Source organism: Schistocerca americana, chromosome 2 (genome assembly GCF_021461395.2).
Source record: "Schistocerca americana isolate TAMUIC-IGC-003095 chromosome 2, iqSchAmer2.1, whole genome shotgun sequence".
NCBI lineage: Eukaryota > Metazoa > Arthropoda > Insecta > Orthoptera > Acrididae > Schistocerca > Schistocerca americana.
In genome coordinates, this window is record NC_060120.1 from 785,237,395 (window position 1) to 785,309,483 (window position 72,089).

Genomic DNA, 72,089 nt, shown 5'->3' on the forward strand with positions numbered 1-72,089 from the left:
GCTTTTCAATTCTCATTTCTCGTAATGCTGGAAACCCACACTGAATTTGTCTCATTCATTGCCTTGTTTTTGGGAGTCACAGTATGGTTTTCCTTCGCTACGACAGTATCGTATCTTTCTTCCATATTGATAGGGTTGGAATGTCGAAGGAATAATTATCTGATCCAGATGACAATCCATAAATCGTTCATACGGCGGCAGTTGGGAAGTCTTTCACAGCATAGCGTCGCGTAGTCAGAGAATTTCACGTCTATTAAAGGGAATCTTTCTGGTCGTTAGGTTATCAAGAATGTTTGGCGATATTATTGGCTGTGGAGAGGGCTGTTTTAATACCTTCCAACCCTTCTGCAGGTACATCTACATCTCTATTTACATTTATACTCCGGAAACTACTTTACGCTACGGGGCGCAGGGGACTGGTGGTACCATTTGTACTCCCGATTGCCTATTTGATTCTGGACGCCCGTTAGTAGACATCAGTTCTATCGAGCCCTCATGACGGGTAGGACTTCGCTGGCGACACTTTCAATGAGGTATCTGAATGTGTATGGGGAATGGCAGCCCGTTCGTCCTCAACAGGCGAAACCATAGAAGGTAGTGAGTGATTTTTGATGCTGAGATATGGAGCGAAGGAGACTTTCTAACTCATCCCGAAGGTGTTCTACTGGGTTCAAGTCGGGACGCTGAGGAGGCCAGAGCATTTCAGAAATATTACGGACCACAAAGACAATCCATCACATATACTGCATTATCACTGTCATACTGATGCAAACAATCTTCGTCTCCGAACTGTCTCTCTATTGTTTGTATGTTCCTATTATTTCGCATTTAGATTTTTTCCAAGCGCATGCACGAAAGCATACCCCAAACACTAAAAACACCGTCGTACAGTCCACTGTTAGAACTAGACATGCTTACAAGTAACGCTCTCCAAGAATTTGCCAGACACAAACGATTCCATCGAACTGTAACTCCAAATCACTCGTTCCTAGTCTTTCATTGTCCAGTGGCGTCGGTCTTTGCAACCCCCCCCCCCACCACCCCATGTCTCACACAAAAAATTGGGGTTTATGAGGCTGCCCACAGTACCCCATTCTTTTTAACTCCCTGCGCACCGTCATTGCGATGCACGGCTGCAACAACACTTTTTGAGTTTTTCTGTATGAGTGTTAAGTTTTGTGATAATATGCCAGTTAGAGTAAGCCAAATTCTCTGCGAACGTGCGCTCTCGGAATATCAACAGTAAACCTCTTTGTGATGCACATCTCTTGGGCGTCTGCTTCTTGTGTTTGCAGAGGATGTCTGTGAAGCTTTCGTGCTTACTGAAGATGTTTGTGACTAAGTGTACTGTTCGATGAGCACTACTCTACAATCTGGCGAACAAGTATTTCGTAAAACATTTCTTTCGTGGGTGAATTAAATTTGCTTACAATTCATCCAACGAATCTCAGACTAGCATCTATTCTACAGCTAGTTTTATAGAAGTAGCTCCAGACGGTTACTACAGTAATTTTGCAGTGACATTTCTAACATGTAACTTGGTCGAGGTTTCAAGGGCGGGCGGCAGATTTTACATTACGTCAGCTTGTCTGGAGAGTCGGCACGGCAGACGAGGAATAAATCCAATCTCTGGTGACAAGAGACCTGGTTACGAGGCGGCCTGCAGGCGTTTGAAGAGGACGTCCCCAGACAAGCCGGAGTCCCGCCTTTCAGAACGGCCGCGACTGCCTACGGCCGCCGGCGACGCCCCCGTAAAGAAAAGGCGCCCGCCACTAAAGTGCTTAGCATCGATTCTACAAACACTGCCCCCCTCCCCTCTCCCCAACCCCTTTCTCCCCTCCGGCTGTTTGCTCAGTTCGACGGCTATCTCATCCGCGCAAAACAAGCTTTTTTGTAGCCAGCGAAAAAATTAGCGCTTTATTGCAGCTTCCGCTTGTTCCGGCATGACGTAGGAAAACAAGCCAATTAAGATGGAGCTCAAGTACTTGGCAGGTCCTTTTATCCTTCTTTAATGAAGGGGGATCGCGCAGAACGAGGGCTGTAAGCAGCTACGACAAAGAAATTTCACTTGGCTCGTCGTTATCGACTCCTTGGATAGCTAGGAGTACCATTACTTTTATTTCACTGTCACATGTTTCGTGTTTTGTTACTTGTGAAAAAATTATCTTTCGGAAAAAGTGCCTTTTATTGAATGACAGAAACAGTGAGACACTGAGTTGGAGAGGAGTAATACATAGAAATATTGCTGGAAAAGCAACTTCCCATTCTTCTTCATCCAAGCCGTTCCACTTACTAGAAGAGCTGGAAATTTATTTCCATAAATTTAAACAGAATATTGACTGAATGATTAGTTCTACAACTACGATTTTACATAGTCCTGCAATATACTTAACCATTTTGCATAAATACCATTATATATATGTATCGTCTCTAAGTATATATCTTTAAACACATGAAACATTTTTATCAAAACACCTTTGTACACAAACTGTTCGCTGGTTTATTGACTTGCAGTGTTTATATTGCGTAGCGTTTAACTTGATGTCTTGTAATAGCGCTATATTGTATCACTTTCTTTCTTGCTGGAGCTAGTTTATGCTGGTACCCTAAGAAATGCTTTTGCTGGTAAGACTTAACCAACTTTTGTCGTAATGCTCTTTTTATATAACATCGTATTTGCGTATAACATAGTATTTATTAACACCATTCTCAAGAAACCCTTTACCGAGACACCTGTTGACAATGTAAGAAAGGAAGCACTTAAAGATTGAAAATGATACAGTGCAAAATTTAAATAAAGTTATTTCGTGACTGAAGGTGTACGTATGCATAAATCCATTTCGAAGATTTGCGTATGTTACCATCTCTGCTTAGGATGTCCACTTAGTTATCAGCTGCCGGTATTCAAATGTAAGGATTTTGCTTCAAATGGTTCAAATGGCTCTGAGCACTATGGGACTTAACATCTATGATCATCAGTCCCTTAGAACTTAGAACTACTTAAACCTAACTAACCTAAGGACATCACACAACACCCAGTCATCACGAGGCAGAGAAAATCCCTGACCCCGCCGGGAATCGAACCCGGGGACCCGAGCGCGGGGTAAGCTTTTGGGCCGGCCGTTGTGGCCGAGCGGTTCTAGGCGCTTCATTCCGGAACCGCGGGGCTGTCACGATCGCAGGTTCGAATCCTGCCCCGGGCATGGATGTATGTGCTGTTCTTAGGTTAGTTAGGTTTAAGTAGTTCTAAGTCTAGAGGACTGATGTCCTCAGATGTTAAGTCCCATAGTGCTCAGAGCCATTTGAACCATTTTAAGGATTTTGGAAATCGTTTGGTATGAAGATAACCACATACTGGATGATAAATTTCAAACGATGCAGACTGTAAGAGCTGAATCAAAATGATTTATTAATCACGACTAGTTTCATGACATTACTGTCACATCTTCAGTTAACAAACTGTTGACCTTCCAACACAAAACTGGCGTCACAAAGTAGGGAACCGCCATGAATAAAGTAACCAATGGAAATAGAAAACCAGGTAATCAGGACATAAGTGGTGCGTCTTCTCAGGCGGACTTCCATTATTTATCCTTCGGAGTTTTAAGGACACGATGTATCGCAAGGCCAACAGTTTGTTGCCTGGAAGTATGGCTATAATGTCACGAAACTAATCGTGATTAATAAATGCTTTTGTTGCAGCTCTTGGCTTTCTGTCACTTGAAATGTAAGGATTTTGGGCTAATGTAGGAGGAGTGTCGGCCTTCCCGTACTTTTTTCACGGATGAGACGGGAGCCACGTCTCTGGCAGATAATTTCGTTCGAGATGGGGTCAGATTGGATAATCTACACCACTGAACGCAGCATTCAGTAGCTGCCTTTATTGCTTATCAAGCAGCCTACTACACGAGGAAAATCCATCACTGTATTGATGTAACTATGGTGTGTATGGACTTGCAAAAAGTCAATCAGGACGACAATGATTATGGTTATGATACGGCAATGACAGTGACAACAAAGACAGGAGATGATGACAATAAATTTAAGACGATGAAGAGGATGTCATAGTGCTTATGGTAAGATCGCAAAGATGAAAGATGAGGACGACAGAACCGACGGTGACATGACAGGAAGATAAGTCGACGAAGATAGCGAAGGAATTGACGGCGACATTGATGATGATAATACTGACACGTTACTGTTTACTGTGATGGCTATAATGCTAAAAATTATGACAAGAAAATAATTTCTCATGTACCTTCTTAAGGTGCTGAGGGAGACTGACATGAAATACAGTATCAGGATAGAAGGGTACTGCAATGATTCTACAGAGAAGACAAGGTGCGCAGAACATAAAGAAGAAGCCACTATTAAGCAGGGTGTACGACAGGGTTGTTAATTCTCCACTGTCTAGTTCAGAGAGCAATAGATGAAAGCTGGGGGGAAACTAGCAGATATAGCAGGAACGAAAGTTCACTGTAAAAAAATGACGTGCTGAGATTTGCTGACGATATCACCGCGTTATTGAAGAAGCAGAACAATTACAAACGATGCTACCTCAAATGGAAACCACATTCAGCTCTTTCTGTAATACGAAAATTAATAAAGGTGAAACAAAAATCTTAGTGCTGAGTAGACAAAGCACGGTTGCCCAAGGGTTATTTAATAATGATCAGCTGAGACTGTCGAATCCTTTACCTGCCTAGGGATTAAAATTACATCAAACGGAAGATCAAAGGAAAAAAGACATACTATGTTGGAGACTGAGTGAGCTGTGTAGAGAATATTCCTGTGTGTGACGCTTACACCAAGTCAGCGGCTTCCCTCGGATGCGTGTGTGGCGCGCGGTGACAGTGCAGCGAAACCGGCGCCTTATCTGTGCGGAATGTGGGCCGCGATAAACACCGGAAACCCGTGGAAAGCTCGCCGCGGATGGGACTTCGGTTTCTATGGCGGCCCCTGCGGCCGGTGACAACCAGTGAGACCTGTTCTCCTGAAACTTGTACTCTTGTCGTGCTTACTGCAGCAATCGCTGTGAAAGAGAAGGATGTTGCCGAGTGGAGGAAAGTGCACAAGGCATAGTCACTGCAGCACACTTGAACAGCAGCTCCTCATCATCTTGTACAGTTCCCAGAGGTCTCCGTCGCTACTCTGGCACAGTCTTCTCCTCTCTTCCGAATTCTTTCTTCCACTCTTATTAGTCACTTGTGCCTTGGCCTCTCGCCATTTTTCTTCTTTTTCTTCGTGTGTTATGGTTTCTGTGGTACCACGGATAGACCATTCATGGAACGCACTTTCCTCATCTTTTCCCAGAACTTTCTCATCCTTTCCCTCCTTGTCTCCCGGCCGCTGTGGCCGAGCAGTTCTAGGCGCTTCACTTTGGAACCGCGCGACCGCTACTGTCGCAGGTTCAAATCCTGCCCCGGGCATGGATGTGTGTGATGTCCTTGGGTTAATTAGGTTTAAGTAGTTCTAAGTTCTAGGGGACTGATGACCTGAGATGTTAAGTCCCATAGTGCTCGGAGTCATTTGAACCATTTGAACCTTCTTGTCTCCCGCTCTCCTTCAGAGATCTTCAGTATCGTCTTCTCTTGTCTGCTCCACTGGTGAGTCTCTATACTTTTCCTGTATCTTTCCCTGTCATCGTTCTGTGCCATGTTGGTTGGTGTGTACTTGTTTCTCCAATTTTCATTTCTTATGGTAGGAATCCCCTATTTCTATATCTAAATCTACGCGATTAGTCTGCTATTTACAATATAGTGTCCGGAAGAGGGTTCAATGAACCACTTACATCTCTACCGTTCCACTCTCGAACGGCGCTCGGGAAAAATGTGCATTTTAATTTTTCTGTGCCAGCCCTGATTTCTCTTATTTTATCGTGATGATCATTTCTCCCTATGTAGATGGGTGCCAACAGAATGTTTTCGCATAAGGTGAGAAAGCTAGTGATTGAAATTTCATAAGAAGATCCCGTCGCTACGAAAAACGCCTTTTTTTTTAATGATTGCCACTCCAATTCGCGTATCATGTCTATGGCGATAATACGAAACGAGCTGTCCTTCTTTGAACTTTTCCGATGTCATCCGTCAGTCCCACCTGATGCGGATCCCACACCGTACAGCAATACTCCAGAATAGGGCGGACAAGCGTGGTGTAAGCAGTCTCTTTAGTAGACCAGTTACACTTTCTAAGTGTTCTGCCAATGAATTTCAGTTTTTGGTTTGTTCTATCCACGACGTTATCTATGTGTTCGTACTAATTTAGATTATTTGTAATTGAAATCCCTAAGTATTTAGTTGAATTTATAGCCTTCAGATTTGTGTGACTTAACGCGTCATCGAAATTTAGCGGATTTCTTTTAGTACTCATGTGAATAACTGCACACTTTTCTGTATTCACGGTCAACTGCCACTTTTTGCACAATGCAGATATCTTATTTAAATCATTTTGCTATCCGTTTGGTCATCGGATGACTTTTTTTGGAAGTTATTGGTAAGGTATTATGGGACCAAACTGCTGAGGTCATCGGTCCCTAAGCTTACACATTACTTAATCTAACTTAAACTAACTTACGTTAAGGACAACACACACACCCATGCGCGAGGGAGGACTAGAACCTCCGACGGGGGGAGCCGCGCGGACCGTGACAAGGCGCCCCAGACCGCTCGGCTACCCCGCGCGGCTCTGATGACTTTCCAAGGCGGTAAACGACAGCATCATCTGCAAACAATCTCGGCCAATCAGTCCAGCGTTCAACACTCCTTGTTTCCTGTCTTTCCTCGTGTCCTCCCTGTTGTTTTGCATACTCTTTTCGTCGTTCTCTTGCTCTTCATCCAAGCTGCTTCGTCTCATCCATTCTCTTCGTAAGACCATAAAATTACAATATTTTTGTCAGTTTTTTCTTGTAGTGGTTATCTTTCAAAAACACAAAAAATGGAAATTCTGCTAAGAGCTATTTGGAAAATTCGTTTTAGAAGTGTTACTTTACTGAATTTGGTTCAGAGTGGTCTATTAATGACGGGCACTATATTTAATATTGAAAAGGGTGGCACAGTCTAAGTCATTTTTAATTTCTTTACAGTCATGCAGGAACGTCGCAATGCAATATGAGAGTATACAGAAATAGAATATAGATTCATTTTTGCCATGTACTTCAAATATTTGTTGTAAATTCCACAATTGTAATTTCAACTTAAAGCTATTTTTAAGTTACTTTGTATATAGACTACATGATAATGACTTAAAGTCAAATTAGCAATCGGGAGATTTGCAGTAAAAGTAAACATTTAGTGGTGAATATGTCAGTCAAGAAAGAGATTAGTTGAAGCTTGGGAATAATCTGGGGGGAAAAAAAATCAGTCGATTGGGGAATTGCAATTTACTGTTTCAGACGTGAGTAAATAATTAACCACTGCAGTTTCTAGCTCTGTGGCTGATGCTGTAGAGCACAGAGAGTGTTCAGAACAGGCACAACTCTAGAGTGTATGTCTCGCTCGGCTTTCTGATGTCGGTAGAGGATACTTACAGGAACGCGCCGGTGTTGCAAGACCCTCCCTGCTATAGCTTTGGGAGCGCTGTCAGTCTATAAACAAAACGCGTAGATGAAGCAACAGCGCGAGAACACGTTTAATGGTGGCCTGACATATGAGTTAATGCAGGAGCCGCGCCGCACTGGCACAGGAGTGCGCCTGCGTAATGCGACCGACCAGCTGAGCCGCGCTATCGGGCATTACGTAAGGGCCGAGTGGAAAGCCCTTGGCGCACTAGCGCTAGTTCCTAATGGAACGGCGCCAAGGGCACCTGCTCTTCGCTCTCTCCGACGCTCGTCTATTTGCGGCAGGAGACGGCCCGACGCCAGGGGCGGCCGCTGTTCGCTGATGCCTCAGTTCTGCGGCTGCCAGGCCCGCGAGGATGGCACTGGATGGAGCAACCAGTTGCTGACAGTTAAGGCCTCACTACTCTACTGAAGAGTTGATATACTACAGCTACATATACCGATAAGCTAACACATTATGATCAGTGCCAAACGAGAGATTGAATGCCGCCTTCTGACGCTGCAGTCATGTGATTTGGTAAGGAACGTACGCTGTCCAATCGCATTAATGTGAGCACCTGTCAGTAGTCTGAATAACCACTTCTTGCAGAGCGGATCGCTGGAGGCGTGCAGGAAGCGAGTTAATGAGGCTCTGGAAGGTGCCGACAGGTGTAGACTCCAGTGCTGTGGCCAGCGGCAAGGGGTTTCTCGGATGAATATGCAGGAAGTGAACGTCCCGATTTTTGTGACGGCTCCCAAACCCAAGATCCTCGGCGGTACTTTTGGGGCAGCCACCACAAATTGTATAAAGCGTGGGTAGTGACCAGGATGTAGCTATATCTGTTGGCCGAAAAATAATTAATGACAAGAATTGCGCCAGCTAGAATGAAGAGATAACTTTTCTTTATTTCTGACGAAACGTGCACCAGCAATACAAGTCCAAGTAATATCGAAGAGTAATCCGTGTACTGAGCCTAGTCGAATACAATAGCAAATATCACACTGCAATGGCTCCGCTATAAACTCCTAGCAATAAACAATAGACAATCGACAATAGACTGTCCGTCTCGGGGCCAGCGCTCCTCCTTATATGCAAAAGGCAGAGGGCGCTGCGGACCCGCGCTCAGCCATGGCGTGACCTCTTCCGTCGGCGGTAACGCCCTGAGACGCCGACGGCCGCGGCAGGAACTGTGGCCAGCGATGTCACGGTCAGGGCGCGCGTGCGTGAGTTGGTTGGTTGGTTGGGTCCGTGGATACAACACCGATCGAGCTGGTTCCCCGGATTCTAAGTTAGCTTTTAACCCTGGGAGTCTGATGGTTAAGGGAGTACGGTAAACTCATCCTACTGCTCTCGAAACGCGTACGTACACTGCCAGCTGTGTCCGCCCCTGGTAGCTGAATGGTCAGAGTGACGGATTGTCAATCCTCTGGGCCCGGGTTCGATTCCCGGCTGGGTCGGGGAATTTTCTCCGCCCAGGGACTGGGTGTTGTGCTGTCTTCATGATCATCCTATCATCCTCATCGACTGCAGGTCGACGAAGTGGCGTCAAATTGAAAGACCGGCTCCCGGCGAACGGCCTGCCCGACGCGGGGCCCTAGCCATAGAACTAAAAAATAACTGCCAGCTGCGTCACACGTCGCATTGTGCCGCTGGTAGATGCCATCGTGCCGAGGAAAAGCAAACTGCGTGTAAGGGGGTGGGTATAGTCCCCAAGGATACATGCATATTTGTGTTGATCCATTGTGCCTTCCAGAATGGTGAATCACACAGGGGATGCCACGAAAACATTCTTTACGCTGCGACGGTTGTTGAACGGTGTTTGCTTTCAGACATTTTACGCCGTACAAGCCAACTGATACCTGTCCAATGGAGCATAAAATATGACCCATTGAAAAAGGCCACCTCTCACCACTCTGTGGAGATCCAGTGGAGGTTTTGGCGTGCAAATTCAAACCTTCGTCGTCGATAAACAGCAGTCAGCATGGGCGCATGAAACAGGCACTTGCTGTTGATGCCGATACGCAGCAATATTTGCTGAACGGTCGCTGACGAGACGCTATTGGTAGCCCCTTAGGTCATATGAGCGGCCAGTTGCTGAACATTTGCACGTCTGGAATGAAATTTTCACTCTACAGCGGAGTGTGCGCTGATATGAAACTTCCTGGCAGATCAGAACTGTGTGCCGGACCGACACTCGAACTCGGGACCTTTGCCTTTCGCGGGCAAGTGCTCTACCAATTGAGCTACCCAAGCACGATTCAAGCCCCGTCCTCACAGCTTTAATTCCGCCAGTACCTCTCCTACCTTCCAAACTTCACACAAACTCTCCTGCGAAAGTTTGGAAGGTAGGAGACGAGGTACTGGCGGAATTAAAGCTGCGAGGACGGGGCGTGAATCGTGCTTGGGTAGCGCAGTTGGTAGAGCATTTGCCCGCGAAAGGCAACGGCCCCGAGCTCGAGTCTCGGTCCGGCACACAGTTTTGATCTGCCAGGAAGTTTCACTTGCACGTCTATTCACCCGTACACATCTCCGCAGCCATCACTCACCCCTGTCCTCTATGGCCCATGGTGTACCACACTAGCCTGTAGGCTTGTTTCGAAAAGCGCCAATTTGCTAAGCACAGTGTCCTTTAACCACGGCGGCATGCCAACTTCACCGTTTTGGAAATACTTCGACCCTTGGCCTAGAAGCCAATGCTCATGACGCTTTGGACGTCAGACAGATCGCTTCGTATCCGCATTACAACAATGACTGCACTGTTTTCTGCGTTCCCCCAACACTCTTTATATACCCTTCACTGCTAGTGGTGTCACCTACAGTCTGTGTGTGGTTAATGGAAGCTGACGTCGAACATAGGCGATGTTCACATTAACTGGACTCACCCGTTTATATATAGGGAGCAAATTCGAACGGGGTACTGATCATATATGCACTGACTTTGGGACAGGGCAGATTATGACCACACGGTGCTTGGGAACGAGCATCTCGAGAACGGCGAACCTGGTCAGCTGTTCGCATGTAACTGTCATGAGTATCATTGAAAAGTGATTGACAGACGATGAAACCCCGACTAGATAACAAAGATGTTGAATGTCTGCGCCTCATCATAGGACATCGTGTGAGGTTTGCCCGTTCCGTAAAGCAGGATATGTGGCGGCCTGTGGTAGGTCTGACGACAGAGGTACAGTGCACGCACAAGTGTTTCCGAGCACACTGTTCGGCGCACAGTATTGAGCATGGGGCTTGGCTGTAGACGTCGATTGCATCTTCCAGCAGGCCAGAATCGCGATACAGTGGGTAGGGAGCATGAGCGTAGATGTCTTGGTCAGCAAACTCACACTTGATGTGAACCCGATGGTAGACATCTGGGACGTTATTGGCTACTGACTCTGTGCCCGCAAACCAGCTGCCCATAATTTACAGGAATAGCGTGGCATTGTATAGTGTCGCAAGAGGAATGGTCAATATTCAGGGAAGATCATTCGCAGGAAAAAAAAAAAAATAAATAAACCTCCAGTTATCATTGTCTCTTCCTCATCTTCAGTACTGTGAAACAATTCTCTTCTACTTCGGACCCTTTGCTTTCCACATTCTGCGAGGTGGTAGTAATCAACAAAACAAGAAAAAAAAATTGCCTAGTAAAAATACGTTCTAGCCGACTGCGGTGGTCTCGCGGTTTTAGGCGCTGCAGTCCGGAACCGCGCGACTGCTGCGGTCGCAGGTTCGAATCCTGCCTCGGGCATGGATGTGTGTGATGTCCTTAGGTTAGTTAGGTTTAAGTAGTTCTAAGTTCTAGGGGACTGATGACCTCAGATGTTAAGTCTCATAGTGCTCAGAGCCATTTGAACCAAAAATAGGTTCTAAAATTTATACTTTAAGAGCTAAGAGCACTTCTTCCGTAGAAGAGAAGTGTTTCACAGCAGCAAAGATAAAGAACTGCTCATAGCTCAAGGTAAGCATTTTAGAGGACAAGTATCCTAGACTTTGTAGCTTCGAATCCCTGAATATTGACCATTCCTCCTGGGAAAGTCTGCGTATCTGGTGCCTCATACCCTTGAAAACCTTCGAATCCCTATCACGCAGAATAGCTGCAATAATGCTTTCCAAAGGAGGACGATCACGCTATTGACCAGGGTGTCAATATGTTATCGCTCATCATTGTACGTATTATACACCCGTGTGAGTTTTAATTTCACCACAAAAATATAAAAAATTTTCCACTCTATTGGCAAGCTGGTACAACAGTCGCTACGAATTATTTCAAAAAGAAAACTGTCTTGGTCGCAAAATAATGATTATTTAACAACGCTTTTTCACCCTTTTGTGGCATCAAAAGATTATGTAGTGTTCTGAAAATAAGCAATCATAATAAAATAAGAGTAAGGGCGTATACCTTGAACACACCATCATCCACTGCGCTTCTACATCTACAAAAGCTGGTGTTTTCAGGTCCACACCATACCTTGCACGTATTTTGGACGAAGGCTTATTTGTAGCATACAACATATTCTAATGATGCCACCAAGGGGTGAAAAGCGTTATTAAATAATTATTATTTTGCAACCAATACTGTTTTCTTTTTGAAACAAAAATGTAAAGTGACGTATTTTTTTAGGTACATGCGTGCAGTCCCAGTATACATTCAGATTCCCGGTGAATCCACTAAATGAGCCAAAACGAAATGGCGACGTATCATAAACAAGTTAGTCTTCGGAAGCAGTGAAAACATTGTAGTTCAGTTAGGCCAGTCCAAATGATTACCGCACGCAGATGAGAGCAGCTGAAGCTACCATCCCAAACAGCGTAAACGCATGACAAAAGAATTCCATTTCATTTTCAATAGCTTCAGCTGCACCGTAGACATTTATTGTACATACTAAACATTAAAAAAAAAATTCATCAGGTCCTACGCGATGGTGAGAGCATACGTTACTCGAACAAGGAACGAGTTATTAAATAATTCATAAAAAGTGGCAAAAAATAGAAAATAAAAAAGAAAACTAAAAATAAAAAAAAACACAGAATATGTGAAGTAAATTCGTTACTGTGCAACACTCTAAATTTCTGCAATGAACTTCCTGTACAGAATAAATCTGAAAATCTTGGCCTTAACAATCAGATTTTTCAGTTCCACGCGAAACGTATGAAAATGAAACCAACTATCATTCTATTCAAAAATTTTAAAATCTTTATGAGGATACCATGACAACTACAATAAAATTTGTGCTCTACGTCAGAAATAGATTAAACTAACAGTAGGTTAAAGAAGAAGCGCAAGGAAATGGAAGAGAATAGCTTTCAAGAGATAGCTGTCATAAAAGAGATCTGACGGAGAAGCGTGTCTACGATACATTGGCATCAGACGCTTCCTGGAAACGGTTATTCACTGGGGACCGGACAGACATAGCCGAATTGACCCCGGGCCCCTGAGTCGGTGTGTCTAAAAGGCTCATGACTCACTGCCTGTTGACATCTGTGCGTCTCTAATGGTCGTGTGCCCTCTCAATTAATATTCTCCATGACCAAACGCAAATGCTGAGTGATGTCACCGAAACGTCACGGCTGGGCTCCTTGGGTTACTTCTGCTCTAGAAGCCTCCTAAAAACCAGAAACACTTCTGCATTCATATTTATTGTCGTAGGTCACACTTAGTCATATGTCGTGCCAAGGTAATAATATAGATGTACCAAGGAGAGCTAAAAAGTAATGCCTCCTAATTTTTTTTGTCTGAAAACTCTTAAGAGTTTTTTTTAAAATAAAACGAACTTTGTTAACATTCTACATCTTTGTTCTTCATGTCTACATATTTATTTCTCAACATTGTCACCCTGGCGACGGACGCATTTCTCCCAACGAGAGACCTGTTTGTTGATACCGTCACAGCAGAATGTTTGACTTCATCGACGGAGCCACAGCCGCACGGTGCCATCGCTATCAAAGTAAAGTCCTAGAAGGAGTTCTTTAACTTTTGAAAACAAATGAAAATCGGAGGGGGCCAAGTTGGGACGGCATGGAGAATGACCGACGACAGTGAACCTAAGGTGTTGGGTTGTTGTTGACGTCGCGTCGCTCGTTTGTGGGCTGGTATTGTCATCCTGAAGGAGAGGATGCTCCATGCGTGGACGAGCTCTTTGGATTTGAAATTCGATTACTGGACGCCGTTTCTCACGCGGCGACAGAGTTACACAGCGCCATTTTACACTTGTAATTCCGAGACCTCCAGCGGTAGAGGGCTGAAAATATGCTGATATGAACAACAAAAACGTAGAATTTTAATGACGCGTTTTATTTAAGAAGCTTTAAGAGTATTCACTCAATAAGTTCGGAGACATTACTTTTCAGTACGCCCTCATATAATCGTACTGACGTCCGTGGAAACCGAAACTAGCGAGTAATTTTATGCCAAACTGTGTTTTTAACTTTTTTTAAGGACGAAATCGAAATATACGTTGCCGTGATGGTATGTCGATTATATGGTGCACGATAGCTATACTAAAACTGCAGCTAGTTTGAGTGACGTATAGGTGCCAAAGCGCCCTTAGCTCTACTAACCAATGATGTAAATAAAATAACATTGGTATATTACAATACTTTATATATTTGATTGTTTTATTATTAAATTCTCCGGCATCTGTGGCCTGATAAATGTGGGGGTGAAGTCAAATAAAGTTTGGGTTTGGGAGATGGGGAGGGGGGAAGACGCCCGAGAAAAACTGCGGCAATCCCCCTCAGAATCAAACCCTTCGATTCGTGTCTACTGGTGCGTTAATTGCCCTACCTCCATGAAGTGAAATTTTTCAGTCTGCTTGACTTACAATACTATCCTCTATAAAATGCTGAAGTTGCCGTGACTGTATGAAAAGATTAGTTGCAAAGCAGATAGCAATCACCAATTATCTTAGTGGTTGGCAATTGCCTTACAACTTGTCGTATGTTTGTAATTACAGATAATTAACAGGCGTGTTTACTCGTCTTCTCATCAAAGGCAGAAACAAAAGCAAGACATAGTTTACACAAGCAATGGAGGAGAATGAGCTTCACGAGGTTTTTCCTATAACTGGGTAATAACCAGAGGATATAAGGGTTATAAAGTTCCAGAAACTCATCAGTACTGAGAGATGGTCTCCTCATCTGCGTCTTAATGGCTAATTCGTTTCCATCCTCACTTATTCCTCAAGCGGCACATCAAAACAGTATATGGTGTACCATAATCCAGAAAGAAAAGACAGAGAAAATTTTACTGTTCTAAGAAATATCGAAGGAAGCACAAGACCCATTTATTACCTAAAGTTGTGTATGTGGAAAGAAGAACGCAAGGATAAAATTCATCGTTGCCCATCGCGAACAGAAAAAATAATTGATATGGTGCTTTAAGCTTTATGGCACGTCTCTATTGACGCATTATACTGTAGTGTTCGTCCCAAACAATGCTTCTGTTTGATAAACAATGCGGCAGTACACAGTTACAAAGCAGATGTGATGAGGTTAAAGCAAATCGAAAGTACAGGGTTATTACAAATGATTGAAGCGATTTCACAGCTCTACAATAACTTTATTATTTGAGATATTTTCACAATGCTTTGCACACACATACAAAAACTCAAAAAGTTTTTTTAGGCATTCACAAATGTTCGATATGTGCCCCTTTAGTGATTCGGCAGACATCAAGCTGATAATCTAGTTCCTCCCACACTCGGCGCAGCATGTCCCCATCAATGAGTTCGAACGCATTGTTGATGCGAGCTCGCAGTTCTGGCACGTTTCTTGGTAGAGGAGGTTTAAACACTGAATCTTTCACATCACTATGCGTGAAACTTTCCCGCACGCGTTCAACCGTTTCTTCGCTCACTGCAGGCCGACCCGTTGATTTCCCCTTACTCTTACAGAGGCATCCAGAAGCTTTAAACTGCGCATACCATCGCCGAATGGAGTTAGCAGTTGGTGGATCTTTGTTGAACTTCGTCCGGAAGTGTCGTTGCACTGTTATGACTGACTGATGTGAGTGCATTTCAAGCACGACATACGCTTTCTCGGCTCCTGCCGCCATTTTGTCCCACTGCGCTCTCGAGCGCTCTGGCGGCAGAAACCTGAAGTGCGGTTTCAGCCGAACAAAACTTTATGAGTTTTTCTACGTACCTGTAGTGTGTCGTGACCATATGTCAATGAATGGAGCTACATTGAATGTATGAAATCGCTTCAATCATTTGTAATAGCCCTGTAATACTAATCATCAATAATTTTATTTGGATGCTGTCTAAACACCTCATAGAACTTTTTGTGACTAATTTCTTTAGTCAAAGGATTCGCTAAAAGCCGTTGAATACACGATGCGTTTATGACTAGTCGTAGCGACCTCAATGAATTAAGGCACACTTTAGTTACCTGCCTAGTTTCCGAAAGAAAAACATTCCGTGGAGTGCTTTTCGCTGGAGAAGTATGTCACTGTTTTGTGAAATGACGCGTCCCACGTTACAATTTACACGGCGTCAGCTAGTAACTCGAAAAGAGAGACCCTGAGCACAATACCTGACAAGTCGAATTGCATTCCGCAGCGACTTCCGTCCTTCACGGACTGGAACACCTCTTTCCACCTGAAGCACTTTTCTTGTTTTATTGACTAGGGTATGGACTTGTTGTTTGAATTAGTTTGTTAGTTTGTAGTCCACCACTACAATCGTTCAAGTTGTCTGTTACAACGCGCAACGTATGCGGGCTTTTAAGTACACTGTGTTTGCTCTTCAAGTTAGTTCAATAAATTACTTGTTATTTACGATTTTACGTACGTGGTCTAGTTACTGGCGCGGCCGATGTGAATTATAGCTGAGTGCTATTCACCGCCGCAGAGGAGGAGGAGGTCATTAGAGACGGAGCGCAAGCTCGGGTGAGGCAAGGATGGGGAAGGAAATCGGACGTGCCCTTTCAAAGGAACCATCCCGGCATTTGCCTGAAGTGATTTAGGGAAATCACGGAAAACCTAAAGCAGGATGGCTGGAGACGGGATTGAACCGTCGTCCTCCCGAATGCGAGTCCAGTGTGCTAACCACTGCGCCACCTCGACCGCCGCAGAGAAGCAATATCGTGTTGTCCTTTATTTTCTAAATACACATTAAACAAGTCAAGGTATTTGCCAGACAGGACGTCATTATTCGTTTCTCAGTTTTACGACATTTCCGAGCGATAATATGGTCTCCTCGGGATAGATCCTTCAACGTCGGCAATACATATGCGACATTAATTCTGCTTTCTGCAGCTATCAACTCAAGCAGTCCAGATTAATAACCACAGATCTTCGCATTACTGCAGTATACACCTGCAGCAATACTCCGCAAGCTACCTGACGTTGTCTGGTGGAGGGTATTTCTGGTAACATTAACTGATTCCCCCTTCCCTGTTTCACTCGGGAGTTAATGCAGATAAGCCTCTGTATTATCACTAATTTCGCTAGGTGACAGTGGAGAAAGTAATACACCGTCCGATTCTTCCCTAAAAGTGCCTTATCGAAATAGTAAACCTCTCTATGATGCACAACGCCTCTATTGTAGCGTCTGCCACTAGAATTTGTTAATCATACATGTAATGTTCTCACGCCGACTAATCGATCCCGTGACGAAAGGCGCCTCTCTTCGTTGGATCTTCTCCATCTCTTCTATCAGACAGCCGATAAGGATCCCAGATTGATGAACAATACTCAAGAATCTGTCGAACAAGCGCTTTGTAAGCAACTTCTTTAGTGGATGAAATACATTTCCGTAAGATTCTTCCTATGAATCTCGGTTCAAATGGTTCAAATGGCTCTGAGCACTATGGGACTCAACTGCTGAGGTCATTAGTCCCATAGAACTTAGAACTAGTTAAACCTAACTAACCTAAGGACATCACAAACATCCATGCCCGAGGCAGGATTCGAACCTGCGACCGTAGCGGTCTTGCGGTTCCAGACTGCAGCGCCTTTAACCGCACGGCCACTTCGGCCGGCTATGAATCTCGGTCTGGCCTCTGCTGTTGGTACAGCTTGTCTTACGTTGTCATTATACTTGGAGTTGCTCTGAATAGTTACTCATAGATATTTTACGGTAGATAATGTTTCCAGAAATTTGTCGTCAACAGTATAGTTTTTACAGCAGTGGATTTTTTTTCATGTCTATGTGTAATATTTTACTCATATTTACGTTCAGTGCCTGCACCTTTCAGCAATTACCTTTACATCGGTCGATTTTGTTCATTAGGAGCAACTTGTTGTGGTCTATCTGCAATGTGGCTAATTATGCCTGGCAGAGCTTTACCACATTCAGAGTACGACAGAGCCAAATTCTCTCTATCTCTCTATTTCTTTCTTTATCTCCCTTCATTGCCAAGTTAGCTGTCCACATTATACTGACCGTGCCCATACAGGCTAAAGACTGTGCCTCTCAATAGCAGATGCGCAATCTGGAGACAAATTTATGCCGTTTTTATTGTCATTGTAGTAAGATGACTAGCACATCGGAATCCACGACATTTTACATTACTGCAGCGTCTGTGTAGGGCTGATTTCATTTCCATGCGAACTCCTCCGCAAGGTCATGGATAGTTCCGCTAGACAGTGGTATTTCAGATAAGGTCACGAGATAATTCATTCCCACGCAAATTCTCCCGCAGTGTCTTGAGTAGTTTCACGAGGCAGTGGTATCTGTTCAGGAAGGATTATGAGACTGTAATGACTGCACGGACCTAAGTTCCTCATTCCTAACGTACCAACGAGCATTGTTTCCAGCTTCTATTCAGCTGTGTTATTTCCAACTCTAACGCTGACAGTCTCCAACAAGAAGTGGCCCATCTGAAGTTCGTGTTTCTAAGGAACGGTTTTACGAAAAAGCAAATCCGGGATGCTCTACGTCTGACACTCGGAACACAAGCTTCGGAAACTAATGAAGAACATGAGGAAAACACGTCCATGGCATTGATTCCATTTTGTGGGGCCTTATCGGGAAAAGTTGGACGCATTTTACGCAAATATCAAGTAAAAACCGTCTTCTGCCCTCCAACTAAAATCAGAGCGCTTCTTGGCAGTGTTAAGGACGACCTTGGGTTACGTAAATCAGGGGTTTACAGAATACCGTGCCAATGTGGTAAGGAATACATAGGTCACACAATTTGCACCACTGAAGACCGATGCCGTGAACACCAACGGCACACGAGATTGCAACAGCCTAATAAGTCTGCAATCGCCGAGCATTGCCTGTCAGAACTTCACGGCATGAATTATGACAAGACCAAGGTCCTAGCACAGACTTCGAAATATTGGGACTGCATCATCAAAGAAGCTATAGAGATTAGAGTAAGAAAACCTGAACTGTGACAGCGGCTGGTCCCTTAACCCAGCTTGGGAACCAGCCATTACCCGGATTAAGGAGAAGATATAAATATCCCAGAGAGTGCTGACTTCGAGGGCAGGGGGAGAAACCTCCGAAATGCCGCCGGCAAACCTCTCTGGGCGCGGACCTACGAGGGAACACCCAGACGCGGGGCCACAAGCCGGGCGTCGAAGCCCGGCCGAGAGCGCCGACGGCGGTGGGAGCGCGCGAGCGAGGGGGAGGGGGAATCTGATATATACCTCACGCCTGCCGTCCCTTGGCAGTACATCAGCACACCTGGTGATGGCAACAAGGTCGATTGCCGAAATATTGTGTCCTATGTCCACTCATACAAGGCTGTTCACCTGGAGAAATTGGAGAATCGCAGCACAAAAGCTCTTCCCTCTCGACCTTAAGCAGAAACTTGTATAAACACTTATACTTCAAATTACTGATTACAGCAATGTTATCCCTGCAAGTCCTTTCTCAGGAACGCTCGCGACGCTTGGAACTTGTTATGAAAGCCTATGTTCGTTATATATGTAATGTTCGACTTTTTATGATCATATGTCACCATCACAAGCACAGCTATCCTTGTTACGTTCAGATAAGCGCAAGAGATTTCCATACCCTCTGTCTTCTCTACTGTCTTATCAAAGTACACTGACTCTCATCGATCTTAACGCTCTCGTCTGAGCCAAATGGCAGAAACATTCTTTCCCATCACAGTGAAGTCTTCCACCCCCCCCCCCCCCCCCCACTCCATCATTTCTCAAAGTCCTTCTCAGTGACAGGAATTCGACTCTGAAATAACCTCCCGCATTATACATAGCAGCGCCAAAGGAACTGGTATATGCGTGCGTATCCAAATACAGAGGCCGGCCGCGGTGGTCTAGCGGTATAGGCGCTCAGTCCGGAACCGCGCGACTACTACGGTCGCAGGTTCGAATCCTGCCTCGGGCATGGCTGTGTGTGATGTCCTTAGGTTAGGTTTAAGTAGTTCTAAGTTCTAGGGGACTGATGACCACAGATGTTAAGTCCCATAGAGATTAGAGTAAGAAAACCTGAACTGTGACAGCGGCTGGTCCCTTAACCCAGCTTGGGAACCAGCCATTTTTTTTCCCAAATACAGAGATATCTAAACAACCGAAATATGGCGCTGCGGTCGGCAACGCCTGTATAAGACATCAAGTGTCCGGGGCAGCTGTTAGATCGGTTAATTCTGCTCCAGTGGTAGGTTATCAAGATTTAAGTGAGTCGGTGCATTAGGGATGGGAAACAGCATATCCGAGGTGGCGATGAAGTAGGGATTTTCCCGTACGATCATTTCACGAAAGTACCGTGAATATCAGGAATTCGGTAAAAAATCATATCTCCGAAATTGCTGCGGTTGGAAAAATATTCTGCAAGAACGGGACCAACGACGACGGAAGAGGATCGTTCACCGTGGGAGAAGAGCAACCCTTTCGCAAACTGCTGCAGATTTCAATACTGGGCCATCAACAAGTGTCAGCGTGCGAACCATTCAACGTAAAATCATCGATATGGGGTGTCGGAGCCGTTTACCCTTGATGACTGCCCGACACAAAGCTTCACGCCTCACCTGGGCTCGTCAACACCGACATTGGACTGTTGATGACTGGAAACATGTTGCCTGGTCGGACGAGTCTCTTCTCAAATTGTATCGATCAGATGGACGTTTACGGGTGTGGAGACAAACTCATGAATCAATGGATTGTTCAAGCTGGTGGAGGGTCTGTAATGGTGTGGGTCGTGTACAGTCGGGGTGATGGGGGACCCCTGATATGTTTAGATACGACTCTGATAGTTGACACGTACGTAAGCATACTGTCTGGTCACCTGCATCCATTCATGTCCATTGTGCATTCCGACGGACTTGGGCAATTCCTGCAGGACAATGCGAAACCTCATACGTTCAGAATTGCTACAGTGTGGCACCAGGAACAGTCTTCTGAGTTTAAACACTTCCGCTGGCCACCAAACTCCCCACACATGAACATTGTTGAGCACGTCTGGGATACCTTGCAACGTGCTGTTCAGAAGAGGTCTCCACCTCCTCCTACTCTTGCGGATTTATGGACAGCTCTGCAGGATTCATGATGTCAATTCCCTCCAGCGCTACTTCAGACATTAGTCGTGTCCATGCCAAGTCGTGTTGCGGCACTTCTGCGTGTTCGCGGGGGCCCTACATAATATTAGGCAGGTTTTCCAGTTTCTTTGGCTCTTCGGTAAATTAGTGGAACTGAATAACATCTCCAGCTTCAAACGACAGTTAACAATATATCTGCTAAAGCAACAATAATTATTACTGTTGACCATTGTCCGTGTACGGACTCGTTACCCTTGTACTCCTTCTTTCCCAACCCAGATCTCCTTCATTTCCTAGTATTCTTAGCTGGTGCAGTCTCCTTAAATTTACTTTCCCCAGAACTCGTTATAACAGAAAACATAAATTTGTATACCTATAAATTCGTTTTATATCTGCCATTATCAGTATTGTTATTACAATCATTCTCCTTCCTCTTCTTCTTCTTCTTCTTCTTCTTCTTATTATTATTATTATTATTATTACTACTACTATTAGTGGCAGCACCAGCAACAGCAGTAATAGTACATTTACTGACAGTATTAACTTTATTAGTTCATTCTCTGTTGGTCCATTGTGGAATCGGGACAGCTGCCGGTCAAATATCTACCAAGGAAAATCGCCAAACAGCCGTATGTTTTGAGTAGTTACTTTATTTGGACAACCAGTTTCGGCTTCTTAACAATGCCATCTTCAGGGCTCTATGCACTCCATGTACAGTCTATCAGATTATCGATCCTTGCGTGCTAGAGGCATCAATAACTGGATTACGTGAATTCGACTTCTGAGTGTTTACTTCGAAGACTTGACAGCAAGTTGTCAAGGCCTCGAAGTAAACAATAAGTTTCAAGTCTTCGAAGTGAACACTCAAAGGCGAATTCAAGGAATCCATATATCGATAGCTCTAGAGCGCAAGGATCGATAATCTGATTGTCTACACATGGAATGCTTAGGACCGTGAAGATGGCATGACTGAGATGTCGAAATTGGTTGCCTAAATAAAATAACTCATCAGAACATGCGGCTGTTTGGTGATTTTTTTTTTTTGGTAAGTACTTAATGGTTCATAGTCAGTATTAGTTACTCTTACTGTCAATAAAGACATTCAGGTCATTTTAATAGTATTTGTCATATTAAAATTGTTTTATCTTAGGTGATTATGAAGTAAAAAAGGTACTGTATGTGTGAAACTCTGGTCCTATGTAGGAGAGAGCCTGATAGCCCTAACCAGATCAGATTAAATAAATAAAAATAAGTCACCCACAATGTATTCCGATTAACGTGTATGAAGAAATGAATACTTAACACAGTTTTGCTACAATTTCGTTGCAGAGTTTCGACGGAATTCTAGTTAGGGTTCCTAATTCACTTTCCAGACATAGTAGCATAGTGATTAAGACACTGGAAACATACTCGGAATTTGAATACATCTTCTGGGCAGATTTCGTGCTCAAGACCAGAATAGATTGTGGTGAATACCGGGACAGTCTCTTACCTAAGTCATTTGCCACTCTTTTCTTTATACTTAACGTTACTTCCTTAATTTTCTTCCATTTAATTTTGTTCCACTTCACTGCTAGAAAAAATAGAATAGCAAGAGTAGAAGCTCCGTAGCTCCTCGAACTGGAGACGACATGCGTGATATGGATTTGCAGTGAAAGTGTGTGGAAGGCATCTTCAGTCACGCCACAATAATATTTCCACATTCTCTCCCTCTCCCTTTTCCATTAGCTTTTGGGGTGAAGTCGGCGGATCGTGGAAAAACCGGAAAATCATAGCATGGAAGATTTTGAAGATATATCGAAACACGCTTAAAACTAAGTTTACTGATAAGAAGTAGCGACGCTCTCTTCTGAATTGGCGAGGAAAGATATGTGGCATTGCTAAGTAGAAAGAGCGACAGGGTGACAGCACATGTGTGCAGACATCAGGGATCAGCTTGCCTGCTACTACACGGAGCCACAGAAAGCAAAAAATATTGGGAAAGATAGTGAATAGAGAATATTTTATCAATAACTGATGATGTTGTGTGTAAGTGTCGCGCTGAGATGAAGACTTTGGCACAACACAGATAAAAGAAAAGTCTAGCATATTCCAAACATAAAGTCAGGCGACACAGTTCAAGGAGCCACCTAGAAGTGTTCTGGCAATTTTCCAGCTGTAACTGTGGATATGTGATATCGAAGCCGAGGTCTTCAAATTGCTCACCCAATTAAGGCCAACCTTATTTAAACACGAGTAATGAGCGTAGTGCGAATAAGGAAAGCTGACACTGCTGCGAATAAGGAAAACTGTTGAAAAGTTACGGAAATCTAGGCTGGCGCCTAGACTTTCGCTAATTTTCTTAGTGCGTCAGTGGTTTTGCATTTGGATTATAAATGACGCCACATTGAGACGCTACAGTTTATCTGATTTCCAAAATTAGATAGACAGTGTTGCAGAATCATTGCACCAACGATATCGCTGACTGAGACATAGCAAGTGTGCGGCAGTCTGTTACGCAGACTGAGAAAGTGGCGATGTCGGAACTTCGGGTTCCATGATCTAAAAGCATATTTCAAGTAAATTATTCGTGTAACATCACAAGGGTTGGACACAAAGTGAAAATATACTAAGATGGTATCTGTTATTTCGCACATGTCCGAAAGAACAGATACCATCGGTGACCATGCAGCTCGTTAGAATGAAATTACAATGAAATGAACACCCTTAGCTGCTTAAAGGCGTAGACTTACGTCAACGGGGACAGATGAAAATGTGTGCCCCGACCGGGACTCGAACCCGGGATCTCCTGCTTACATGACAGACGCTCTATCCATCTGAGCCACCGAGGACACAGAGGATAACGCGACTGCAGGGATTTATCTCTGCCACGCCTCCCGCGAAACTCACGTTCTCAAGGTATTGTCCCGCACTACATTCGTAGTGCCCCCGCCCATTATACTCATTACTCGCGGCGCGTTGCCGATTCCCGTAAGAGTTCGGGCTCTGTTTGTGCATTCGCACAGAAGAAGGAGATGGTCAAGTGGCCGGTGAGCATTATATATATATATATATATATATATATATATATATATATATATATATATATATATATATATGGTATCTGTTCTTTCGGACATGTGCCAGAGATAAATCCCTGCAGTCGCGCGCTCCTCTGTGTCCTCGGTGGCTCAGATGGATAGAGCGTCTGTCATGTAAGCAGGAGATCCCGGGTTCGAGTCCCGGTCGGGGCACACATTTTCATCTGTCCCCGTTGACGTATGCCAACGCCTATAAGCAGCTAAGGGTGTTCATTTCATTGTAATTACAAAGTGGAAAGACCAAAAATACAGCTCAATGCTAAGCCTAACATTGTGTAGGAAACCCACTGGCATTCAAAACAGCTTCCGTTTGCCTCAGAATGGATGAAGACAGATCCTGTATGATTTTAGAGGAAATGTTACATCGTTCTTCCTGCAAACCAGTGGCAAGTTCAAGTAACGATGATGGTGGACGGTGATCACACACCATTCTCTCCAAAGTAGAACACACAGGCTCAATATCATTGAGCGCTGGTGTCTCTGGTGGCCAGGCAGATGCGACAATTCCTCACAGAACCAGTCCTGGGAGATGTGTGAACAGGGGTTCTGTCCTCTCGGAGAGCGGTTCAAAAAAATGGTTCAAATGGCTCTGAGCACTATGGGACTCAACTGCTGAGGTCATTAGTCTCCTAGAACTTAGAACTAGTTAAACCTAACTAACCTAAGGACATCACAAACATCCATGCCCGAGGCAGGATTCGAACCTGCGACCGTAGCGGTCTTGCGGTTCCAGACTGCAGCGCCTTTAACCGCACGGCCACTTCGGCCGGCTTCGGAGAGCGGCATCACCACTGGGAAGCAAACATTGATCAATGGTACGGGCCTGATCAGCCAAAATAGTCGCGTAATCCTTGTTAGCAGTGGGAAGTTGTAGAGTAACAATGTTGCCCATGGAATACCTCAGAAACCGCCCTGCCATGTTTCACTCTTGAGACGTAAATTGGGCCATGTGTTGGAAGTACTGTGGAACAAGACTCATCCGACCAAATGACTCTTCCATTGTTCTCTAGTTCAGGCTTTATGGCTTCGGTACCATGTTTTCCTGTTACGAGCATTTGCGTCAGTGATGAGTGGTTTTGGAATTCCAGCTCGCCTTGTGATTCACTGCTTATGAAGATCCTTTCGTGTTGTTTTGGTGCCGACAGGATTCGCAAGTGCGACAAACGTTTCTGCAGAGACTTATGTAGCTGTTCGTAACCTTATTTTTTGTCACAATCCTCTTCAATTGCCGTCCTTGACGATCACTGAACACACACTTTCGTCCGCGTTAGCGGGTGACATCTTCCGCTTCCCCTGGTACGGTGCCTCTTGAAGCACCAAACTGCTCTTCTACCTTAGTTACAAAAGCACCTACTGCAAAAGCACCAACATTTTTCCCACGTTAGAATCTACTTGCTCCTACAAAACGAACTTAAACCTACACAGAACTCTATTATGACCACCACTGACTACTGCAATGAAGGGAGGGGATTGCACCAGTCGCCGTTCGTGGTAAAATACAACAGCACAACCTGCAGGCTTGATTAGCATATGCGTTTATGTTCCACCACGCATTTCTGCATATTAATCCACATTTATGCCCAACTGCTGTGGCTTCAGATGCATTTTTGCATATTCATCTATATTTCTGTCCAACAGCTGTAGCTTCAGATGCTGCAGTAAGCAGATGGCGAAGTGAACACGAAGAAATCGCTAATATTTGTTGGAGAACCATTAGATATTGGCATAGCCAGCCAGTAAAGTAAACTACTGACGGAAAGCTTGAAAACGGCAATTCGCTGCATACCATCTAATAAGAGAACAAGTCGTTGGCATATCGCCATCATGCTACGCGCGATTACTAGTTCTGTTTTTGATGCGATTCACAGCGGAATGTCACACGAACAGTATGTGGTTCTCTAAAAAACAACATTAGTTCTCTTTCAAACATTACCATTTAAATTTCCTGAACATCTCCGTTATAGTTTCAAATACTTTACTGACAATAAACGTCCACGTTGTCATTTATGTTTTACTGTCATTTAAACGAGCGGTGTCGACTCAATTACGAATCTTTTTCACTTGCATTAATTGTACAGGACATGGCGGTGCCGAGTACAGAACAGCGACAGAGAGTTAATTTCGGACGGTATGCGTCGTCATCAGGTGTAACGTAAGAACGACCCTAGAAGCACGTTTATGATTTCACGTAAAGTCAGTGAGGAAAAGCAAATGAGAGTGTTAGATTTGTTTGGAAGCGTTGTGGGAAAATAGGGGAAGGCAGGGCAAGATGGGGAAGCTAACTTTAAACCCTTACAAAAGGGACAAAAATAAACAAATTCAAGTAGGTTTGATTATCATTTGTTTACTTAACCATTGAATTACAATAGCATGCAAAGAAACCTGCAAACTTGTTACATTTAGTTAGAAATATCACGATTTGAAACATAAACTACCAATTCCCCGTCTTGCCCCATATGCGGGGTAAGATGGGGAACTAGCATGAATTCATCTCTAGAGCTTAAATGAGGACTGGAATAACGAAATCATGTGACGATAAGGTTTCGAAATATGGTTCTGCGAACTGTAGAATCAGGTATTACGTTTAATTTAGGCCTCTTACATTCACATAGTACACAAGTGTGGACAGCCTCGTCATCATCACTTTCTGTCCCGGCACAAGTGTCGTGGGCACCCCGACGCTGAAACACAGATTTCTGTGACACGTTGAACTGTCGAGCAGCCCTCAAAGAACCCATATGACCTTCTATAACAGCATTTACAGCGCCTTCCATTGACCCCAATGACCAATCTTGCCTAGACGCTTGTCGCCGATACTTGCGAACCATCTGAAATAAAACACGTGGAACGTACTACTGAGTCTCATTCCTGGTAATCTATATTATATAGTAAATACCATATTTCCAATAGTCAATCGTTAAAGCATAGCAAATACTGACTTTGCACGGATGGTGTATTTTTATTCACCATATAGCCCAAGGCATACTTTGTAATTAGTTAGGAAACGTTCGAGAAACGAATACCATTCTATTTACAATTGTATTCAACGTGTAATGTACGTGTTCAAAACCCGCAGCGAGACGATAAGAACGTAATGGTTGGACAAATAGTAGGGGCAAGACGGGGAAGCTCCCCATCTTGCCCCACCCCGTCTTGCCCCCTACTATGCTGTCAGGTTATATTACGCCTACATGAACACTTTGTAGTGAACATTGACTACTGACACAGCAGTTTACTGTTAATAAGACGTACTATTCAGTGCTATATATACAGTCTGGACAAATGTTCACGAAACACATGTTTTAGGACCTCGAAAGGTGTAAAACATTGCAAATCAGTATAACAATTGTACGTACCTTGCAAAGCTCACAGAAACCGCCGTGAAACTAAGGTTCAGCAATGTCAACACACTGGGACGTGTGTACTGATTATGTTGACGTAGCTATCCACAGATGGCAATACTCTAACTGTAGCTTATAGCCCTTCCCCGTCTTACCCCACCTCCCCGTCTTGCCCCGCCTTCCCCTACATTGCCTCCGAAAAGTAGTTCGCGTACAAGATGCTCGTGAGGCGTATTCTAGACTGCTGTTCCTGTGCCCGGAGTCCTAATAGGTATGACAACAGGCAACGAAGGAATCCAGAGACACGCTATATACTTCATGGATTCAAAATGGTTCAAATGGCTCGGAGCACTATGGGGCTCAACTGCTGAGGTCATTAGTCCCCTAGAACTTAGAACTAGTTAAACCTAACTAACCTAAGGACATCACAAACATCCATGCCCGAGGCAGGATTCGAACCTGCGACCGTAGCGGTCTTGCGGTTCCAGACTGCAGCGCCTTTAACCGCACGGCCACTTCGGCCGGCTCATGGATTCATGTTTTCACCCGTTCTGGTCAACAAGTTCGAGTCATCTCTTTCGTTTTCTTCCCTCCTGTCTTATTGCTAGAGGCTTTTAGTCAAGCAATTGTTTTGTATTTTCAGGTATTCTACCAACACGTTCCCACGGGCATTGGGTCATTTCTGGACCGCGACCGCCTGCGAATTCTCTTCGCTATTGTGGGCAGAAGTGTCTGTTTTGCAGCTTCCGGAAGAAGGGAAATGCTCTCACGCCTGGAACGAAATGCGTCCTTTGCTTAGTCCGGCTAACGGGTGGGGCCTGGCCCGACCCGATGGTTTCCACAGGCAATTGTTTCCCACATAATGGCTAGCGTTTCCTGGGACCCTTTGGGAAGCAAATTACTGAAAGTGTCGGCGGCCAGCAGCATTTCGCAGTAGTACTACGAGGGTGTACGTCAGCATGTGAAAGGAGTATTGTGGAGCTGCGGGCACCTCACGAAATCGTGTAGGTCGGTGGCCTGGTAGGGTACACCAGCCGCGCTTTAGCCCTCTGGGGCGGAGGTGCTTTGGAGGCGTATTTAGGAAGTTTGTAGTCACGGAGCAGTAAGGTTTTTTTCACGTGTGAAACGTTCAGAGCCGGACGGTGTGGCCGAGCGGTTCTAGGAGCTTCAGTCTGGAACCGCGCGATCGCTACGGTCGCAGGTTCGAATCCTGCCCGGGGCATGGATGTGTGTGATATCCTTAGGTTAGTTAGGTTTAAGTAGTTTTAAGTCTAGAGGGCTGATGACCACAGACGTTAAGTCCCATAGTGTTCAGAGCCATTTGAACCATCTTTGATTTCAATGGAATTTAATTGACTTACTGAAGCCTCCTCATTCCCGAATAAATTGAACGAAGTAATTAATAACCACCATCGACCATTTGAGTAAGCTCTAATGGTTCTTAACATTAGCATAAGGATGTGGTCTTCATGCCGGTCGGTGTGGCCGAGCGATTCTAGGCGCTTCAGTCTAGGACCGTGCGACCGCTACGGTCGCAGGTTCGAATCCTGCCTCGGGCAGGATGCGTGTGATGTCCTTAGGTTAGTTATGTTTAAGTAGTTCTAAGTTCTAGGTGACTAATGATCTCAGATGTTTAGTCCGAAAGTGCTCAGAGCCATTGAACCAAACGTTCAGAATGTGGAAGTGCATTTCCTTTCGCTCGCGTCGAAGAAATCTTAATCTATTGCTTGTTGTCAGGGTTAGCGAATGTACACGGAGTGTTAAGTAAGAGGCCGCCTAGTAGAGTGTGGGGCATTTCGGTAGCTGATGGCTTTGTTAGGGTTATTAGAGGAAGAATAATAATAAATTGAGTATGGCTGCAATAGAAACTAAGTGTGGAGATCTCGTCTTTGTCCTTATCCTCGTTGACTTTATGTTTCGTTTGCAGAAGGGAAGGGAGGAACAGGTTGTTGACGGTGTAATGACTGATTGCGGTGTTTGTTGTCCAAAATTGACTTTCAGGGCAAGAATGGAACCATTTCCGAAACGGCTAAGTGTGTGTGCTGTTCCCATGTCGCCGTGATTAAAATACGCCGTGCTTGGCGAAATGGCCCCATTCAAAACCAGTGCCGAGGTAATTGTGGTACACCACAGGGCTGAACGACCGTTTCGGAGATGTGTATGGGGGAACAGACGTGCAACTGTTGAGCAAATGATCACCCAGATGAACTAGGGGGCTACAAACAGATTCTCCTCAACGAGCGTTCAGCGAACGTTTCTGCGTATGGGCTTCCGCAGGAGGCGTCTTGTTCATGCACCCATGCAGACTGCTAATCTTTGGCGACGAACGCTATAACTTCCACGCCAATTCTGTACGTCCTCTGAAACGCGACAGGTGGCCTTTTAAGACGAATCACGTTTTATGCTCCACAGGGCAGATGGCAGTTGGCGTGTATGGCGCGGAATGTCCGAAAGCAAACACGTTGCAACACTCGTGGGAAAGGCCCATGCGGGCGAAGCACTCTTGTGATCTGCAGAGTGTTTTCGTTACAATACCTGGGCGATCTGGTCGTTCTGGCAGTCACAATGGAGCAACACAGATATCATTTAACCTCGTCACGATGGGATCTACCAGCAGGATAATGCAACGTGTTATACAGCACGCAGTGGACGTGCGTGGTTCGAAGAGCGTCAGGATGAGTTTGCCGTATTCCCCTGACCATCAAACTCCCCTGGTTAAAACCCCATCGACAACCTGTGGGGCCGCCAGGATCAGGCTATATATGCCATGGATCCTCAGACGAGGACTCTAGTGCAACTGATCACAGCACTGTAGTCGGCACGGCTCCACATCCCTGTTGGTACCTTCCAGAACCTCAATGCCTCTCTTACTGCATATCTCACACAATTCCGTGCTGCGAAAGGCGCTTATTCGGGCTTTGGACAGGTGGTCACATTAATGTCACAGGCATCCTAGATTCATCATCTGAAGTTGGTTCTACAAACTTTCTCTATTTTCATGGGATAGTTCACTTCAATGTTCAGGCGTCCGCTAATTCATTTCTTCCAGCATCTTCGTGTCGCGCTCTCATGGGTCGAACGAACCCATGAACATTAGTGCTGTCTTCTTTGTATCCCCTGCTAGCCCTGGAAGGCTGAAGAGTCTGGACAACTAAGAATCAGATGGCCAGACGAGGCGACCGTAGATGAGAACTGTTGGGCATCACAGAATGGAAGGAAGCGGCGCAAGACAGGAAGAACTGGAGACAGATAATGAGGGCGGTGCGTGATCGTTACAGCCCTGAGAAGCCAACAGAGTGAGTGAGTTTCGAAATTTGGGGTAAGTTACTATGGGACCAAACTGCTGAGGTCATCGGTCCCTAGGATTACACTCTACTTAATCTAACTTAAACTAACTTACGCTAAGGACAACACAAACACCCATGCCCGAGGGAGGACTCGAACCTCCGACGGGGCAGCCGCGCGGACCGTGGCAGGGCGCCCTAGACTGCGCGGCTACCCCACGCGCCTGAGTGAGTGAGTGAGTGAGTGAGTCGTCTTTATGCTATAAGTGATATTTTGTTTCCAACCCGTGACTAATGGTGGAGTGCATTAACCTTGGTAAATAGCCAAGGTCCCATGATCGCGGTTAAAAGTAAACCGCGTTTAAATTCTCTCTGCAGTGGGACTGCCTTGAAGGAGCTATACATGCAACTAGCCACAGCACCGCTGTCGGCATTTCTCCACATCCCTGTAGCTAGCTTCCAGAACCTCACTGATTTCTTCCTGCGCATCTCACACAAATCTGCGCTGCGAAAGATGGTTATTCAGGCTTTGGACAGGTTAATCGACGGTCAGCAAACTGTCATCAGCTAATTTTGCGTTTGTCGTTAACTCTACATATTTCAATGGAGGCACAATGGAGGTGCAGAAGATGTTCATGGAGACATGAGCTTGCTCGCAGCTGCCTAAACACACAAATTTTGTAGACAATCGCTGGTGAGTGACGTCACTATCACATGCTCTCAATTTCGTTAACAAGCAGAAGTGTGTTTATACTTTGCTACATGTCCATTCGTTTATGTTTGGCGAAATGGAAAACAAAAAAGAACATCAAACTTTTCGAAGTACTAGAAGGATGTACTTCTTGTATTTGTCAGTGTGAATGCATCAGTTCTTGAAAATAAAAATAAAAAAACTGACACCTGCAGTGTAAAATAATAAACGTAAAGTCTCGTTTGTGTCTTAGTTCTTCGTTCTTTTTTGTCTTCAGTTCGAATACCTACGCCATTTAGACATAAAATTCATCAACTATGTATGGTAATTAAAACACCTAATAGTCATTTTTATGGTAAACGCACGTCGTCTTATTTGTAACTATATATTGCACACAAAAATCCAATTACCGAGTGAGGTGGTGCAGTGGTTAGCACACTGGACTCACATTTGGGAGGACAACAGTTCAAGTCTGTCTCCGATAATCCGGATTTAGGTTTTCCGTGATTTCCCTAAATCGCTTTAGGCAAATGCCAGGTTGGTTCCTCTGAAGAGGCACAGGTGATTTGCTTCCCCATTCTTCCGTAACCCGAGCTTGTGCTCCATCTCCAATGACCTCGTTGTCGCAGGACGTTAAACAGTAGTTTCCTCCTCCTCCTCCATAAATCCAGTTTTCATTGCAATTCTTCATTACCAATCTTTTATAAAAGATTATTAAGCAAGATTCTATGATTTAAAAAACTGCATATTACTTTTCAATTTTTTTTTGTTTTACGCTTCGTGTAAATGTTCATAGAACATGCAGATTTGAATAAAAATTTGAATCCACCTAGAATTAAACTAACGCCCTCCCCCAAAATCATCATACACGATTCCACAGAAAAACGGTACAATGCCTTGAGTTTGTTTCAGTACATCGAAAACGGCCGCCATCTTAATACTTACGCTTACAAAACCCTCGTCATTTTGAAGAAATCCAGGCGGTCAAATTTAAACACGATCAACTCCCTCATTTAACTTTGATCGAGGTCGGCGGACCAGAACTTTGCGTTAAACAGGGTTAGTGCCGACTTTCCTGCCGTTAGCTACTCTAAGTTGGTACTTTCGTCCATAGGTCGTCTATGTGTTGTTGTTGTGGTCTTCAGTCCAGAGACTGGTTTGAAGCAGCTCTCCATGCTACTCTACCCTGTGCAAGCTTCTTCATCTCCCAGTGCCTACTGGAACCTACAGCCTTCCGAATCTGTTTAGTGTATTCATCTCTTGCTCTCCCTCAACGATTTTTACCTTCGGCGCTGCCCTCCAATACTAAATTCGTGATTCCTTGATGCCTCAGAATATGTCTACCAACCGATCCCTTCTTCTAGTCAAGTTGTGCCACAAATTTCTCTCCCCTCCCCCCCCCAATTCTATTCAATACCTCCTCATTAGTTATGTGATCTACCCAAAAAAATGGTTCAAATGGCTCTGAGCACTATGGGACTCAACTGCTGTGGTCATCAGTCCCCTAGAACTTAGAACTACTTAAACCTAACTAACCTAAGGACATCACACACATCCATGCCCGAGGCAGGATTCGAACCTGCGACCGTAGCGATCGTGCGGTTCCTGACTGTAGTGCCTTTAACCGCTCGGCCACTCCGGCCGGCTATCTGATCTACCCATCTAATCTTCAGCATTCTTCTGTAGCACCACATTTCGAAAGCTTCTATTCTCTTCTTGTCTAAACTATTTATCGTCCAAGTTTCACTTCCATACATGGCTACACTCCATACAAACACTTTTAGAAACGACTTCCTGACACTTAAATCTATACTCGATGTTAACAAATTTCTCTTCTTCAGAAACGCCTTCCTTGCCATTCCCAGTCTACATTTTATATCCTCTCTACTTCGACCATCATCAGTTATTTTGCTCCCCAAATAGCAAAACTAACTCACTACTTTAAGCGGCTCATTTCCTAATCTAATACCCTCAGCATCACCAGATTTAATTCGACTACATCCCATTATCCTCGTTTTGCTTTTGTTGATGTTCATCTTATATCCTCCTTTCAAGACACTGTCCATTCCGTTCATCTGCTCTTCCAAGTCCTTTGCTGTCTCTGACAGTCTATGTAGATATAGAAAAGAATTGGAGGCAGATTAACATTATTTCCGAAATGCATTTCCAGTTCTTGAACCACTGCGCCTCCCTGCTCCGTTGCCTTCTGTGGATTCCTGGTCTCAGAATAATTATGCGAGTCCGTGTAAACACGGGCTCCCGGTTTCAAAGGGTTGGTCGGAAGGAACGTGAGCATGACGGCAGCGCCGTACGAGGCGCACCTGCTTCCTGCGGTGGCCGCTAGGTGGCGCCAGCTGGCGCGTATCTGCAGCCCCGCGCGGCCGCGCGCCCCTAATGGAGCGGCACTCAGCCACACACTTGCCGCGGCATCAAAGGCGCCGTGTTTACGCCACGCCCGCGATAGTTTTAGGGCCGCCAGCTTGTCTGACAAAACACGGCCTGCTGCCGGCTGCCGCCTGGCGCACGCGCTACCGCCAAAAGGAAAAAGCCCCTCCTCCGCTGTTTGGACAGCAGGCGACGCATTTAAATTCCTCCGCGCCGCTATGCACCTATTCCTGAGTCCGGTGACGACCTCCCGAAAACAGACGTGAGATGCTAAGGTCATTAAGAGACCACCCTGTCTCCTATATTCTATACGGAAGAGAGAACCTCACAGAGGGTTTCTATGATACACAGGTAGAGGGAATTAGAAAAAAATAACATACGAGGTGTGATCAAAAAGTAGCGAGATTATTATCATTATTATTATTATTATTATTTTATGGAATCTTTTCATCAACGTCAACTTTATCCCATTCAAAGTAATCCCCCTCAGATACAATACACTTGTGCCAGAGCTTTTTCCAATCTTGTAAGCATTTCTGGAACTCCCTTTTCGTTATGATGTTCACCACCTTCAGCGACTCTGTTTTTACCTCAACAGTGTTGGCAATACGACGTCCTTTCATGGTTCTCTTCAGCCTCGGGAACAGAAACAAGTCACAGGAGGCCAAAAAAATCACGAACAAGCATTGAGCAGGAGCATTAGCGTGATGCAGTTTCCAAGGGGGTGGTTCTGGCACAATTCTGGTCGATTTCTTCGGTACAAACTTTGCTGCTACACGTTTCAGGCCCAAAACAACCGAAAAAACTGCTTGGCATGAGCCAAAGGATATCCCAACATCATCAGCAACCACTCTGATAGTGATTTTCCAGAACCATTTCCTTTACTTCTTCTATCGTCAGTAACACGTGCTAGTGGGTCCAGGGCGCTCGTTGTCTTCAACGTCTTCTCGACCCTCTTTGAATCTTTCATGCCTCTCGTAAACTCTTGTCTTACTCATAGCTCGTTTTCCAATGGCCACAATCAAGATTAAGGATACGATGATGTTTGGTTTTTTGGGGCGCTCAACTGCGCGGTCATCAGCGCCCGTACAAAGTCCCAATTTTTACAGAGTCCAATTGGTACACAATCCAATCTAGACACTGTCACGAATGATGATGATGATGATGATGATGAGGGTGATGATGATGATGAGGACAACACCAACACCAGTCCCCGGGAATCGAACCCGGGTCCCCGTGATCCAGAGGCAGCAACGCTAGCCACGAGCTGCGGACTTAGAATACAGTACTGCATTTTATTCCATTTTTTTCAAACAAAATTCAATGCAAATTCGTTGGTCCGTCTTTTTCGAAAGTAAAAATTCGCCGAACACTCTAACACACGCATAAACTTTTCGAATGTCAACAGTAAAATAAATATTCAAAACAGCTGTAACTGCAAACATAAATCAGGAACATGTGTACCAAAAGATTAAAAAAACTGAAAATCGTATTTATAAAGACCGCGAAATTAAAAAATCTCATTTACTTTTTGATCTGACCTCTTACTATCTCGCAGATTGACTGTCGTATGTTCTTTTATTGTTTATACTTTTTACAACAAAATCACAAGAGCTTTTGAGAGTGCTGTACCCTCTTTCGGTCAGTCAGTGGTAGTGTTTCGAAAACATTTTTACGAACTTCAAGGACACGTTTCTTATACTAAAACAAGAAAAAATGTTCATATAAACATATTTCCGAGAATTCTTCGTTTTTAATGAAAGTTGACGTTCAACGGCTTTCCAGGTAAAACCCAACAACTTCGTTTATCTATGGACCCGTTTGACTCATTGTACGGTAGATGGCGTTGTGTTGCCTGAGAGATATGTTTACTTTCGTCATTCGATTGTCTTCATCGTGTCACTGTGTACATGTACTACAGATTGTGCGTTAACTGAAAGTGCTCCGGTCGAGTATGGATGATATTCATTCCGTGAGCAGGCAGACATGGATTTTATGTATGGCAGGACGAATGATAGTGGGCACAGATACATCAGACGGGATTTCCAGACCGAAAACAGCCGATTCATCCAACCTTCAGTGCTGAGGAAGGATCCGTAGCACCACAGACTACAGATCGAGAGAGACCACGTGTTGCCCATATGCCTGACCAGGAACAGCACACTTTACAGGCTTTCGAAGAGGAGCCAGGTTTCAGCGCAAGAAAAGTGACCCTGACATCTGGTACATCACCACGTTCAGCATGGAGGATACTTCATGAGCAACTCATGTAACTCATCTTCAACGTGTGCAGGGCCTTACGCTTGCCGATAATCCACAACGAGAGAACTTTTGCCGATTGTTTGTTGCACAGTCTGCCAATCCATTTTTTGTCTCTTCTGTTTTGTTTACAAACGAGGCAACGTTTGGAAGAGATGGAATTTGGAAGAGATGTAACAAGAGATTTCCAAAACCAACACATATGGGCCGATCTCAATCGTCATTCTGCAGTACAGGACAGAAATCATCATCATTTTAAGATTAATATTTGAGATGGAATTGTAGATGACTGTCTGGTAGGGCATACGTTCTCCCAGCACATCTTACAGGTGCTGTCTACAGGGAATTTATTCAGAACACCCTCCAAGACCAACAAGAACATGTATGCAAACAAGAAGAGACGTGTGTTTTATGTACGATGCAGCTCAAGCACATTTCATTCTCGGTGTTAAGATACACTGGCTGTTTATCGTGACAGGTGGATAGGCATAGGTGGACCATTTCTATGGCCTGCATGTTCCCCCGGCCTCAGTGCTTTGAATTGTCTTCTCTGTGGGTATCTCAAACATCCGGTCTATGCAGAAACCACCCAGATTCAGAAACTCTTTATTGACGTGTCATTGAAGCCCGCAAAAACCGTCAATGAGCATTTGAAAGGGTGCGATGGTCCATGATTCGACGAGTGCATGCTTGTTTAGAAGCATATATGAACTTTTTTCTTGTTTTGGTGTAAGGAACCTGTATACTGCAGATGGTTTCCTTTGCGTTGTCAAAAGTATTAAAAAAATAAAAGGAGATAGATGATTCTGACTGCGCTAAAACATGATAAATTCTACTGGGGAGAGCATACCACAGCACTGCTAACGTGCCTATAAAATGGTTCAAATGGCTCTGAGCACTATGGGACTTGACATTTGAGGCCATCAGTCCCCTAGAACTTAGAACTAATTAAACCTAGCTAACTTAAGTACATGACACACATCCATACCCGAGGCAGGATTCGAACCTGCGACCGTAGCAGTCGCGCGGTTCCGGACTGAAGCGCCTAGAACCGCTCGTCCACCGCGGCTGGCTTAAGTGCCTATACAAATTTTCATTTGGAATGCGAAAGTTACCAGACATATGTGATAAAGAAAGCCTCATATACTTTTATTCGATAGTGTCATACGGGATCATTTTTTGGGGTAACTCATCAAGCTAAGCTTAAGTTTTCCGAGCTCAAAAGAATGTAACACGAATGTAACACGAATTTTTAGTTGCTTGAGCTCATGTACAGGACTGTTGAAGAATCTGGAGATACTAACTTTCCTTCTCTTTATCTATATCGCTTAATTAATTGTGCCACAAAGAAAGTATCTCTTTTTCAGACCGACCGCTTAGTTCACGGAATCAGTACTAGAAATAAGAAAAATCTTCATGTAGAATTAAAGTCACCCACAAAGGTGTCCATTTTTTAGGAAGAGAAACTTTCAGAGAACTTGTCAATTACACTTTTCGTGACAATTTTGTGATCACGTCGTCTTAAATGGAAATATGTTTTAAGATTTTTTTTCTACTTATTTCACATCAGTGAGGAAAATTTCGCTTAGGATCTGTGGATGGTACGGTAGCATATCCATTTTTTATTATTGTAAATAAGTAGTATGTCTTGTTGTTTCATGACATGTTCTACAGCCTCAAAGATTTCTTCACTAAAATCTCTGGAATAAAATTGTGTTTAATCTAACCTACTTTATTGTGCTTCTTTCCAGTACAGTAATACAATAGTATGGATCGTTAATCAGTACAAAAATATTCACATCAAATGTTTCAGCAAGTCGTCGCTTTCGACGAATGTAGTAGGAATACTCATAAAACGTGCCGTCTGAAGCTAAAGAAAATATTTTGAAGCTTGGATGTTGTACATCTGTGACGTATGTCATGGATTTCGTATTTGGCACGTAAGTTTGACAAAAACTGCTTGTATTAATTTTCTTCTACGAGGGACGTACAGTAAGTAATGTAACACACTTTTTGCTGAAAGCATGTTGATTTTATTCGGGATTCCAATACAACACATTATTCCCAACTATTTTGGCGACAAAATCCTATTCTTCACCGTAATCTCTGTTCATTGTGACGGCCTTACGTTATCTAACTGAAAGGTCCTTAATCCTCGCATTACTCTACTGGTCGACGTCGAAACCGACGTCTTGCTGTATCAATAAGCTCCTTATCATCCAAGTACTGCTTCATGCAGAGCGCATGCATCATTGGGCCAAACAGATGGAAGTCGGAAGGTGCCAGATCCGGGCTGTAGGCTGGATGAGGAAGAACAGTCCATTGTAGTTTTGTGAGCTCGTCTTAGGTCTGCAGACTTTTGAGGGGCCTTGCGTTGTCATAGAGAAGGAGAAGTAAGTTTGCGATCCGCCGATCACCTGGAATCAGAGTGTAATCACACTCCAACGTTGGAGGACTCGCAGCTGTGTGCGGTACGTGGGAGATCGAACAGGTTTTCGCGCTCTTGTTACGATGATCACAGACGCCTCACCGTGCTTTTGTTCACAGTCGGTTCACCAGAGACATTGTGCAAGCGCCTATGAATATCTGCCATGCTACACCACATGGTAAACCACACAACGGTTTTCCGCCAAAAGAAACTCAATGGCAGCTCTCTGCTTGGAACGCACCTCAACTACAGACGCCATTTTGAAGGCTACGTATAGCGCCGTCATCTATCGGATCTTCATGAAGCTACAGGAGTTGAAGCGGGAATATTCCACAATGTTCCACAACAAATTATTTCAACAAAATTGGCCAAGAAAAAATGTGTTACATTAGTTACTGAACGCCCCTCGTATTTATTCAAACTTTTTTGGGCATTATGATCAGTCATCTGCGGCTAGCTATCAAAAGACTGACCAAATTTGTTACGTGCCATCTCGCAAAGAAAATTTAAGCAAGATAAACCGTGTCAATTCCGATAACATACTTAGAGCATGTAAATTCAATGTGTGTTTTCATGCCTCACGTAACTACTCTCTTATTATGAAATATTGGGGAGACACAAACTGAGTAAAGGAGACAAAGTCAATTTAGATAAAACCAGTGTGGAATGTAGCATCTTAAAATAATGAGATACTTCTTCTTAAATATGAAGGCCATACCTCTCTCAAATCTTGTTTTCCAACTGAACACGACGACAACAGATAGGCATTCGCATTACATCTTCCTCCGTTATCTCTAGAACGATAATGTTCTCGCGGAATCGCTTGCAACAGAGATAAAAGACCAATACTTTGCTGAGAGGGCCGAGCCTAATAATCGCAACGCGGTAATCAGGAAACGATCGTCCTTCCTTTTTATTTGGGGGCGGAGGGGAATCAATTATACGTATATGCTTGACATTATCAAGTTAACGAGAGATCTGCATTAATATAGAAACATAAGTAAAACTTCAGACAACCGAGATCGCTGTTGTACATCCTTTATTGTGACGACCGATTTCAGCAAACTATGTTGGCATCACTTGATCGCCCACTGTAAATTTCACTGAATCTTGATGAAATGCATATTCTGATATGATATAGTACGCTTCTGATCAAGATTCAGTGAAATGTACTGAGGAAGATCTGATGATGGAAACGTAGTTTGCCGCGCGGGATTTGCCGAGAGGTCTAGGACGCTGCAGTCGTGGACTGTGCGACTGGCCCCGGCGGAGGTTCGAGTCCTCCCTCGGGCATGGTTGTGTATGTTTTTCCTTAGGATAATTTAGTTTAAGTAGTGTGTAAGCTTAGGCACTGATGACCTCAGCAGTTAAGTCCCATAAGATTTCACTCACATTTGAACGTTTTGGAAACGTAGTTTGCTGAGACCGTCCCTCACTGTAAATGCTGTACGATAGCCATATTGGCTGTTTGAAGTTGTACTTCTGTTTCTATGGAAATAAACTACGTAATCTATATAAGAGTGTTCGTCGGTTTACAACATCCAGCCCGCTTGTCAGCTAGTGGGAGGTGATGACTCAGTGTGCTGGCTGTACGCAGACAGTGAAAGTTGTTAACACGGGTCGAAATTTTCCCAGCGTAACTCATGCCTGGAAGGGACATGGCGCTTATGAAAGCGTGTCGGGCAAAGCGGTTCTTATTTGGCGATTAAATTACGTTCTACGCGGCTGGACGGCTGTCCGCCGTTTTTCGCAGTCAGATACGGATCAAGCGCCCACATACGAATATGGTCGCCGCTACCGCTTAATCCTCTGGATAGGACGTGAGTCGCTTTCATAATTCGTGCCCCAAAAGCATAAACTGCGCAGAAAATCTGTTTGCAGTGTTCATGTTCGAGCACGCAAAATACTAGAATTTTTTTCCGAGCAGCACCGGCACACGAAAGGGCGCTGATCAGCTACGTTTTATACATGAAAATCACGCACATTTGCGGTGAATTTGCTTCTTCTCTCTTTACGTCAGATGTAGCTAACCGAAAGGGTTAGATACCGTGATCAACCTAATAGATCCGGATGATAAGCGTAAAGACATACGTGCAAAAAATTTCCCGATAAAGTACCGATGGGCAACTTTTTTTCGTGGCTCTGTATTTGATTTCTGTTTCTGGTACATCTACATATATGGAAAGAACACCAATTCCCACTGTGAAAAAACGTAACAGTCTCTAATGAAGCATTTCAGACTGAGCGCCAGCTGGCAGAGGAAGAATCGTTCATGATTTTCGTTAAGGGAACCATCACAGCGACACCATGGATTTCTCAAGGAAAGCACGGAAAACCTATAACAGAATGTTGATACGTAGATTTGAATCACATGCCTACCCAGTAAATTTTTTGTGTTTCGTTATTGTATTAAACTGAAATTTCCCTTTCTTTGTAGCTACGTAATACAGCCTAAACACTGAATTCAAAACAGTGATAGAGTTGGCCGATTCAACTAGAGGGATTCCTAAACACGCAGCATACTTCCAAACGTAACTATCACAGTTATGCAGTTTCTTTCCACATATATCTTCCGCGATGATTTCAATGGAATTTAATTGAATTACTGGAGCCTCCTCATTACCGAATAAATTGAACGAAGTAATGAATATCCACCATCGACCATTTGAGTAAGATCTAACGTTTCTTAACATTAGCCTAAGGATGTAGTCTGCATAAATACATCCGCGAAACTTGAGAATTAAATTTCAAGGAAATTTAAATGTTTTTGGAAGGAAGTATATAGTTTTCCTTATCTTTGATAAAGCTGAAGTGAACAGATCACACAAAATCCTACGTAGTCAGTGTCAGAAGCTGCTTTTTAGACTCACACGTCGACTCAGTCATAACGGAAAAATCACATTACACGACAGTTTCTCGTCTCTGCTAGTCTTGCGCAGTGCACGTATTGGACAGGATCGCGTTCAGTAAACTTAATCGTTATCACAGTATACGCGCTAAGGAATAACACCAAGTGTTCCACTGTCTACTGTACTGCGCAGATTACCATTTGACACGAATAAAATTAGAAGTACCCTGCACGTCTATTTTATTACGAATTATGTCGCTGCAGACATTAAAATGTACTGTATCATTGAGCTATTATTTGCAAAGTAATATGTAATTCTGTTAACAAAAAAGAACTTTTCGTGTTTCCTTGGCATATAAAACAATTCCTTATGAAACATGACATAAATGAAAACCTAAGTGCAACCACTAAATTCTTACGCACAAAAGCCGTATGTAAATGAATGCCCGCCGGCCGAAGTGGCCGTGCGGTTAAAGGCGCTGCAGTCTGGAACCGCAAGACCACTACGGTCGCAGGTTCGAATCCTGCCTCGGGCATGGATGTTTGTGATGTCCTTAGGTTAGTTAGGTTTAACTAGTTCTAAGTTCTAGGGGACTAATGACCTCAGCAGTTGAGTCCCATAGTGCTTAGAGCCATTTTTTAAATGAATGCCCATTTTTAATTCGTTTCCAATAACTTTGTGATAATATTTTGGCTTCAGGATTTAATAATCTGCCTCACATCTTTAAATCTTTTTCTACTAATACAGTTCCGACCACTGCTCAGCAATATACAGCGTGTTAACTAACGTCTAGTAAACCTCTGGAGAATGGATAGAGAACTTAAAAGGTAGCAAAAGAGCTCGTATTGGTCATTTTTTTTAAATTTTCGTAGTTACAGACACTATTTTGTTTTAATTACAGAATGTAACTTTTTTGTTGTTACGTGTTGTTCAAATGGTTCAAATGGCTCTGAGCACTATGGGACTTAACATCTGAGGTCATCAGTCCCCTAGAACTTAGAACTACTTAAACCTAACTAACCTAAGGACGCCACACACATCCATGCCCGAGGCAGGATTCGAACCTGCGACCGTAGCGGTCGCGCGATTCCAGACTGTAGCGCCTTTAACCGCTTGGCCACCACGGCCGGCTGTTACGTGTTGTTCTGTTTCTGACTTTCTGTTTTCAAGTTTCCTTCATGGTTGTACAGGTATTTTTTCTTTTCTTTTAGAAAGTTGTCTTCTTATGGTTAAATGAAATGTTCAATGTGCGTACCATTAGCTCTATCACAAGCTTCTAAACACCGTATCATGGATTATGCAGATGTCTGCTGTATCTGCTGAAATCCTCCTTGAACGCACTGGCGAAAAATTTCAAAATTTGCAATGTGTCTTCAGTACATTATGTCCTTTAAATGTCCTCAAAGATAAAAATCAAATATCGACTATAGCAAGATGGTGCTGCCCCACGATCCATTTATTTGGGAAACGCTGGTTTAAAATTGTTCTTGCTTGCAGAGAAAATTGAGATGGTGTCCCATCGTGCATGGACCACATGTTCGGAATGAAGTGTAGTGGAACTTCTTCCAGCAAAACATTTAAATGTTCCAGTAAAAATTCACTGTGAGACGTTCCAGTCAGTGTTCCTTGGAAAACGAAAGGTCCAGTTCATCTGTCTCCAATGATACCAGCCATTACATTAATACTAACCTGTTATTGGTGTCAAGTTGCCAAAAGTGGAGAAGGGTTCTCATCCGCACATACATGAGTGTGTGAAAATTCTTTACTCAATTCCCGGTAAACTTTGCTTTGTCAGTGAATAATATGGAAGACAGAAAGTGTTGACCGTGAACGCACATTCCCAGTAACAGAGTACAAAAGTCTTTTCTGGACTGAAAATGTGTTTTCAACAAAATCTTGCACTGCCTGTAGATGGTCTGGATAAAGCAGATGCTCTCGTAACAGTTTCCACATTGTCATATGATTCACATTCTCTGTTTCTATTATTTCTCTGAAAGTGTTGCTGCCTTTATTATCCTCTACATGATGAGGTACTCGATCTTCTAAATCAGCTGGTCTAACACTAATCTTGCACAATGAAATGACCTTTTCTTAAAAGTGCCTGTATCTACAAGACGTTCAGATATTCTTTGAAAGACCTTATTATTCGGTAAATGTCTGTTAAAAATATTTCAGTTTATAAAAGTTTGGCTTCAGACGCTTTGTCGGCAACAGGTCCATACATCATGTGCATTTCGCCACGGAATGATTACAATAGATTTTAACCAGAAACGTACAGTACACACTAGCCCAATAACAACTCGGCCGAGCAGGCGTCACACTCACGGCGGGAAGTCAGACATAACACGTCGGTCTCCAGTACGCTTGTTTGGTATCACCTCTCTCGGAAATAACCGAGACGATGCCTGGTAGGGGACTAAGGTTCAGTACACACGAAACACTGGTCCAATAAGAACTGATTGTGTTCTCAATACCAGAAGGATGCATTTATTTATTAGGAGCATCACAACTAAGATAAACATATGAAGGATTTGACTTAACACTTCCCAAAACGAACAATATTTGAAAAGAGAAAACACCTATAGAACCAAACTGTAAACTTGAAGACAGAAAAGAAGCAAACACAACAAAAAAGTGTCTAACTAAGAAGGTCTAAGCATCAACTTTTCTCCACTTTTTAAGTCCTCTACCCATACCCCAGTGATTTCCCATACAATAGTTAACACCTTGCATACGCCGCTTACAGTTGCTACACCGCCTCCATCTGGCTCCTTACCATTTCCGCGAATAATCTCCACATAATAAAACAGAAGAGGAATGTCTGTTATGGCGCTATCGTACAACTGTCTCATGAAACGGTACTGATAATTTTACTTTAAAAATGAACGCAAACAGTCTCGACCGCAAAAAGCATTTATTTTATGCTATCCGTAGTTGACGTTCGTGGAGTTGTAACACCCGCTCCATTCACCGCCAACGCCCACCATAATGGTATGAGGTCTGAAGATGGTCGAAAAGTGACCGGAACTGGTTTCCGCAAAGTTACAAGTTTTTGCAGTACTCCTTACTACTCGATTCAAATTCTGACTGCCGCCCCAGTTTAATCGATGCACTTCTGTAAACCGCAGTGCCAAGGTGGCTGCCTAAGCAGGAGATCTGGGTTCAATTCATGGTCTTGGTACAAATTTTCACTCGCTGCTTCAGTGTATATACTGAGAGCGACTTTCTGTGGATGCACGAAAAGCAGTATTCAACATGGTGGCGTTGCTGACAGGGTTCCTCCGAGTTATAATCGGTGGGTAGCCGTCATCCACTGCACTAGTAGCCCTTGGGCGGCCTGGGCGAGCCATGTCATCGACAGTTCCCGTCTCTATATCCTTTACGTCCGAACGACATCGCTTCGGTTCACTCCAGGACGCCTGGACACTTCCCTTGTTGAGAGCCCTTCCTGGTACCGCGGTATTGACCGTCTAGGCTTGGTTGAATTACAGACAACACGAGCCGTGTACCTCCTTCCTGGTGGAATGACTGGAACTGATCGGGTGTCGGACCCCCTCCGTCTGATAGGTGCTGCTCATGCATGGTTGTTTACATCTTTGGGCGGATTTACTGACATGTATGAACAGTGTCTGTGATACAATATCCACAGTCAACGTATGTCTTCGGGAGCTCTGGGAACCGGGATGATGCAAAACTTTTGTTGTAGTGTGTATTACTGCGCTTATATTTGCCGCACAGCATGTCACGAGTAAGGATTGTAGGCAAATATATTGTCCTGTTTCTGTTCTGTGCAGCATAATTTGGTAGAAATCGTATTTGGTTAGCGCTAATAAGGACATCCTGCCCTTAATGAGCTCTCCGTCCAGCGAGTGGCGCGCACTTTCGCTAAGAGGCGGTTCCTGCTGGAACCCAGAACGGAGAGCGAGAGTCTATTCCTAAGCGGCTGGCTGTAGTACGCGGAGGACACACATGGCGGCAAAAAACGCGCGTGCCTCTGACGTCTGCCACTTGCCGCATCGTTACGTCACGGCGACCTCGCTTCCGGTCAGGGCTGCCAGAACCGTGGCGCCTCCACAGCTACCAGCGCCTCCCTCCATGTCCCTCCTTACCATTCATTCCTCGTCCTCGGACACGTTCTTTACTTTGAACAACATTTTGTCTCCGCATTACTGCTTGCTCTCTAACTTTGATTGTCCGAAAGCTTTCCACCTCGTGGTACCCATGTTTTGTTGCTGCAACTGCTGCTGCTCTTCTTGCACGCGTACGCTCCAAACCCCGTTGATCTTGATCCGTTTGGTTACCATGTACATTGGTCCCTACTTTGTCAGCAATATCCGTACCTTCCCTACTGTACAATTCATACTGCAATGCTGTTGATATTCATACTGCAACGCTGTTGATTATTGTATTAAACTAAACTTCCGAACAGGCCTTGGAAGGCCCAACGGTACCGACCGGCCGCCGTGTCATCCTCATCCCACAGGACGAAGCGGCATGTGGTGAGCACACCGCTCTCCTGGTCGTATGTCAGTTTACGAGACCGGAGCCGCTACTTCTCAATCAAGTAGCTCCTCAGTTTGCCTCACAAGGGCTGAGCGCACCCCGCTTGCCAACAGTGCTCGGCAGATCGGACGGTCACCCATCCAGGTGGTAGCCCAGCCCGACAGCGCTTAACTTCGGTGATATGACGGTAACCGGTGTTACCACTGTGGCAAGGCCGTTGGCTTGATATTGTATTAACAGCATAATAACTCCCATCCTTCTGTGTCTTGACCAGTTCTGTACGAGCTCAAATCGTTCAATCCGTTCCTGCTTTATTACGATGAAGCATCACATGTTCAGCCTGAAGTGTACCCTTCCGTGCGTCTATTTAGTTTTCGATGTGCTGATAAATTTTAAAGTGTTCAAAGTATTCAACGAAAGGACTCATTTCAACATGTATGGGACGAAATTTATATATCTGTTGCATTCATTGAGCCATTTGACTTTGCTTTATTAAGTGTTCTGGCAAGTTATTTCTGAATGTTTTTAGTTCCAAAGAAAAAAATACAGGTCAAAGTTTGATATTGGTCGCCGGCGTGCATGGTAACGCTTGGACCCGCACGTAAATTAATATTCTCACACATACAAAATATTTTGTAAAAGATTATCGGACTTTGTAATGAAATTGCAGGTTCACCCTTAAATTAACGAACAGGAAATTGCAGAGCTAATGGCGCTCGATCGTGGCGTTAGCAAACGAACAGCCTCCAACTAAGTTAAAACGCCCAGTGAGCACTTCCATAATACAATTAATATGAGAGGAATAATAGGTTGCTTACTTACTGAAATAAAAACAGTCTGAGACTGACTACAACAATTTTTATTATTCACAAAAGCGACACAATTCGATGAACTTTATCCATACTAGTCAGTGTCCATAAAGGAATAAATACAGTGCTCAAAAGAATTAGGAGAACGTGACTTCGGGCGTCTACCATATTCCACTGAGCAATAGTTGAGGACCAGGCATGTTACCGAAAAATGGTTCAAATGGCTCTGAGCACTATGAGACTTAACTTCTGAGGTCATCAGTGCCCTAGAACTTAGAACTAATGAAACATAACTAACCTAAGGACATCACACACATCCATGCCCGAGGCAGGATTCGATCCTGCGACCGTAGCGGTCGCTCGGTTCCAGACTGTAGCGCCTAGAACCGCACGGCCACTCCGGCCGGCGGCATGTTACCAAATCATACCTTTATCTTTCACAAAAGAAGTACACAGCAAAACATCATTACATCCACATCCATTTACATAACAGTAACTAAAGTGTGCGACAGGTGTCGAAAATGAAGTGGAAGCGATGATTCATCCCGTCGTCCTGGATGATTTTCATGGGATTTTGAGAGCTTCAGTAGCGTCTGTGCTCTCCACGAGTATATATAACCACTTGATACCTTCACAGCGCGGTCCGTATAAGTCTGCTTAGGTCACCGTGCAATATCGGTTCCCATTCTTCTATTACACCTCTTGAGAGTTCTTAGAGAGTATGTGATGGAACAGGACGCATGTTCCATAGATGTTCCATGAGGTTTAGGTGGAGACTCACTACTGGCCATTCCATTACTTTAATCTTCAGGCTTCACAAGACATTCCTGGGGACGTCTGCCACATGGGCCCTGGAGTTATTTTGCAGTTATTTTGAGTTGGGATTCAATACCACCGCTGTATGGAGCAGCCACCACACGGTCCAACAGAATCTGTTCGAAGTACCGCCTGGCGGTAAGGCGATCATGGACAACAAGATCAGTACGGATATAAACATCAATGGCTCCCCACACCAACACAGAATCTTGGCAGAATCTCTCCGTTTCCTGGACAACATTTGCCAGGTACCATTCACCACGGCGTCTCCACACACGAACAGGCCTTCACCTTGCGTCACAAGAAATCTGGACTCGTCTGTGATCAACGCGTTTCGTCAGTGGCGAAGTTGCCAGTCGATATGGGAACGGCAGAACTGACAGCGAGCTGCGAGATGACGTCGTGTCAAGCGGGTACTCGAACAGGACGTCGGGGTCTTAAGGTCCTTTCTCGCAACCTGTTCCACACAGTCTGAACGGACTCAACGGCTCCAGAACTCGCCTTGTGTACTGATCTGTCACCTGTTGCGACCCTACAACCCGTGGGTGACGATGGAGAGAAATTGACATCGATAGCTACACGTCCATTCTTTTTGGATCAAACTGACTGCACATGCAACTCGCGCTCCATTAAGATGTCGCATTGCATGTGATCGGTAAAATAAAATGTCCACAAATGACAGTCATCGTCTGTATACCTCAGTAGAGAACACTGGGACACTAGTACGCACTTCCTTAAAAGGAGTCACTTAAGACTTTAATCGTAACATAGCCGATAGATGGTGCACGATTTTACTTGTTGCACACATTGAAAGCGAAGATCTCAAACAATAAATTAGCCCTAGGTACCGCCGGTATCGAAACAGATTTAACATAATGGACGTTGATACACGTTTCCCCTAATTCTTTTGGGCAGCGTACAGTTAAAAAGCAGTCTAAGAACGGTTCTCTGTTACAAATATAATTTTCACTTTAAAGGACTCTCTATAGTCGGTCGCTGTATAGTGTTTACTGTGCTTTACAAACCACGTTACGCTATGCGTACTCTCCATTATAAACACGCTGGACTCACATTCAGGAGGACAGCGGTTCGAACCCGCGTTCTGCCGACCTGATTTAGGTATTCCGTGATTTCCCTAAGTCGCTTGAGGCAAATGCCGGAATAGTTCCTTTGAGAAGACAAGCCCGACTTCCTTCCCCATCCTTCCCTAATCCAACGGGACCGATTACCTCGCTGTGTGGTCCCCTCCCCCAAATCAATCAACAAACGACGATAAGCGATAACAGTAGCTTACTAATAACTGTTTATACTATAATACTAGTTGGAAATGTAGTAATGTTACGTTAGGGGGTTTATGACAAAGAAGCACTTAAGGCAATCTTAACATAGAGCTTTTGCCCGTCTCCCTCTTTTTATTTATTCCGGGAAAGGAATATGTTCAATAATGTAGTGCACCATTCCGTTAATTGGGTCATCAAGGAGCGCTTGTAGTTTGTTTTCAACACTTGGGAAAAATTATACACAAGCCTACCTATGGTCCTGGGTTTCCATTCTTAAGAATATGGAGAGCGCCCCACTCACTTTCCCGCGCGCCACGTGGTGCTGGTAATTACAGTAAGGAAGCTCATGCCGGTGCTGGGCTCTTGTGTTTGGCACGCGTGATTCGGCGCTTCCGCGTCGCGGGACGTACTCGCTCAGAGAAAGCAGCTCCTGCCCCCGTAATTAGCAGACGGGTTGCTCTCTTTCCGCACAGGCAAAAAACGCCGCCGCATTCCATTCACGCTGACACTCGCGTTGCGTGTGTTGGCACACAGTAGCCGCTGCCTCTGACAACACTCCAAAACGGCAGGGTGCCACGAAGCAGTTCTTAGCCACTGCACTGGGAGAAGCCCTCGTCGCCCATGAATCGCTGAGCATCAAATGTGAAAGTTTTCCGCGTGTAGAGTGCTTCTTCACTAGTAGGCCCAGAGAAACAGAACACTGCAGTCTTGGCCGAAACGTAAGTTTTATCCTTTTAAGACCTAATTGGTGGTCATGTCTGGACACGTAAGTGTCCACAAAAGCAGTTTGTGTGAGTGTTTTTTTTTTGCTGGCCGGAGTGGCCGAGCGGTTCTAGGCGCTACAGTCTGGAGCCACGCAACCGCTACGGTCGCAGGTTCGAATCCTGCCTCGGGCATGGATGTGTGTGATGTCCTTAGGTTAGCTAGGTTTAAGTAGTTCTAAGTTCTAGGGGACTGATGACCACAGTAGTTAAGTCCCATAGTGCTCACAGCAATTTTTTTGTGTTTTTTTTTATCTTCGTGTTGAGCAATCAGGATCACTTAAGAACTTCAGTTTCTCTTCATTCGTTGCAGTTTTCTATTTTTATAGTACTCCTACATCTTCTCCGCATGCTTTCTTTTCCTCATTTCCATCTACTTCTTACTTGTTTTGCCTTGACAGCCAAATTTAGTATTTTATTCTTAAAAAAGTTTGTTTCTATTTTTTCGAGTCTTCGAGAGGATTTCTTTATGCTGCAACTCAAACTACTGTTGACTTCTCAGAAATAAAGGAATATTTGATTCGTTAGCCTGTTCTAATTCGTTTTGGACAAGTGACCACAGAAGCTTAACCATTTTACTGCAGACTGTAGGCAGTGTGCAACTTTCGTTGGTCGATTTTCACCATTCCGCGATGTTTTAATGACTGCTGATGTTGTATTTCCGCTTCCGCTGCTGTTGTAGAAGACGCGGCAGAAGCAAACCACTGCCTTCGCTACTGAACAATGTCACAGCGATCCACTGGAATTCATATAAAAAGAAAACCAGTCCTTTGATCCAACCACAGTCTCAATTCTCCAGAAACTACTCAAGGCGTCACTTCTGTGGAGACAGTAAGTTCATTTAATGCTATGTTCAAATGGCTCTGAGCACTATGGGACTTAACAGCTGAGGTCATCAGTCCCCTAGAACTTAGAACTACTTAAATCTAACTAAGCTAAGGATATCACACACATCCATGCCCGAGGCAGGATTCGAACCTGCGACCGTAGAGGTCGTGCGGTTCCAGACTGAAGCGCCTACAACCGCTCGGCCATTCCGGGCGGCATTTAATGCTGTTTTTCCGAGGGAAAGCATAACAGAGGACACGCCTGCTTTCGTTCTTCAGATAAAGCCATATACTTCAGTCACGATCATATTTTCCGATATTAACATAGCCCTTAGAAATAGATTAACGAAGTGTATCGCAGCAAAATGTGAATAATAAGTACAACTATTTAACTATGACGTTAGTGAGTCAAAGTCTGATACATAGTTGATCCGAGAGTGCTTGCAAACAGTTGCTACAACTTGTGCCAGTGCTGTTTATGTGAAAAGTGCACCCGTAAGGCAAAGCTAATGTTTGGCTGATGAGTTGCGTGTTATGACTCGCAGCTAGCAAATCAGTAACATGCACTGTCCGATCATTTCGCAGCGGGTCCTTTCCTATATCAATTTACTCTTAAGAGTTGTACGAAAGAAGTTACAAAAAGAGAGACATTATCACTTATAATCCCCGTGGACTAATACATGCTCGAACCGCAGATTATGGAAGGTTGCGGGAGAAAATGATCTGGTAAACATGAAACTAGGTCCTACGTGTTCCAAGGAATTTCGAATAAAAAAAATATCGCAAAACTGAACCAATAATCCTACGAAGAATTCAAATGGAGTTAAGGCAGATTTCTTACCTTTGTCAAGCAATTTTGAAATACTTTCAGAAAATCTAACAGAAGCACTCACTCAAATAAATATTCTGAAAGGGACCTCCAATATCTTAGAATTAATGAAAACTATAAAAAATGCACAAAACACATACGAACACAAATAAGTAAAACAGAGCGAGTTAGTATACTGCAATATCTTGAAGAAACCATACCACGTCAAGTATTAGAAGAATTTCTAGCAGATGTAAGAGTTAGTAAACTGGAGAGCGCTTGTAGTGTAACAGAAAGTATTCGTAACAAGAAACGCATCTTTAGAAATACAAAGTATTTTACCACAGCGTTAGACGAGAATTCATGCATGTGAATGGTTAAACGATGAACTAGAAACTGCATGCAATAGAGACAGGCTATCAGAAGAATAATAAGTACAGCCAACAGACGGTTGGAAAAGAAGAACTGAGATCTACTAAAAGACACATAAAACCTCAAAAGTAAAGGTAAACTGTCTGCATAGTAAGCATCTGATTTCGTTTGCCGTCACTGGAACAGAAATTGCGCCATCGAAGTACAGAGTGACCTAGAAGTTGGTTAACATTTAAAAATTCATTACTTTACGCGGTAATGTAGGTAGAGAGGTAAAAACTGACATATACTTGAAAAGACTATGAGTTTTATTGAAGCCAAAAAAAAGTGCACAAAATGACAAACAGATGGCGCAATAATTCACATAACGATTGATTCTTAGCAAAGACTATGTTCTTTATAACAAATGCTCAGGATGCCGGTATTCATCAACAATTACTATAGCCGAGAGACAATTTTGTGAACAGCACTGTACAGCATATCGGCAGGTCTGGTGAGAGATTGCCGTCGGGTGCTGTCTTTTAGGTAGGACGATCGCGGTAGACTTGCGACTTCAGGTAACCCCACGACCAACAGTCACAGGGGTTGTGGTCTGGGAACCTGGAAGCCAAACATGACAGAAGTGGCGGCTCAGCAAGCGATTCTCACCAAACGATGTGCGCAAGATATTCACACCTAAGTGGTGGAGGGCCATCCTGCACAAAAATCGTACCTTCCAGTAGGTGTTCATAAGCCAAACTAGGGATAATGCGATACTGTAACATAGCGGCGTACCTCACACCAATTACGCTGACGATTATTAAGCGGCCTCACTGACGTGTTGTAATCTAGCACCATGTGTTGGCCAGTTTTACACTTCAATAAAATCTCATGTCATTTCAGGCATGTTTGTCACTTTTTTTTCTTCTCTATCCACATTATTGTTAACGGACTTTTGGGACACCCTGTAGTATGCAAAGCAACTGGCTACTTTGTATCCAACTCTCTCTCTCTCTCTCTTTGTTACGTGTACGTGCGCGCGCGCGTATGTGGGTGGGGGGGGGGGGAGGAGAGAGATCGATTACGACGATGTTACATATTTGGGACTTAAGCAAACGAGGATAAAGGAAAGTTCTCAGCCGACATCGCACCGACGTAAGGGGTCGCCTTACATGGCTTTATAGCTGGTACGAGAAAGTCATTTTCGCGAATCGTCTGACGAAAGTGGACATCAACCAGTCAAAGCCAAACTGACATGTTAATTGTATTCCGCAACGTGACACCAAGAGGAGAGTTCAGCTTCTTGGTCAATAGAAAGTTGGCTCTGTCGAGAGCAAAAATACTTGGCAAATTGTGGACTATTAACTCTTTCTACTGGAGGTAATTTCTTGTGATTAGTTGCAACGAATTCCAGTCGCAACAGACAAGCTATTGAACAGTCAATCCTTTCACAGATTTACAACTTACCTCAGTTTGCTAGAGCAGTAAACACGAAAAAAAAGTTGAAGGAAGATTTTACGTCATAGCTTAATAGTCCTCGAGTAACCGTACACAGAACACCATTTCGTATATGCGAGGTGCCATTTTGTTAAGGCATTTTATCGTTTCAGCGAGAGCGAGATTAAAATCCCCTTCGTCACTAAAAGCGAATGCCTAGTATTTTATTCACGTTCAGCAGTTGTATGTGTGTTTATTGAAATAATCAGCAATTTTGTAGCAAAAAAGAATTTTTTTTTCTTTAACATGTTTCAGCCACTTAGTGCCCTTCTTCAGAAGCTTATAATTATCGCATTACTTCGACACTCGCAAATAATGCGATAGTCATAATCTTCTGAAGAAGGGCACTAAGTGCCTGAAACCAATTAAGGAAATAGAATTTCTTTTGTGTAACTGGCTGCTGATTGTTTCAATAAATAAAAGCAAATGATGGGATGATCCCTCTGAGAAGCTCAAGGGCGGTTTCCTATCCCCACATTACTTTGTGTTCCAATCTTGTGATTGCTCTCTAATGACGTAGTCCTCGACAGAACGTAAAACCCTAAATTTGATTTTTTTTCTGATGGATAAGTATCGCAAAGGGATTCAAACGCTGTAATAATCTCAGCATACTCTTCAAGCGAATAAGGAAAAAAACCTAAATTAAGATGGCCGGAAGGAGATTTTAATTCCCACTGAATGTGAATGTAGTGCGCATTTAGGGGCATCATTACTCTCGTGTTTTTACTCTTTATTCTACTGCACTACTAGAGGCGCACGTCAATTCTTTGTAAATCATATAGGTATTACTGCTGTATATCTCGGTGCTTCCTTTAAGTTTACTGTTTACCGGACGTAGTACATTGTGTTACTTCATTTACATCACGAAAGCTGCGCTGATGTTCTGACGTAAATGTCCAGTACGTACGCATTTGTGTTTTAAGACGTAGGGTGTTTATATTTTACAGCACCGTGCTGTTTCTGTCGTTCCTCTTTGTATTCGGCACAGTAACGCCGAGGGCCTTTGAGAGGCTACAGGTAACTTCCGCTAGCTGTGATCCCGATCAATCACACGTCGCAGCCAAACAGCTGTGCAGGTGATACAGTCCGTAGAGTCAAAGTTGAGCAAGTCAGCACTGCAAACGCCTCTGCCTAGAGGTGCGGCCGTGCGCTGGCATTAAAGACCACTCAATAAACCACCCAACACACTGCCGTACGCATAACGACCGTAGCGTGCGCAGAGCGAGCTATAACTCACTGCCGCAAAATACCACCCAATAAATATTTTATATTTATTACTAACTCCATATTGTTCAGATTAAATGCTATTTCAACATCATTCGAAATGACGATAGGGGTAACGCATTGCTGACCATCAGTTACATTCTATATACGTTAAGAGCCAAAGAAACTGGTACACCTGCCTAATATGGTGTAGGGGCCCCGCGAGCGCACAGAGGTGCCGCAGTACGACGTGCTATGGACTCAACCAATGTCTGAAGTAGTGCGAGAGGGAACTCACACTATGAATCCTGCAGGACTGTCCATAAATCCGTAAGAGTATGAGCGATTGGAGATCTGCCTGCCGGATTGGCCGAGCTGTTCTAGGCGCTACAGTCTGGAACCGCGCGACCGCTACGGTCGCAGGTTCGAATCCTGCCTCGGGCAAGGATGTGTGTGATGTCCTTAGGTTAGTTAGGCTTAAGTAGTTCTAAGTTCTAGGGGACTGATGACCTCAGAAGTTAAGTCCCATAGTGCTCAGAGCCATTTGAACCATTTCAATGGATATCTCTTCTGAACAGGACGTTGCATGGCACCCCAGACATGCTTATTAATGTTCATATCTGGCGAGTTTGTTGGTCAGCGAAAGTATCTGTATCTGCAGCCACTCTGTAGCAGTTCTGGACGTCTGGGGTGTCACATGCTGGAATTGCACAAGTTCGTCGGAAAGCACAATGGACATCACTGGATGCAGGTAATCAGACAGGAAAGTTACGTACAAGCCACAGTCGTATCTAGACGTATCAGGGTTCCCATAAACTCCAACTGCACACGCCCCACACCCTTACAGAGCCTCCAACAGCTTGAACAATCCCCTGTTGATATGCAGGGTCCATGGATTCACGAAGTTTTCTCCATATCCGTACACATCCATCCACTCGATACACTTTGAAACGAGACTCGTCCGACCAGGCAACATGTTCCAGTCATCGACAGTACAATGTTGGTGTTGACGGGACCAGGCGAGGCGTGAAACTTTGTGTCCTCCAGTCATCAAGGGACACCAGTGGGCCTTCGGTTCAAAAAAATGTTCAAATGGCTCTGAGCACTATGGGACTTAACTGCTGTGGTCATCAGTCCCCTAGAACTTAGAACTACTTAAACCTAAGTACATCACACACACTCATGCCCGAAGCAGGATTCGAACCTGCGACCGTAGCAGTCGCGTGGTTCCAGACTGTAGCGCCTAGAACCGCTCGGCCACTCAAGCCGGCAGTGGGCCTTCGGCTCCGAAAGCCCATGTCCATTATGTTTCGCTGAACAGTGCGCACGCTGATGGGCCAGCATTGAAATCTGCAGCAATTTTCGGGAGGGTTGCTTTTCTGTCACGCTGAACGATTCTCTTCAGTCGTCGTTGGTCCCGTTCTTGCAGAATCTTTTTCCGGCCGCAGTTATCTCGGAGATTTGATGTTATACCGGATTCCTGATATTCACGCTACACTTGTGAAATGGTCGTAAGGCAAAATCCCCACTCCATCGCTACCTCAGAGATGCTGTGTCCCATCGCCCGTGCGCCAGCTATAGCGCTACATTCAAACTCACTTAAATCATGATAACCTGCCATTGTAGCAGCAGTAACCGATCTAACAACTGCGTCAGACACTTGTTGTCTTATATAGGCGTTGCCGACCGCAGCGCTGTATTCTGCCTGTTTACATATCTCTGTATTTCAATACGCATGCCTATAGCAGTTTCTTTGGTGGTTCAGTGTATATGAGCTTAGGAAAATATACACTGGTTTTCCAACACTGTCTGTATAATAATGTTGACGTGACAAAGTTGATCAATGAACTTAACTACTGTAGTTCTTCGAACTCTACAACAGTTCATATAAATGTAAATAAAGGTTTTCCGAAACCTTGCTTGAATTGTGTAATAAATCCAAGTCTTTTACTGTTTGTTATGGAAATTCGTTATTCCGCCTGTCCTGTGGTTTTTCTTAGGTGTCTAACCTCGTCTACAGTCCGTCACTTTATGCTTTACTTCTGCACATCGGCAGAGAGACTCAAATTGGTTCCTGTGCCGACTCAAGAGTCGCCAGTGTTGCGATGCACTGGGTGGCGCTATGAGCAGTGAGATACTGGCGCTTCCTAAACTAAGCGATCTGTTGCCTGCTGCGGTTTGACAACTGACATTCTCTTCCTCCACCGGCTTTGAACCCATAGCGCCTAACGACGGAATCCACCCCGCTGGAGCTATCGGCAGGTTTGTTTTTCTGGCCTCGTATTGTCAACGTCGGCGTCTACCACTCAGTGATCCAATTTGATAATGGTCGCCTGTACGTGTTTGTTAACCGTGGTGTACCTCGTTGCACGTACAGAAGTGCTGCGTGGCCTTATTTGTTATCTAGAAGGGCTCTGTTCGTGATTCATAATACCATTCATATGGCTGGCCTAAGGCAATTTAGCAGTCTTAAGCTTATGAGCGCTGCGGCGCCGTTGTTGTTGGTTTGCCCTATTTAACTAAAGCTCATTGGTGGGAAAAGTATCATAAATGTGTTGATGATTGTCTAAAATATATTTTTCCTTCATCATTAACAGCATTCCAAGGTGTGTTTTCCACGTAACACTGTTGTAACCCAACATGCTCGACGTGTTGTATTGGCCTGCTCGATTACCAGATCAGTCTCCAGTGGGGCACATATGGGTTTCCCACGCGATACGAGTTACAGTAGGTTAAACCGTTAGTGGAAGTGGAAGAAGGGAGAGAGAGAGAGAGAGAGAGAGAGAGAGAGAGAGAGAGAGATATTACGCACTTTTATTCACCGGATTAATCATGCGTTGTGAAATTCCCATAACGTAAGTTTTTACTCATTTTCAATATCAAAATAAAACGTCTTTAGTTCGAAGTCATTATTATATTGACCTACCTGCGTGTCATTGTGTTACTTCTGACTTGATGTAATGTTTTTGCCAGTTCCAGGCAGGTTGACGTGGTTGTTGCACTTTTCTTTACAACACATTACACATTATTTTAAAAAACTTTCATTAAAAGAAACAGTATTCAAAACTCTCATCCAATGAACTTAAGGCATCATTGTTGTGACTTGGCAAGACAGCCAAGCCACTAGGAGAGGAAGCCGAAAGGCACGCGTTTAAGCTCACGCAGGCTGGCGTGAGGTCTGGAACAGGTAAAGTAATTATACTAGCAAAGGAAGGTACGTAGCTTCTGAAATAGTTAACTTTAATCCATAATTGGTGAACATCGGTCTGACGGTACATGCATCACAAGATAAATAGCAAATGATAATGGCGCCTTGCTAGGTCGTAGCAAACGACGCAGCTGAAGGCTATGCTAACTATCGCCTCGGCAATTGAGAGCGTAATTTGTCAGTGAAACATCGCTAACAAAGTCGGCTGTACAACTGGGGAGAGTGCTAGGACGTCTCTCTAGACCTGCAGTGTGGCGGCGCTCGGTCTGCAATCACTGACAGTGGCGACACGCGGGTCCGACGTATACTAACGGACCGCGGCCGATTTAAAGGCTACCACCTACAAGTGTGGTGTCTGGCGGTGACACCACAATCATCATTATAAACAGTATAATGGATGTAATTCCACACTTTCTATGACAAGATGAAGTTCCTTTACAGTAACTGGTAGCCACCTGAAATCCATTGTGGATGTGAGAAAGGAATAGAGGTCATTAGAGACCACAAACCTATATAGGACAAAGACGCGATGGACAGCGGGCATCATACACTGATGGGGAAAAAAAATCTCAGCAGCAAAAAATAATTAATGCGGAGTAACGAAATTTCGGGAATATATTTGTGCAGATAACGTATTTAAGTGGTTAGCATTGCAAGATCGGAGGTTAATGTAAACGCGAGGTAAGCCATTGCAAATGTGAAATGGTAGTGCATTCGTAACCGGTGTAACCACCAGAACGTTGAATGCAAGGAAGCAAACGTGTACGCATTGTGTTGTATACGTGCCGGATGTTATTTTGTGGGATGAAGTTCCATGCCTGTTGCAATTGGTCGGTCAATACAGGGACGGTTAATGCCGTTTGTGAATGACGCTGGAGTTATCGAATGATGTCCAAAATGTGCTCCACTGGAGACAGATCTGATGATCTGAGCAATCTTGTTGGTCCTTCAAGGCCAGGGGACATCAGCTGGTTAAGTAATTCACCAGCAGCCTTGTACTTTAAGACATGATTTTATTTTATTGTGAAGGCTACCAGTTTGGAGTTGCTATCACGTCTTCGAATGAAACAATTGTATAACGATTGCATTCACGATATTTACGGCGCTGTACTACAAGTCCATTTATTTGGATAGACGCGTATGGGGCGATGGAATGCTGAAATTGGCAACCTTCAGAATAAAGTAAAATAACACCATAAAGTACACGGCTGTTGGTGAATTTTATTGAGACTGACAATTACTCTGTAGAGGATGTTGGGTTGCAACAGCGGTACGTGGACGAGCGTTATCGTGCTGGAAAACACCCCCTGGAATGTCGTTAATGAATGGAAACACAACACGTCGGATCATGAAATAGACGTACAAACTTGCAGTCGAGGCGCATGCGGTAACAACGAGACTACTCCCGTTGTCACATGAAATCGTTCCCCAGACCTAAACTGCAACAGTAGATCGAGTGTGTCTAGCACGCAGACTGGTTGGCCTCCTCCTAACCAACAGACGCCCGTCACTGGCACCGAGGCAGAAACAGCTTTTATCAGAAAACACAACAGATGTCCACCCTTCCATCCAATGAGCTTTCGGTTGACACCACTGAAGTCGCAAATGGCGGCTGTTTGGGGCCAGTCGAATGCACGCTGCAGGGCTTCTGGCTCGGAGATGTCCTCGAAGTAAGCTATTTGCTGTGTCACTATGGTGCCAACTGCTGCTCAGACTGCTGCTGCAGATGCAGTGCGATGCACCAGAGCCACACACCGAATACGATGGTCTACCCTCTCGGTAATGCCACGAGACTCTCCGGAACCCGGTCCTCTTGCACCCGACCATTCCTGTGACCACCGCTGCCAACAATCACGTGCAGTGGTTACATTCCTGCCAACTTGTCCTGCAGTATCGCATAAGTAAATTCCAGCTTCTCATAGCCCTATTAGACGGCCTCGGTTAAACCAGTGAGGTGTCGATAATGGCGTCTTTGTCTCCTTAAAGGCATTTTGACATCAACACTCACCACGTCCAGTTTCAAAGGTAGCTAACGCCCACGACCGCTACAGCCTGTACTTCAGGCAAGTCTGATTTGCATCCTTATAGTGGCGTTACTGTCTCCTCTCTTACGTGAAACTCGAACAGACATCAATTTTCGGATTTAGAAATACGCCTAGCAACTTTCGTTTATGTCGCACAAATTCTCCTTGGTGTCGTGATTTTTTGCTGCATCAGTGGTTATCGGAAACCAGGGAAAACATTAATCGGTTTAGACAGATGGGAGCTGGACAGTTCTCGAATCTCCACTTAGTACTCTAACGCGGTAGGTACCTCTGCCTCAGTAGGTACCGCTGCTGATGTTGGTATACTGGTAAAAGAGAAAAAAAGACCATCATCGAACAAGTTACATATTTGAAGAAATTGCGGTGGTAAATAAAATGTCTGTTTTGAGAGTCAAGTTGGTAGCTACTAATCGAGCTATCGCACTGCAGCGCTAGTGTGCTTTGTCTTGTTTCTGGACGCGCGGTCTTAAATGTGCAGCGATTCGCGGAATCGTGGGCTTGGGGCCCATCTGATGCTGGAGGATAGTCGTAACTTTGAGGCAGTAGTTAGCCGGGAGCTGTCGAGTGTCGCCACGACGCGGCAGAACAGGCGGAGCGCGTGCTATCTGGCAGAGCATCGGCGCCGTGACTGCGGAAGCTGGAAGCGGCGGCCGACGCCCTCCCGGTGGTCACGAGTCTCTTCTGCAGACGTGCCGCGCCGCCTCCACCGCCAACCGGATGATCCTGCTGGTGTCCGACGTCTGCCGTCCACAGCTATTCACATAAAAGGTTGCCTTACTCCCTGCACCAGAGCCAGTGGCAGAGCCTCTAGCGGGCTGTCCGCTGACTACCGATACGTCTATAGCTTCGAAGAACCGTGGTAGCTGCGTACTGAATTTGTAAGTAGTAGTTCATGTCGTCCCGCCCTTTTCCTGTGCGTGATTTCCAGCAAATCTGTCGGTACTCTTATTTCTCTCATACTTCGCCTTCTACGTATTGCAGTAAGGAGCAGCTACATTAGAGAGACCAACCAGCTATAACCTGGTGATGATAGGGTTCTATGCTGACACCTCGTTGGGTAGCCTTCCTGATCCATGAGGGTATAACCACCAAACTTAACTCACGGAAATTTGTCAGGGCTAGGCCCGAGGCACGCACGACTCAGTCAACAGCGTCCCATATGTTGAAAATGGCTCTGAGCACTATGGGACTTAACATCTGAGGTCATCAGTACCCTAGAACTGAGAACTACTTAAACCTAACCAACCGAAGGACATCACACACACCCATGCCCGAGACAGGATTCGTACCTGCGACCGTAGCGGTAGCGCGGTTTCCGACTGAAGCGCCTAGAACAGCTAGGCCACACCGGCCGGCTGCTGAAAATGAACGAGGTGTCAAGAGGTAGAGGTGGGATAGCACACAATCGTCCTCAAGTTCGTAGAGTACTCCTATAACGTTTCCGAAACTATTTGGCGGTTATGGGGCGGTGCATTGTCTTGCTGGATGTACAGGTCACGCCACCAGTAGCGATGTTCCAAGTCCATGCTATTCTTGACGAACCGAGGCACACATGTGGGGGCGGCAGCTTCTAAACCCTCAGCTAGGGGGTGGGTGTTTGTATCTTTGTGGTACGGATGCTCACTAATTGTTAACGTGTACTGAAGTAGGTAGGGGCTTATTACTCTCTGGGGCTTAGATCAGTTGTTACAGTCGGCGATAGTCGATGGATGAAGACAGTATGTTTTAACCATGGCTCTACTTAGCCGCCACCCGGGGTGGCTGAGCGGTTCTAGGCGCTATAGTCTGGAACCGGGCGACCGCTACGTCGCAGGTTCGAATGCTGCCTCGGGCATGGGTGTGTGTGACGTCCTTAGGTTAGTTAGGTTTAAGTAGTTCTAAGTCTATTGGACTGATGACCTCAGAAGGTAAATGCCATAGTGCTCAGAGCCATTTGAACCATTTGATACTTAGCCATTTCGAAAATACTTCCACCCTTGCCCCGAAAGCCAGCTACTATGCCCTTTTGGACCTCAGATGAACGTCTCCATTTCCTCATTAAAGAGCCGGCCGCTGTGACCGAGTGGTTCTAGGCGCTTCAGTCCGGAACCACGCAGCTGCTACGGTCGCAGGTTCGAGTCCTGCCTCGGGCATGGATGTCTGTGATGTCCTTAGATTAGTTAGGTTTAGGTACTTCTAAGTCTATGGGACTGGTGGTCTCAGATTTTGAGTCCTATAGTGCTTGGAGCAATTTGAACCATTTTGAGCGTCATTAAGACAACGATTGCTGTTTTCTGCGTACCGCAGACACGCTTTACACACCCTCCACATTCGGGAGGACGACGGTTCAATCCTGCGTCCGGCCATCCTGATTTAGGTTTTCCGTGATTTCCCTAAATCACTCCAGGCCAATGCCGGGATGGTTCCTCTGAAAGGGCACGGCCGACTTCCTTCCCCATCCTTCCCTAATCCGATGAGACCGATGACCACGCCGTCTGGTCTCCTTCCCCAAACCAACCAACCAACCAACCAACCAACCAACCAAACAACCAACCACACCCTCCAGTGCTAGGGCTGTCACCTGCCGTCTGTGAGTGGTTATTGCAAATGGTTCATATGGCTCGGAGCACTATGGGACTTAACTTGTGAGGTAATCAGTCCCCTAGAAGTTAGAACTACTTAAACCTAACTAACCTAAGGACATCACACACATATATGCCCGTGGCAGGATTCGAACTTGCGACCGTAGCGGTCGCGCGGTTCCAGACTGTAGCGCCTAGAACCGCTCGGCCACCCCGGCCGGCCATGGTTACTGCACACTGACGTCGAACATAGGAGGAGAACACATTAACGTGACTGAACCGTGTACAACCAGTAATGACGGTATGGTGCTAATGCACGTGATGACGCTGTGATCAATACAGTGTATTTCCGTTTCGAGAAATAGCCGCCCTGTTGTAGGTCGTGGGTGGTTTCGCTGAAGTATTTCAAGCGAACGCTCGGATGAACAGGTTACGATATTTTGCAGCCACCAACGTTTTCTGGCAACTAAGTTGCTGCCCGTGCCTATGGGTGCGCTCAACATTGCCTCCTCCGGTGCGACGGCGCTTGCCGGCTGCTGGCAGCACTCTCGGCGTGAAGAGGGCGTGCCAGCCGCACCGCGTCTGCAAATATGTGCGCCGCGAGGCCGGCGCGTGGGCGTCCGCCGGCCGTCGCCTCCCATTGGCTGACGTAGGGCCGCGGCGCGCCGGCAGGTGCCTGCAGAGTGGGCAGTCACAGCCTTCATTAGGAGACCAGCCGCAGCGGCGTCGCGCGCCCGTTTCGCAATCTCAGCCCAGCGACGGCCGTCCCGCACTCTCTTCCGTTTTCCCTTCTACTCCGCCGCCCGGAGCCGCTAAGGTCGTCCTGTCACGGGACGTGCAAACGCACGTGAACGGAGAGTTGGTGACGTCACAGGCTGGAATTCCACTTGCAACTACCTTCCGGAGCTTGAAATAAAAGAATCTGGCATCTCAGATTATTGGCTCGTGAGGAGGAAACTGGCCAGTGATAAAGAGACAGCAAAATTTTCGAATGTGTTTGAATTCCTAAGGGACCAGACTGCTGAGGTCATCGGTCCCTAGACTTGCACACTACTTCAACTAACTTATGCTAAGAACAACACACACACCCACGCCCGAGGGAGGACTCGAAACTCCGGCGGGAGGGGCCGCGCAATACATGACATAGAACCTCAAACCGCGCGGCCACTAAGAGTTGGGTTTGGGTTCTTTGGGGGAGGAGACCAGACAGCGAGGTCATCGGTCTCATCGGATTAGGGAAGGACGGGGAAGGAAGTCGGCCGTGCCCTTTCAAAGGAACCATCCCGGCATTTGCCTGGAGCGATTTAGGGAAATCACGGAAAACCTAAATCAGGATAGCCGGACGCGGGATTGAACCGTCGTCCTCCCGAATGCGAGTCCAGTGTCTAACCACTGCGCCACCTCGCTCGGTGGCCACTAAGAGACAGCAGTTTTCGTCAAAAGCACAACGAAGGAGCCGCCATATTGTAAGCTTTAAACGTCGAATTTGGTGGATTTTCGTTCTCAGGGAGTACGTAGTATGAACACAAACTGTTTCAGAGCTTCAGCATACTGAGGATCTCTTGAAAACGTTTCCTTTTAGCTACATTTTTTTATAAGAAAATAACAGTAACCTACATATCGCTAGGCGAAGGCCCTCTGTAGTTGATGTTTTTAGCACTATAACCTGTGAGCTACGAACGTACACCGATTGAAAACACAATGATGACCAATAAGGGCTATTCGGAAATTAAGTTCCGATCGATCGCGAAATGGAAACCACTGAGAAAAAATTTCAAATTTGTGTGAAATCTTATAGGACTTAACTGCTAAGGTCATCAGTCCCTAAGCCTACACACTACTTAACCTAAATGATCCTAAGGACAAACACACACACCCCTGCCCGAGGGAGGACTCGAACCTCCGCCGGGACACTGAGATAATACCATGAACCTTTGCACAGATGTGTTGGGTAGTGTCTCTAGTAAGCCCTAGATCGCTGCACGTCGCTCTTTTCATTTCTGAGCGAGCAGTGAACGTAAAGATGCCTAGAAAATATTGTCTCCCGCCAGGTATGAGGGCCTGGTGAGGGATTTCGCCTGATCTCGTGCAGCTCACATAACATAACTGACATGCGTTTCGTTCTTCATGACAATTCTCGGCCGAGGCAGGAGTCGAACCTGCGACCGTAGTGGTCGCGCGGCTCCAGACTGTAGCGCCTAGAACCACTCGACCACCCCGGCCGGCATCAATGTTTCCCGTCTCTCTGATACACGGCTTGCCTTTTCTTCCAAGAAACAGTGACATTAGCTCCGAAAGATACATTAGTCGTATTCAGTGCGAAGGAATATTGAAAAATGCGTATCACCTCATTCTAGCAATACAATATGATAAAAAGAAACCGGATTCACGCCAAGAAAAGGCTGAGCTCGTTTTTGCGTGAAGTAAATGGCAGGCGACAAAACGATAATAATTATTCTCGCTGCCTGCCCAGCACAAGGTGGAAACGAATTCATGTAACGCGTGTGTAACACACCAACATCTACTAAATCATAAGGCCATTTAAAACTTATTGACCGGTGTTATTCCTGGCACAACGTTGTAACTGCTGGAAAATGTATGCAAGAGTTGTCTCCGTTTGAGATCTGACACCGCTGTGTGTGTTTGGCGATGGCCAGAACTTACGCGAGAGCAGCGGCATAAATTATATCCTGTTGGTACTTGTCTCGAACAGATAGAAAGTGTAGGCATAAAAATGAAAAACGCAAGTTTCATCCACATGATAGCTAACGCTGGTATGGAAACAGCAATTTCGACGAAACCATCGACAGAACGTTCATAGCACTACAAGAAGTGAAACGGACCATCAGAGACTATCTAATGTTGAGAATTATTTATCGCATTTTTGTAATGAAATAAGGGAAAGAAGTATACATAATCAACTACAATTCAAGAGGCAATAATAATTAGGTTTACTATTGCGAAGCGACCGACCGAGGTTGCGCAATGGTTAGCACATTGGACTCGCATCCGGGAGGACGACGGTTCAAACCTATGTCCGGCCATACAGATTTAAGTTTTCCGTTGTTTCCCCAAATCGCTCCAGGCAAATGCAGGGATGGTTCCTTTGAAAGGGCACGGCCGATTTCCTTCCCATTCTTGACACAATCCGAGACTGGGCTCCGTCTCTAATGACCCTGATGTCGACGGGACATTGAATCTAGTCTTATTTGCTTCCTTCCGTTTACTAACGTGACATCGTAGATACTTGTCTCTATCATAGTGTTTCACTGATAAGCATTGGTTTCGTGGTAGTAACATTCCTTACTTTGTAGCCCTTTCAACCTTGCTAGATATTTTTCTGCTGACTGACCATAACTGCACCCTGTTTCTGCGTCGTGCAGTGTTGTAACAGTTACTACTACTTACGTACAGACCAGGTGACACTTAACGTGGATTGTTTATACCATGACAAGCAAGCTCATCAAGAGCTCCTTTAATTCCGTTGACGCTGTGATTCAAGGTAAACCTTCCGTGTAGTTAGATGGCGTAACATTCGTCTCCAAACTACGTCTTCTACAGTAGTCACGTTTCGACATCTCTCCTGGCTGGTCTTCAGAACTCTATTGATGTTTCCGGTTGCTGAACGCCCAACAAAGTACAATGTATGTTTGTCTGTTGAACGAACGACCTGGTATTTTACATAAATCTGTCTTATGATGCTAGAATAGTGTTCCTTTTTGCTGATATTCGAGTGGATCTAAAGTAACACTTCGGTGGAATTGCAATTGCAGCTTTGTATTAAGTTGCTGACCGCAGATTCTGTAACTGAATCATGAACTGAATATCGGTAAACCGGTAATTCGACGCATGTTTATCCAGTTTGGACACTTGCTCTCATGTTCTATCCTTAGAACGCCTTAAATCTTCTCTTTCTACGTAATTTCTTATTGCTCTCTGTGACTATGACTAATTTATAGTTTCCTGTACGAGAGTTTCGGTGACATGTGGTCACGTATTGGGCACCTTCACCTATTGCCGCTCCACCCCCCCCCCCCCCCCCCAGTTGTTTTTGTTATTATTTTTCACTTTAATACAAAGATTCAATGAAAGTCGCTGGTAATATTTCTTGTACACCCCAACCATTATTTTCCTTAACCCCCCCACAGTCATTCTCATGTTGTAAGTTAATTTATCGTGTACATCTCACTCACTTGTACATAAATGTTTTTAGCGTAGAAGGGAAGTTCGTCTATGTACGGGTCCACTAGATGCGGGACAGATGCACGGAGAATATCGTTTGCGCATGGTTACAAGATAAGGGTGAAAGACAAATTATCAGCGTTTCATAACATTTCATGGCCATTAAGGTCATATTAGAATCAAGTCTTCAAGGAATCAGCTCAGGTCTAACAATTCTTACTGCAGGCTTCTAGGGGTTGTAAACGGGGCCTAGTAGATTAAGTTTTTCTAAGGAACCCATGTCCGAAAATGTATCGTTCGGAAGTAAAATATGTTCGATGAATGGATCACTTCCAAATCTACCGTATCCAGTAAGCACTCGAACTGAGAACAGGGCGCCGTCATCAGTTTCTGTTTTGATAATGACGTCACACATTATCTCCGTGCGACTACAATGGCTATAAGAAATTGGTACATTCGCAGCTAGGCGGGTTGACTGTGGCACTCCACGGACATGCCACTTTTTAAAATTTCAGTAGGATGGCCATCATCACGTACAAGAGAACTCGACGATGGATTCTCGAAATATAGCGCATACCATAGGTTCCTGTTGAGTACAGAGGTCAGAGGCCATCGTCTTCTAAGCGCTTCAGTCCGGAACCGCGCTGCGGCCTCGGGCATGGATGTGTGTGATGTCCTTAGGTTAGGTACGTTTAAGCAGATCTAAGTCTAGGGGACTGATGACCTCAGATGTTAAGTCCCACAGTGCTCAGAGCCATTTGAACCATTTGTGCTCGTCTTCGCTGTGTGCGGGCCGTGATGGAGGAAATTTAAACGTTATTGGCTCTTCAAAGTCATTTTACATCCAAACGGTACATTTTCGGATACGGTTGTGTTATTAAAATCCGATCTACTAAATCCGCTCTACAACACTTAGAAATCTTTAATAAAAATTATGGTACACTATGTATAAACGAAAGTAACAAACTTGAAAATGCCACGATAGCTTTAGTAAAGCATTTATTCAGATATCGGTTGCCGCAAAAATATGTATCTTCGTATCTTATGCACTACACCTCAAAGCATAAGCTCCAGAGATGGCAACACAGTTTTGACGAAACTGTAAATAGAATAAATACTCTACCAAAGCGACCGTGCCATTTTCAAGTTTGTTATTTTTATAAATTTAGATCGTACACAGAGTGGAATAATTTCATACACATGCCCCATGTATAAAGTTTATCTCGAGTGAGATTAGGATCTAAGTCTCAGGCGCCGGCCGGAGTGGCCGAGTGGTTCTAGGCGCTACAGTCTGGAACTGCACGACCTCTACGGTCGCAGTTTCGAATCCTGCCTCGGGCATGGATGTGTGTGATGTCCTTAGGTTAGTTAGGTTTAAGTAGTTCTAAGATCTAGGGGACTGATGACCTCAGAAGTTAAATCCCATAGTGCTCAGAGCCATTTGCACCATTTTTTAAGTCCCAGGCAGTGCATTAAACACACGATGTATGATCAGCGGAACATGACTCCCAGTATAGCTTCCTGTTGAGGTAGCCGCAGCTGAATTCATCCACGTTTTCAGCTGTATATGTCTGATCATATCTTCAGGTGTCAGTTAAACATTAAAACCCTGATACGGAAGGGAGGGGCTTAAATGTTTTACTTACTTACGAAAACCTGAAGATATGATCTGACATCACCAAACAGGTCATGTTGTTCATACACAGCTCAAAGTGGTTTATTTCAGAAACATGGAACAATTCCAGTATGTCGAACAGGCAGTGACGCCGTACGGCTAAAGAGACGGTACAACTAGCGCCGACAGTATCAGCAGAGAGGGGCGCCCTTGTGGAATACCGCTAAGAGGGCACCCCTGACATTCCGCCGGCAGCGCTGCGAAGTCGGCCAAGGCAGCCAGGACGCAGGAGCCGGTGTGTGCACGCCCCCGCAGTCCGGAGCGCGGGTATCCATCACTCGGCGCGGCCTCGCTAGCCGCCGGCCACGGCAACAAATTGCCGCAGCCGCCTCCCATCAATCACGCCTGTTTGTTCTGGCGCTCTGTAGGTAGCCATGATAGCTGCTGGCAAGTGGCCGCCGCGTTTACACAGCGGAAGAGCTGCACCACAGGGCTCTCTGTCTGTGCCCATCACGATAGCCCTCCCGCGTGCCAAATTTGTAATCCAACGTCTCGGGGCTACATTACCAATCACTTTCCAGGCAAACCCACGGGATTGTGCGGGTTCTTTTTTTTTCTGCCGGACTGAGTCTCTTCTCTTGCTTCCAACCGAGCTGCAACGTATGTGCAGTCCTCTTGATTATATTGCCACTCGGCGCCAGTAGCTCAAATGTAACCACCCTAGGTCAGTAGGCCGTAGTTACGCTGGTGTGCAAAATTTAAGAACGAAAGAAACTTTCGCATGATGTTTCACTGCCATGTAACAAAGAGAGAACTATGAACGCATACAGTGAAGGGAAGAGAGAGGAGACTGTGAGGGGAAGGAGGAGATGGGAGCAGATAGGGGGAGAGCACGAATTAGGCAGAGAGAGAAGGCAAATGGACAGAAAGAAGGGAGAGGTGGAGTAGAAAGGAAAGAGGAAGGGATAGACAGAGACAGGGGAAAGAGAAGGTACGAGGACTGTTCGGAAAGTAAGATCCGATCGGTCACGAAATGAAAACCATTGTGAAAATAAAAAAATGTTTTATTTGCAACAGTTAGCTACACCTTTTAGCTATTCCTCGGGCACCGCTGCGACTTAGACATCTGTTGAAGTGTTGCACCAATTTTCCAATACCCTCATCATAGAAGGCAGCCTCCTGTGCTTTCAGCCAATCCTCTACTGTGGTCTACAGCTCGTTGTCTGTGCCGAAACGTTGACTTCATAGCCAGCGGTTCATCTGAACAGAGATGAAACTCAGGGGTAGCCACTTACAGGCTGTGTGATAGATGGTGGCTTCCCATTGACAGCTCTGCAGAAGCACCTTCATTGCCTCTGGAGAGTACGGTCGAGAACTGCGATGAAGAAGGAAACGCGTGAGAGCTATGTTACGTGGGCTGCATGACATCAGGCGGTCTCTCACCAGGCCCTCAAACGAGGGCAGCTTGGAAAGTAGGTTCCGACTGGTTGCGAAACAGAAACCACTTTGAAAATCCGAAGACGTTTTGCAGAGTTGTGTTGGGTAGTGTGTCTCGAACGCCCCTCGTTGGCGGCACGTCGTTCTTTTCAATTCTGAACGCACAGTCAGCACGTAAAGATGCCTAGAAAACAGTGTCTCCTGCCAAGTATGAGGGCCTGGTGAAAGATTTCGCCCGATGTCGTGCAGCCCACATAACATAACTGTCACGCGTTTCGTTCTTCATGACAATTCTCGGTCTCACTCTGCGGGAACAGTCAAGATGCTCCTGCATCGTTTTCGATGGGAAGTGTTTAATCACCCACAACACAGCCCGTAACTGGCTCGTCCTGAGTGTCATATTCGCTCACACGAACCTCTGGCTGTGAAGAAAACGCTTTGCCGCGGACTAACTGTAGACGAGGGTAAAGAATTGGCGCAAAGCATAGGCGGCTACCTTCTATGACGAGGTTATTGGAAAGTCGGTACAACTTACGACAAACGTCTAAGTCGGAATGGCGACTACGTAGAGAACTAGCGGTCTACATCTACATGTACATGATTAGTCTGCAATTCACATTTAAGTGCTTGGCAGAGGGTTAATCGAACCACAATCATACTATCTCTCTACCATTCCACTCCCGAACAGCGCGCGGGAAAAACGAACACCTAAACCTTTCTGTTCGAGCTCTGATTTCTCTTATTTTATTTTGATGATCATTCCTACCTATGTATGTTGGGCTCAACAAAATATTTTCGCATTCGGAAGAGAAAGTTGGTGACTGAAATTTCGTAAATAGATCTCGCCGCGACGAAAAACGTCTTTGGTGTAATGACTTCCATCCCAATTCGCGTATCATATCTGCCACACTCTCTCCCATACTACGTGATAATACAAAACGAGCTGCCCTTTTTTGCACCATTTCGACGTCCTCCGTCAATCCCACCTGGTAAGGATCCCACACCGCGCAGCAATATTCTAACAGAGGACGAACGAGTGTAGTGTAAGCTGTCTCTTTAGTGGACTTGTTGCATCTTCTAAGTGTCCAGCCAATGAAACGCAACCTTTGGCTCGCCTTCCCCACAGTATTATCTGTGTGGTCTTTCCAACTGAAGTTGTTCGTAATTTTAACACCCAGGTACTTAGTTGAATTGACAGACTTGTGAATTGTACTATTTATCGGGTAATCGAATTCCAACGGATTTCTTTTGGAACTCATGTGGATCACCGCACACTTTTCGTTATTTAGCGTCAACTGCCACCTGCCACACCATACAGCAATCTTTTCTAAATTGCTTTGCAACTGATACTGGTCTTCGGATGATCTTACTAGACGGTAAATTACAGCATCATCTGCGAACAACCTAAGAGAACTGCTCAGATTGTCACCCACGTCCTTTATATAGACCAGGAACAGCAGAGGTCCCAGGACGCTTCCCTGGGGAACACTTGATATCACTTCAGTTTTACTCGATGATTTGCCGTCTATTACTACGAACTGCGACCTTCCTGACAGGAAATCACGAATCCAGTCGCACAACTGAGACGATACCCCATAGGCCTGCAGATTGATTAGAAGTCGCTTGTGAGGAACGGTGTCAAAAGCTTTCCGGAAATCTAGAAATACGGAATCAACTTGAGATCCCCTGTCGATAGCGGCCATTACTTCGTGCGAATAAAGAGCTAGCTGCGTTGCACAAGAACGATGTTTTCTGAAACCATGCTGATTACGTATCAATAGATCGTTCCCTTCGAGGTGATTCATAATGTTTGAATACAGAATATGCTCCAAAACCCTACTGCAAACCGACGTCGATGATATAGGTCTGTAGTTAGATGGATTACTCCTACTACCCTTCTTAAACACTGGTGCGACCTGCGCAATTTTCCAATCTGTAGGTACAGATCTATCGGTGAGCGAGCGGTTGTATATGAGTGCTAAGTAGGGAGCTATCGTATAAGCGTAATCTGAAAGGAACCTAATCGGTATACAATCTGGACCTGAAGACTTGCCCGTATCAAGCGATTTGAGTTGCTTCGCAACCCCTAAAGTATCTGCTTCTAAGAAACTCATGCTAGCAGCTGTTCGTGTTTCAAATTCTGGAATATTCCATTCAGCTACTTTAAGCTAACTAACCTAAGAACATCACACACATCCATTCCAGAGGCAGGATTCGAACTTGCGACCGTAGCAGCAGCGCTGTTCCGGACTGAAGCGCCTAGAACCGCTCGGCCACAGCGGCCGGCTGATGATCGTTAAAGAACTGTAGTGTGGAAAACGCCAGGCAGACTGAAGTTATATGTTTGTTCGGCAACTTCAGCAGTAGCTGTATTAACTGGACGTAATGAAGATGGGAATCTGTCGCCTGTTTTGTTGTGTGTGTGTGTGTGTGTGTGTGTGTGTGTGTGTGTGTGTTTGTGTGAATCATGTATTCTTCTGTGGGACAGATAAAATGTTACAGCGAAATATAGTGGGCTTCACATTCAAACATTTGTACGGTGATTATTTCCCTGCAGCAAAGAGAAACTTACCAAAATTAACCAAGCTTCGTAACTGTCTCTGTATTCCTTTTGGGACAGATACAATATGATTACCAGCGGTACATCAGTGAAATGTTTACCTCCGCTGTGAACTGTCCTGAATTTTGCGAGCCTTTACGAGGAAGACTTAAAGAACTTTGCTTACAAGGTCAAAAAGCAGATGATATACGTTTCTGTAGCAGATGGCGAGCGTAACGGGGAAATGCCATCGAACTCTATACGAATAACAGCGTTGGAAAAAAATCGTATGGACTGAGTCGAGCACACAAAGAGGTCGTCCACCGATTTCAGATGACCCATGGACACATCA

At 44.8% G+C, this 72,089-nt stretch overlaps 2 non-coding genes across 2 annotated transcripts; one reads left to right on the forward strand and one right to left on the reverse strand.

The window, feature by feature from the left end:
- Window positions 1-23,735: 23,735 nt before the first annotated feature.
- Window positions 23,736-23,809, reverse strand: Trnat-ugu. Its single transcript has one exon. It is a non-coding gene; the product is annotated as a tRNA-Thr (tRNA).
- Window positions 23,810-24,137: 328 nt separating this feature from the next.
- Trnat-ugu lies at window positions 24,138-24,211 on the forward strand. The gene has a single exon. It is a non-coding gene; the product is annotated as a tRNA-Thr (tRNA).
- The last annotated feature ends 47,878 nt before the right edge of the window (window positions 24,212-72,089 follow it).